This window comes from Euphorbia lathyris, chromosome 5 (assembly GCF_963576675.1).
Source record: "Euphorbia lathyris chromosome 5, ddEupLath1.1, whole genome shotgun sequence".
Taxonomy (NCBI): domain Eukaryota; kingdom Viridiplantae; phylum Streptophyta; class Magnoliopsida; order Malpighiales; family Euphorbiaceae; genus Euphorbia; species Euphorbia lathyris.
The window spans coordinates 7,694,401-7,766,489 of NC_088914.1; the positions used below are offsets into that span (position 1 = coordinate 7,694,401).

The window sequence follows — 72,089 nt, forward strand, 5'->3', positions numbered from 1 at the left end:
ATGTCAACATGTCATTGTACTAGGGTAACCCGCACATCCTTGGTCTTCTTGAGACACCCCGTCGCATCTTCAAAATAGCCAAATCGATATGAGACGTATCAGGTGTGTCACCGTATATCGTAACACGTCAGTATTCCAAACATATGACCCTAGTGCTTCGAACACGTATCAGCTTTCGGTGCATATCCCGTATGTCACCGCTTGCGCTTTAGTCATACGTTGGGCCTTGTCAAAACGTGCCCCACATGTCGCCTTGTCATCGGCAATATTTGTAGTCCACGAATATGTCATCAGGCTATCCGATTCTGGATCGACCTTTGACGCACGTTCCGTGTGTCATCCCTAGCACCTTACTCGCATATCAAAGACTGAGTCGCTTATACCATCCAGTCGAGGTTAAGCTTGTGGCACACACCCCCATATGTGGTTTGGTACGCCCTGTTCGCAGGTCAAATGTCGAGTCATTCATGTCATTGAGTTCAAGTCGAATCTGGGGCAAGTTCATATATGTCATCACGTGCATCTCGCTTACATCTCCAATGTCGAGTCATTTGTATCGTCAAGTTCGAGTTGAACTTTTGGCACGTACCTGTCATATGGAGTGATTCATGTCATCGCATCCAAGTCATACCATTAGGCACGCCCCCTATGGCCCGTCTCGAGCGTCCCGCTTACACCTTGACACACTGAGTCGTTCATGTCCTGAGGCTCCTGTCAAACTTTCGACGTATGCCCCGTAAGTCGTCACTCATGTCTTGAGTACGCCTCAAATAACGGTTTGTTTATATTGTCGAATCCTCGACACGCTCCCCCTACATCGTTGCTACCATTATCCATGCGCCCCAAACTCCGAATTGCCTTATTTACGAGTTTGAGACATATGCCCTATGTGTCGCTATTTGGGTCTCGCTCGTATCGGTAGTATCGAATTGTTCGTACCGCGTCTAAGTCCAACATTTGGCACTTGCCTCGAAAGTCTTGGTTTGCGCCTTCGTTGCCCCTCAAATTGTTCATAGTGATAGGTTCCAGTCTACCATGTGTGTCGTTGCTGGTATCTCAAATATCGATGATGGACCAAATACGTCATACATATCCACGTAAGATCTTTAGGGATTCTCATAAAACATATCGTCGTCGGGTTTGCGCTATGAAACAAATTGACCATTGACGCATACCAAGGAAGTCGTCGTTTCCGTCTCGTTGGTACCTCGATCGGATTAGGACACCTCTCATTCCACCAGACGCATCGATGTCCGCAAATTCATCGAGGTATTTATGTCTCTAGCTTGAGTTAATCCTTAGACTGCACCCTGCGTGTCGGTATCGTGTGTAGCTGACACCTCCAATGTTGTTAGGAGGTACCTCTTGAGTGATTTTTGTGCTTCATCTATGCCCAAAGTTGGTCGGATAATACGTGTGTCGTATGTGTACCCTATTCGTGTCTCATACCTAGCATGTTGGGTTTCCCCCGCGACGGTCGAAAGCCCAAAATTAGGCCATCATATCGCTCGTATAAGTCAATCGTGGGGGCACATCAAGTTGGGAATCCCATCATGCCTTTTGGCCACCTCTAAGGCATACCATGTACATCATCGTATTTCCTGAACGCACCACGTTTCGAACCACTATGTCAAGATACTAGTGAGCCAAGTAGGAGTTAATAATTGGCACATACCTCGTACGTTGATGTATGCATCCTATTCGTACCTCGAGTGTCGAGAATTCCGTGTTCGTTATCCCGTCAGGTAATACCCATCATTGTAATAGTTGCTTTCCGAGAGAAGCTGACAATTGGCGCACATCACGTATGTCACTCGCGTCTTCCTTATGCCTTAACCTGTTTGAGGCACACCCCGTGTGTTACCATTTTCTGCATAGCACGCCAAGGTTCCGTTGGTACGTCTACGTATTTGTATCTTGGGTTTAAACTAACCATTGACCCACGCCCCATATGTGGTGGTCTCGTCCCGCTTGCTTCTAGTTTAGGACACATCCTCTATGTCGGTTTGTTTCAGGAAACTTGTGTTTCCTAGAAAGGCGGTTCCCTGCTATCAGTATCGTTACCAGGTAAACTATGGACACATGCCCCACACGTCTCCATCATGGTCTGTTTAGGTCTCGGACATACCATGAGCGTCACATCAGCCCGTGTAACGCCCCGTATCTTCGAAGTACGTCATTACAACCGATGATGACAATCCCTAACATACACCTCATACATAGTCGCTTATGTTGTTTTTTTTAGATCGTGAGTCATGTCGATGTACCAAGTATATCATTCCCCTCACTCATGTCGCTACCCCTCGAATGTATCGGCACGTCATGGATATCATCGGGGTACACTCTCATCTACCTAGCGTCCTAGGGAATTTTTACTCATCAAGAGGGTCGTCTCAATCTCACAAGTCTCAGTCGTGTCGAGCGTCATTTAACATTATACAACTTGTGAAGCATTACGAGGTAAACTCGTAGGGTTCATACTAATGTGTGCATAACAGTTGAAATGGTTTCAGGCATTCGCACTTCCAAACAGGTAAGTTAGCACAGACGACCGAAGTGCTACCGATGACTCTGGTAAAAAAGAAAAAGAAAAAAGAAGGGGTTTAGCCCCAGTCAAATCGTGTTTATGTTGTAAGAAATAAATCGCAGACCACGAATCATGCATAAATCATACATCCATCCATAGGAGGCACAAGTAGATAGCTTTAGCATTCGCATCGCACGTGCATTGCATCATCAAAATTCATAATGCCTAAAAAACTCCACTCACTGATCCTTTCTCTTTCCTTGTTAGAAACCCAACCCATGGCCCAGTCCATCAATTCAAACCACAATCTTGAGAGCCGTGTGCAAGGGGCTTTAGCCAAATACATCTTTTCTGATGAGTTCAAACGTGCTCTTAATGATCCGGAGAATACTAAGCATGAGGGGGTTGAAAATTCCCAAGAGATGATAGGAGATTTCAATCTCAGAGCAGAAATCGAGCGAGTTCTTCCCGATATCCTGGCTTCAGATGAATTCAAGATAGAGCTGAAAAGGTTGGTCATGGAGGTCCTGAGCGAGTCACTGGTTGCGGAGATCCCGAAAGCTGCTGTGGAGAAACCTATGTTCCAGCTCGCGTCACAAGTTAATCCACAAACATTCACTCCACCAAGGGTAGTCTCACACCATATTTCACGAACACAACAAGATCCACACCATCGGGGACATGAGATTACCAGGGTTGTTCGCCCTCCATCGCCCACTCAGTATGGAAGGGAGGGAAGGGAATTCTCCACTTTCACTCAACCCTTGTTTGAAGTGTTGGAGAGTCTACGAATGCATGACATACTTCACCCTTTACCAGCCACGGGAGGTCAAACCACTGAATTAGTCAAACTCAAGGGCTACTGCCACTTCCACCAGAAATATGGTCACGAAACAAGCACTTGCATGAGGTTGAAGCATGAAATCCAAGATCTCATCGAAGCTGGAAAGATAAGTGATCCAGATCCTTCTCAACAGATGAAGCCTCGACTTGTTCCTTGAATGGCGAAGTCTACAACGGATCAGGATAATCTAAAGAAGAAGTTCCCGAGATTGAGGACACTTATGAAGTGGGAGAATCTGAAGCTTCTTGAAGTAGCATGAGAGAGAGGAGTGCACTTGTAGTCTTTATCCTTGTCTTTTATTTTATCTTCTATTCCACAAGATGTTATTAACCTCCTTTTGAATTCAATGAAATTTCATTTCCGCAAATTTATCCTAAACATACGTACTTACATTTGATATCTACTCAATTGAGATATTCCCGCTTCTATCATGGCACGGACGTAAGCTATAGAATATACTTATTGCTCAGTACTTAACCACTGAAGAGAGAAAATTAAGAGAGTAAAAAAAAAAGCAAAATAAATCATGAGAAGCGATTCCCTGACTCTACGATGATAAGTCGGGCGTAGACCCATCAAACGAAGGGTTCTCACCGGCTTTTGCCAGAAACAAGATTGAGCGACAATCAACAAAGTCCAAAAGAGAGAAAAAGAAAAGAAAATATGGAGCAAGCAACAAGCCCTCAGAGCCATACTTACACTGAGGCACCAACAACGATTTCTCCCCCCCAAAGGGGGACACAAGTACAGGAGTGCGCCATTCAGAACGAGGCAGGGACAACTAACCTATCAGCGATAAAGTATTTTGTTCCAGGATCAACGAAAGGGTTTAGACCTATGATGACTCAAAGTTAAACAAGGGAAGAAGAAAAAAAAAAGAAAAAATGATGCTAAAAAGGCCCAGGGGCAAAGTCAATTCAATCGGAAGTAAAAGAAAATAAATCAAAAGCTGATGTGATCAGCCAAGAGGAGTCAAGGTGGCAAGAGCGGTTGACATTGTCCAACGAATGTGTAATCAAATGTACGAGAGAAGCTCACTGTAACGAAGAAAGATCAAATGCGTAGTCAAGTGAAGCCGAAGGCGGCGACAAAGTTCAGAACTTTAATCAATCTCGAGGGAACTGAGGAATCCTTCTCATGAAAATTTAAAAAAAAAAAAAGAAAGAAAGAAAATCCCGATAGGTTCAAAATCCGCAAAGGGCGGCCTATGCAACAATAAGGGACACCCCAATAAGTGAAAACCCCACGGGGTGCTTATTTGAAAATTCCGGGGTAAAAGGAGAGAGTTAAAATAACTGAAGTATGAAAACCCGAAAGGGCATGCTTTGGTGACAGTGGTTAATAAACTGAGCAGTAAACAATTCAATGTATCTTTGCCAGGTGCTTTATTTAAGCTAGACAGTTGCATTTGTAATGAAAACACCCGCATCAATAGACACCCCATCTCAACTGAAATCACCCCAACACCCATAAACCGATCCAAAATCTATAAAAAAAGAAAAACTAAAAAAAAAAGGACTATTCCTCTCTCTCATGCTCCATGAAGTCTGGTTCCTCTGCTCCTATGTTGTCCTCTCAAGGGTCAAATTTCGACCAAAGCGTCTCTCTTCCATAGCTACTCCCAACGGCAGTATCCCTAGTTTGGCGCACATGAAATCTCACCTCGAGTTGGCAGGGGCATATGCCCGCATCAACTTCTAACCTACACCAAGACGGTAACTTTAATCGGGGGCACAACCCTACAATCAGATCAACGTCCATCTCACTCCGGAAGCTTCTCCATTAACGAAGGCATCGGGCATGAACTCCTCGTCAAATGATTAGCATAGAAATGGCCCGTGGATATAAACCCCCTGTGCTATCCGGTATCATTCACAATCAAGAAAGAAAGAAAAAAGAGAAGAAAAATTGAACAAAAAGGTTGGATTGAAAACCTCAAAAGAGGCGATCCAAGCAAAAGGAGAGATAGAGAAAATCAGTGAGATATAGAAAAGATGAATTAAAAACCCCTAGGGGCAGTTCATGCAAAAGGAGAGATAGAGAATATCGGAGAGATCCCGTTGAGTTGAAAACCCGAAAAGGGCAGCTCAGGCAAAAATTAGGGAAAAAATGAATACGTCAAACTCTGGTTAAAAGCGAGAGCCCCTTTGATATGAGCTCATCAAGACCAAATCCTCATCCTTACAACCCTTGGTTTCAAACTTAACCTCGCCCTCATCCTCGCACTCCTTGTGGATGGCCCGAAACATCATTTCTCGATCTGAAGCTACGAAAATCCTCCAAGCCTATGAAAAGGGAATCCATCCGAGCATCTCATCCACATGTACATAGTTTGCATTCCCACATGTCCATACATCCATATAAAGCAAAACACATAGGCCACACGTATGCACATTCAAACACACGCACGGTCACCTGCATACGCACATATAAGTGTTTACATGCATCCATAGATTAGGCTACATCCGCCCATCTATATGCATCACTACATACCTCCCCTTGACACAAGATCATCAAAACCAAATCCTTATCCTTACAACCCTTGGTTTCAAACTTATCCTCACCCTCATCCTTGCACACTTTGGGGATGGCCTGAAGCATCATTTCCCGATCTAAAGCTACCGAAATCCTTCAGCCTATGAAAAGGGAATCCATTCGACCATCTCATCCACACATACATAGTTTGCATACACACATGTCCATACATCCGCATAAAGCGAAACGCACAAGCCTCACTTATGCACATTCAAACGCACGCACGGTCACCTGCACACACACACATAGGTGGTTACACGCATCCATAAACTAGGCTACATTCACCCATCCATATGCATCACTACACACCTGCGGTCGATTTAGAGGCCAGGGTTGCTATTGAGCCTTTTTACCCACGGTCGATTTAGAGACCAGGGTTGCTTTTGAGCCATTTTACCCGCGGTCGTGGACCAGGGTTGCTATTGAGCCATTTTACCTGCGGTCGATTTAGAGACCAGGGTTGCTTTTGAGCCATTTTACCCGCGGTCGTGGACCAGGGTTGCTATTGAGCCATTTTGCCTGCGGTCGATTTAGAAACCAGGGTTGCTTTTGAGCCATTTTGCCTGCGGTCGATTTAGAGACCAGGGTTGCTTTTGAGCCATTTTACCCGCGGTCGTGGACCAGGGTTGCTATCGAGCCATTTTGCCTGCGGTCGATTTAGAGACCAGGGTTGCTTTTGAGCCATTTTGCCTGCGGTCGATTTAGAGACCAGGGTTGCTTTTGAGCCATTTTACCCACGGTCGTGGACCAGGGTTGCTATTGAGCCATTTTACGTGCAGCCGATTTAGAGACTAGGGTCCCTAGAAGGAGCGTCCGTCGATAGCTGATTCAAAGGCAATGACAGGACAACCAAGGTAAAGATCGAAGACGAAGAGGGAACTTGCGACATGGAGATCAGGTACTTCTCCTCCCACTTTTTACGTGTCTTTTACTTTAATATATTTACATTGCATGTGTTGCGTTAGCAAAAACGTTTTCCAAAACACACACATCAATGTCAAAATAGAAAAGTAGGGGCAACTGTAGACACCGAGTCGGAGGACCTGTGACGAAAACCTTTAACAAAACGGTTGAAATGGTTGATTCCGGAAGTTTTAAAAACAAAAAAATATATAATATATAATAAGGAAGGAGAAGTTGCAATGGGTCGCGGTCGTCGATTGGACGGCTCACGAGTGCTCAGCGGCGCGGTGCGAGCGTCTAGCGGCAGCCGACGCGCGTCCAACGATGGTCGGACGCCCGCCCGGCAGTACGGGGCGCGCGCTCGACGTCCGCTGGACGTACACGTCCGACTGCGAGTGGCGCGTGATCGACGTCCGTTGGACGCACGAGCCCGGCGGCGCGGAGCGCGCGCTCGACAGCCGAGGGGCGTGTGCGCCCGACGGCACGAGACGCGCTCCGGCAGGCGTCGGGCGAGCGCGCCCGGCAGACGTTGGGCGAGCGCCCAACGTCGGTTGGGCGCTCGCCCAACAATTGTTGGGCGATAGCCCAACAGAGGTTGGGCGGTCGCCCAACATGGCTTGGGCGGCCGCCCAACCCTTTTGGGCGACGCCCGATCTTGCTCGGGCGTCGCCCATTCCTTCCGAGGATCCAATGCCTATAAAAGGCACGGATCCCCATGCATTTGGGGGAGGATTTTTAGGAGAGGAATTTCTCACTCTAACATTTTAGAGAGAGAAGTGACTTTTTTTTTGGGAAAAAACATTTTTTTTCCTAAAAATTCCGAATTTCCTAAAAGTTAAGATTTTACTAAAAACACGAAAAAATACCGGGAAAGCACGATTCGTGGAATCAACCGACTTCAATCGTCAATACCGAACTTAAGGTATTATCCGAGGACTAGACTCGTTTTATTTTATTTAATTTATTTCTTTTCCTTTATTTATTTTTATGTTATAATTTTATTTATTTAAGCTATTTATTTATTTACCACGTTTTATTTAATTTTGTGTATTTATTTAATTTTCGTCTCGTGTTGAATAAAATTTGGTTTTGTTTTAAAATAAAAACCTCGTTTCGATATCGCAATACGAACCGTGATCCGATAAAAAGGTAGTTCGGGTATTAAAAGACGTTGTAATTATAAGTTTCTTAAAAAAGAAATTTCCAAATAACGTTTTAAAATAAAAACGTCGTTTTAGGAACTTCCGTTATTGACTATGATCCATTTTAGGTAGTTCGGAAATCCAAAACGATTGAATTAGACTTAATTTAAAGCTTTTGAATAAATCTGGAAATAATTGGAGTGCTACTGTAATTTGCGTTTTCTGTCACTAATTGCTGATTACCGAAGGATTTTCCGTCGGTAAATCTGCCAGAATGTAAAAAATGCTGTTTTGGTCCCTCTTTCTCAACTTTTGAGCTTTTAATCCTTTGTACATATATGTATATTTATGTAATAAATATTTTCAAACTATTTTTGGATAGTTGGTACATATAGTTATTTAGGATATTTATATATCATTTTTTTTTTATTTAATCTAATATAAGTATATGTATATATATATTCTCCTTTTCCTTCCTTCAAATGATAATGGATTTTATTTTAGAATGTTATTTACTTGGGTGTTTTGGAAGTAATTAATTAGTAGATGTTTTGTGGATAAATGTGTATTATTTTGATATTTAAACTACATTATGAATATATATATATAGTTTTTGGGCTATGTGGGTTATGTTAGCTATTATTAGGTGAAACTATCTTGGGGATAAATGTTATTTTCTTATTTAGAAATTTTCATCTATTATTTTCATATGTTCAAAATCAAAAGGTATTATATTTTCATTATCATTTCTCATATATGTATTATATAGTATCTTTTCACTTATCCTTATTTCATGTTTCTTTTTTTTGGCTAAAATGTATATATATACCTATATTATTTCCTTTATTCTTTGGACATTTATGGGTCCATGTTTCAAATGGGCTTTATTTGAGAGTGAATTTTGATTTAATATGTTCATTGTTGTAATTATGACAAGTAAATAGTCCATTGAGTCAAAAGGGGAAAATAAATCACAAAAAGAGTTTTCAAATTAATTATTTAAACTAAAGGCTTTTCTAGAGGTTCTAAAAGTGTAAATAACGTTTTCTTGACATCTTTAACTTGTTTCCCAAAACATCACGTTTTAAAACCTTAGTCCGTTCCAACGACGGATTAAGCGAACCTTGTAATTAAAATCGTTTTCATTATAAATAATAGAGTTTTTTGAATCGTTTTCTTAAATGATTTATACTAAATAAATTGACTTGTATGCTTAACCACGTTTTCTTATTAAAGGTTTTTACCTTAATGTTTTCAAACACTTGAGTCGTTCCAACGGCGATTCAGGCGGACTTCATCAAACGAGGTTTTGAAACGTACCTAAATCGTTCCGACGGCGATTAAGGTGCGAACCATGTAAATAAATTCGTTTTTGGGGAAATGAGTTAGTATGGAATTAACATGCAACACGAAATATAAATCACGTTGTAAATAAATCAATTCTTCCTTCTTCCCCTCTCTTTTATATGTATATTGAACTGATGTAAATGAGTGATTCTTTATTAAAGTGGCTTTTCAATAATATATGCTCAAAACGGTTTCCAAAATGAGAAAGAAAAGGTTTCAAATGAATTTTAAACTTAAAGAAGTATACGATTAGTCCGTTATCGCCTAACATGCTGAGTAGGAGGCCGGTGGTTCATAACCGGGCGATGTCGGGGTGCCTAGTAGCCTTTCTCCGGAAAGGAGCTAGCCTTCTCGGCTCGTACCTAAGTTTCCCGAACCCACACCGGTCTCCCGCAAGGGATCGGTGTTCATTTTCCCATTCGTGGATGGCGACTCTTCCATATCTCCGAGCTCCGATCCTGCCGAGCAGCTTGATTCCACGATTGGTTACTTTCGGCGCCAATCACCGCTTACGTCGCCATGAGGTGTCCACCCCCCGGTCCGTCCGGGAGATTAGGCCGCGGCACCTTGTCTAACACTTACGTTTCTAGTTCTTAAGCACGACTTCTTTTCGGATACTTTAGTTAAATAGACTTCTAACCTTGACTCAAAACATTAGCAAGATTCCCCTCATCCCTAGTTGGGAAGAATTAGTGCTTGGTCATTGAGGAAGTAATACTTGAAATGAATTGAAACAAAATGAAACAAGGTGAAACTTAGTGAAAATAAAAGATGGAACAAAAAAGGATGAAGAAATTCTTACTAAAAGCTTAAAATCAACTTACAAACTTGGATGGAAATGAAATAGAAACAAAGTTTGAACTTAGAAACTATTGAAAAACAAACTAAAACAAAGGAAAAACAATTGCCCAAAGCTTGGCTACAATGTATATCAAAAGTGTGTCTTTCCTCATACATCTCATGTCTATTTATAGGCTAATCTTTGCTCAATTCAAGATGATAATTTGAATTTGATGATTGGTAGCCTCCAAAGTACTGATTTGGAGCATTAAATGTCATTGAGAAGTCAAATTGAGGAAAAGTATGGGCTTGCATAGAGAGGAGGAGCCGCCAATTACAACTTGTTGAATTTCTCAGGTCTCGCCGAGACCTAAGGAGGTCTCGCCGAGACCTGTGTCTGATGGCTGCGGAGTTGTATGATTTTGCTAGGTCTCGCTGAGACCTCTCTCTGATCCAATTAGGTCTCACCGAGACCTACGTAAAAATGCTCAAAACCATTTTGCTCGTCATTTCTTCGTTCTTTCTCAGAATGCGTCCCCGTTTTGTCCTGTAGCTCACAATTGTAAATCTTGTGGGGTGTTTGAGTCATATTTTCGTTCATTTTGCATGCAATTATATATATATATATATATATATATATATATATATATATAAAGGAAATTGATTGAGTATTATTGAATAAAGCTGTGGCTTTCATAAAGCCTTACAAACTGATAAGAGAGAAAAATAAGAAAAACAAATCTAAGTAATTTTTAAATAAAACAACTCCTACAAACTAGCTTATTCAAGTAGTTGGCATAACCACTACTACCTATTTTCTAGCTAAACAGTTGCCGTAAATCCAACAAAGCCCTCCCTTAAACTGAAATATGCTGAAGCAGTATCAGTTTATTCTTCAAGACAACGAACACCAAGCAAACTTCTGATCTTCACAAACTGATCCAGCTTAATAGGCTTAGTCATTATATTTGCTACTTGATCATTAGTTCCACAAAAGACTAACTTCACAGCCCCATCGATTGATAGATTTTGCAAATAATGAAATCTAACATCAATGTGTTTTGTCCTTCGATGCATAACCAGATTCTTGGATAATTTAATTATTGAACTGCTATCGCACATTATATCAATGCACTCACAGTTCTTTATGCCTAGTTCCTTCAAAACTCCTTTCAGCCAGACTCCATGACATGCACACGCAGTGGCAACCACATATTCAGATTCTGTAGATGATATAGTAACAATCCCTTGCTTTCTTGAACTCCAACATATTGCTGCTCCACTCAGTAGAAAAATGTAACATGAAGTGCTTTTTCTTTCATCCATATCTCGTGCGTAATCACTATCTGTATAACCTAGCAAATTAACATTTGTGCTCCTTTTGTAATGAACTCCGAATTCCAGCGTTCCTTTCAAATATCTCAGCACCCGCTTAGCAATCATCATGTGTTCTTCTTTAGGATCAGCTATATAACGCGAAATCAAGTATACTACAAACATTAAATCGGGACGAGTTACCATTAGGTACATTAAGCATCCAACCAGTAGTTTGTACAGAGTTGCATCAACATCATTGCTACCTATTTTTGACAGAACAGCACCAGGGACGATTGGATTCTTCACAACATTGCAATTCCCCATATTGAATCTTTCTAATACTTCCTTAGCGTACTTCTTTTGACTGAGATGAATTCCATATTGTTTCTGATAGACTTCAACTCCAAGGAAGAAATTCATTTTCCCTAAATCTGTCATCTCAAACTCCTTATGCATTGACAACTTAAAAGTTGCGCACATATATTCATCATCTCCTGTATATATCAAGTCATCAACATAAAGACTCACCAACAATAACTTATCTCCATTTTTTTTGGAACAAGGTGCAATCATAATTACTTTTCTGAAATCCTTCCTTCTTAAAATAACTCTCAATTCTACTAAACCAGGCCCTTGGAGCATGTTTCAAGCCGTAAAGAGCTTTCTTTAGTCGATATACACTTTGTTTTCTTCCCCCTTTTTGACAAACCCTTCTGGTTGATCAACATAAACCTCCTCCTTCAATTCACCGTACAGAAAAGCACTCTTAACGTCGACTTGGTAGATGCACCATCCACACTGAGCTACCAGTGCTAATAAAATTTTGATGGTGTCCTAATGAGCCACTGGTGCATACACTTCGTTGTAATCAATCCCTGCTTTTTTAGAATACCCTTTTGCGACGAGTCTAGTTTTACATTTGTCCACCTTGCCTTCTTCATTTAATTTTGTTTTGAAGACCCATTTGACACCAATTTTCTTCGCTTGATATGGCAAAGACACCAGCTCCCAAGTTCGATTTCTCTCAATAGCTTCAATTTCTAGTTTCATAGCTTTCACCCGCTTCTCCTCCTTCACGGCTTCCTCAAAATGAATTGGATCATCGTGAGAGATGTAAAAAGCTAAGTTTTCATTTGGTTCTTCTTCAGATATCCCTTCACCAGTTTCATAATCGCGAATCCAGCTAGGCTCTATTCTATTTCTAGTTTGTTGCACATGTTCAGGTGAGAACTCTTAAATTTCTAGAGTTGCCTCTAGGTTTTCGCCCTCAACTGCTTCTGGGTTGTCGCTCTCAACTTATTCATCAGTCTCTTCTCCTTCATATTCTTCTGCATTAGTCTCATCATCATTTCCCCTAGCCAACATGTTCTGCTCTACTCCTGCTGTGCTCAAATGCCAGTCCCATTTTTCACCTTCTTCAAATATGACATCTCTGCTTATGATTATTTTCTTTGTTGCCAGATCAAATAGTCGATAAGCTTTAGATTCATCACTCACTCCAAGTAGGATGCATTTGTGACTTTGATCATCAAGTTTAATTCTCTTATGTTCAGGAATGTGCACATGTGCAATTGAGCTAAAAACTCTAAAGTAGTCTACTTTTGGTTTTAATCTTGTCCACCTCTCTTCAGGCACCATGTCTTTAATTACTTTTGTATAGCTTCGATTCAATACATGAGCCGTCCATCTAGCTGCCTCTGGCCATAATGACTTTGGCATCTCATTCTCAGACAATAAGCATCACACCATGTCTATGATTGTCCGGTTCCTTCTTTCTGCGACTCCGTTTTATTGTGGAGTGTAAGCTACTGTCAATTGTCTTCATATGCCATTATCTTTGCAGAATTTGTTAAATTCATTTGACGTAAATTCTCCTCCCCTGTTAATTCTTAGTCCACATATGACTGCCTTTGCTTTTCAACAAAACCTTTAAATTTTTTGAATGTTTCAAAGGTTTCTGATTTATCTGCAAGAAAATAAATCCATGTTTTTCGAGAGAAATCGTCTATAAATACCAACAAGTACCTTTTGCCACTGTGGGAGATTGGAGTAATTGGTCCACAAAGGTCTCCATGAATTAATTCCAATTTTTTTTGATGCTCTCCACTTGCTTTTCTTCGGAAATTGTCTCTGTTGTTGTTTTCCCACGTTGCATACTTTGCACACTTTGTCTATTTTTTTCAATTTTAGCAGCCCTTTCACCATTTGTATCTGCTGCATGATTTGGATAAATTTGTTATTCAAATGTCCATATCTCTTGTGCCAGAGATTCTCCAAATTTTCTTCCTCCATCTTCAAGCATTTACCGGGCAATGGTTTCAACTTTGCATAGATAAAAAAACATGCGATTTACGGTCATTGGTGTGTCTACTATCAAGCCTCTTTGTTGATGATAAATTCTGCAGGTGCCTTCAATAAACCAAGTTTTGTCTCCTGTCATATGATTTGAGCACCCGGAGTCAAGGAACCAAATGCTCTTTCCTTCAGCTTTACTGACTTTTGTATGTGCCATCAAAAGTAGTTCTTCTTCCTCATTAAATTCAACATAGTTCACGACTCCCTTTTCTGGATTTGAGACCTCAAATTGGTAATGCCCTTGTTGTCCACATCGATAACAGTTAATGGCTGATCTATTGACAAAAGGCCTGGATCTTCCTCGTCCTCTAACATGGCCTCTTCCTCTCTGGAATGTACCTCTGCTCTGGAATGTGCCTCTGCCTCTTCCTTGTGTATTTTTTGGCTCATTCTCCACCTGTAACACTTGCTCATCGTTCCTCTTCTCAATCACCTTTTGTTCATGTACAAGCAGTGATGCTTGTAACTCATCTACTGTGAGTTCGTCAATGTCCTTGGACTCTTCAATGGAGCATACCACGAAGTTGAAATTGTCTGTGAGACTTCGAAGTATTTTCTCAACAATTTTGACATCACTCGTGTCTTCTCCGCAATTCCTCATGTCATTAGCAGTAGACATGACCCTCGAAAAATAATCAGACACACCTTTTCATGATTTCATCTCTAAAATTTCAAATGTTCTACGAAGTCGTTGCAGCTGAGCCCGCTTTACTCTAGCACTTCCCTGATACTTTATTTTTATTGAATCCCATAGTTGCTTGGTAGTCTCATTCCGAGTAATGGTTTTCAAGATACTCTTGTCTATGGATTGAAAAAGATAGTTCTTTGCTTTGAGATCCTTGAGCCTTTATTCGTCGATTGCCTTCCGTTGTGCTGCGTTTATATCGTTCTCCTTTGGTTCTTCAAAACCATCTTGAATGACACTCCAATACTCCTTGGAACACAGGAGATTCTCCATAATCAAGCTCCAGTGATCATAGTCCCCCATCGAATTTCGGAACACATGGTGTTGTGAAGCTCCCTAAGTCTGTTGTCATTTTTTCTTTTAGTGTTTTTCCTCTCAAACACTCTTGTGAAACTTTTCGTATTTTCTCTCTGTGTTTTTCCTCTTAAACACTCAATTTCATGTTAATGTTATCAGGTCCTTTTACGCTCTGATACCAAATAAAGGGAGTTGATTGAGTATTATTGAATAAAGCTGTGGCTTTTATAAAGCCTTACAAACTGATAAGAGAGAAAAATAAGGAAAACAAATCTAAGTAATCTCTGAATAAAACAACTCCTACAAACTAGCTTATTCAAGTAGTTGGCATAACCACTACTACCTATTGTCTAGCTAAACAATTGCCGTAAATCCAACAATATATATATATATATATATAATTTTGATCTTGGAATAAATATGAAATGCAAAAAGAATCAGCCAAAATTATTCTATTTCTCCGACATAAATTGCATATGTATTAGTTTTTTATTCGTCGGTATTCAGTTGCTTTCTCAAAAATTATCGGCGGAAAATTCGTCAGTACCGGTTCTCTTTCGTCGTTGAAGAAGGTCAGTTAATTGTCTTGGGATGATGGTTAATGACTACACAATCAGTCATAAAGATTAGTCATTAAGTTAGCTACGCGAATTTATGACTGAAAATATTGGTCGTAAGTTTATGACCAAATTTGGAAATGGGTCATTAAACACGGTTAGGGACAGATTTTGTGACCGGTTTTTCAGTCATTAATTACTGATTTTCTTGTACTGATTAGAGATGACAACGGGTACGCTACCCGTGGGTACCTGTCACTATTCTACCCTAATGTGATTATCCATACTATGTATAAAAGAGTATGAGACAAGTATGAGCTTAAACCCGTAACGAGTATAATACATGTATGAGAATATCCCATATGGTACCTGTTACACAGTTTATCACTAAACAAATTTATTTTTACTTTAGAATTTTAGAATTTGTAATATTTGTTAAATTTGTAAATGAATTATTTATGAATAGTTTATTAAATTTATTTGTTTTGTTAAAATTTGTAATATTTTTGTTTATATATTGATCCTTAATAATCACAATTTAAATGAGATAGGTATAAAATTCATGAAGTATACCCGTTAGGGTAATGAGATGGATACGTAATGAAAAAATAAACGGATACGTGTTGCCATCCTAGGCCTAATCTATGAATAATCCTAGTTAAGAGTAGCATCCAATGAACTAGCGCCATGTCATTGACTCGTTGTACTTTACTCTTTAAGCGGGAAAGCATCTAAGTGTGGCGCTTTTCTTTTATAATACCCCTCTCAATGCATCAAAATTACGCCGAATGAGGTAGAAAGCAAATATTTCCGCAAGGGTATTAACTGTCCATATATATTCCAGAAAATTCCCAACGCCCCAATTTCCCGCCAATCTGAACCCCTAAAATATCAAATCTCCTACCTCGCGTTTCCACCTACAACTGATCAGAAGTCCGATCAAATCATCAATGGCCGGTGAAGAAAACACGGAAGAGATAATCCGGCCCCAATTTCCAGTAGGCCGGGTCAAGAGAATCGTTAAGCTGGACAAAGACATCAATAAAGTCACCTCGGAAGCTCTATTCCTCATTTCCAGCTCTACGGAGCTATTTCTCCGATTTATCGCCGAGAAATCGGCAGAAGTTGCTATCGAGAAGAAGCGAAAGGTCGTGAAGCTGGATCACATACGAGTCGCGGTTAAGCGACACCAACCGACTAGTGATTTCCTCCTCGATTCACTACCTGTGTCTACTCAATCCTCCGATAAGCTGGCGGCTGAGAAGCTTCGCCATCGTTCTGTGGCTACTAAGCCTGTTGCGCCTGGTACTCGCCGGATAGATGATTTCTTCGCTAAGTCAACGCATGAAGCTCCGGTTCAGATAAATGATTCGTAAATGTCTTTTATTTTTCATTCGAATTGATTGAATCAGTTGTATAAGATATTTTAACTATATAATATAATCGATATTTTTGGAGTTTATTTTGTGATTATATATGTAGATTGCTGTCTAATAAAGTGCAATTATTAGATTTGTGTTTTACAGTCCTTGAGCTGCTGGTTCCTCCCACTGAGAAGATAAGATGTGGATAAATGTTTTATGATTCGAATTTTACAGTCAGTAATCTATTTCGTGTGTGGATCATTAAATATGTTGAAGTGCATAGGAACTATAAGTGATAGCTGATATGAGGACACGCTTGTTTATAGTGTGTTAGGCTGTTAGCTTTCATTTGTTATTAATTATAAGAAAAAGCTAATGATTCTTTAAATCAGTTACGCATTTGGTAACTACCTTTATTTTGCTGAGCTTTGTTTTTGAATATGTTTCTTGACTAATTTTTTTTATTGTTCATAAAGTTGAGAGGACTTGCAATGCTTCTTTAATGATTGACAGGAATGCTATTTATCTCACATTATAAGCAAGGGGCTTTCAGTATTACACAGCATCATCATATTCAAGCAATAATTTTATTCATCATTTAGTAAAAACAGCGCTATTTGATTAGAACATGCTTAAATACACCTGTAACATAAATTTATTTCTATTTCCACTTAATACTTTCAACAGGAAGAGAACAACAATCCTGGAAATTCTGTTATTTTTCGCTTGTTGATAATGATCTTGGGTTCTGTACTTCTAGACGAATCTATTGGCGAGGAAGAGGGAAGGTATATATAAGTATTAGTATTTCTCAGATGGGTAATAGGTTGAATCATTCTTATGCAGATATATCACACTGTTTCAGTTTACACTTTCTATTCTAACATGATGTGGAGATTAACTGTCTAACTTGACTTTTAGGGAGATAAAGGTCCAGAAAATGTTGACACTACTGAAGCTGTTTCATCTCCTAGATGAGAAGCAAGGCTAGGTATATTGCTCTTTTTTAGTCCCTGAAATTTTCTTCCTTCTTTTACGAAGGATGTGCCTTGATTTGCAGAACCAATGCTGTTTGTTCCTAACTGTTGGATGCTCAGAGAAAGTCTTCTGTTTAAAGGTGCATTACTGAAGCCTCCATTCAAGCTCCTGTCTGAAAGACGGCGAGTACTGGTACCGGGCCTTGATCCGAATGCATTATCTTGCTCAACTACTACTGGGACTTGCACCTTCTTCTTTTCCTGTGAGGCAAAAACCACACTGTTAGAGAGGGGGAAGTTCATTTTTACTATTTGTTTTATTTATTTTTGCTAACATGATAGTTATCAAAGATATTGTGATTGTTGTATATTTGTATGCTCATATTAATTGCAACATGGTTTTTCAGAAAACACAAACCCTTTGTCGTTGCTTCTCATCTTCTCTCTCCTGCCTTAACATGTTATATTCTTCCAGCATTGCCAATAGAGGTACCTAGATAATTCATGTAATTGTTTTTTCAGCCACAATGAATCAATAATATTTAAAGAAAATGATAACCTTTCTGCAGTTTGCCTATGTAGTCAATACAGTTCCTATATTATTTTTTACTGATATAGCATAACCAACTTACATCATCGAACAAGAAGACTTTCTTCCTTTCTTCTTCCCAACTGATGGTCTTTGCTATAAGCGAAGCTACTAGAGCTGCACCATCAGTAGTTAAAATATGCATCTGTGTGCTAGTCTTTATATGTAGATAATATGGCATGTACTGATGCAACAGGGTTAAAACTTGGAAGAGTTACATATCAACAAGTTATAATATCAAAGGCCCTCTACTTGATTATATCTCTACCATAATTCATTTCAGCCATCCATCTGCCTGATTTTGGTAATTTTCTTATTTATCCAGCTAACAATCCACTTGATTATTGTTGTATGCTGCTGAGTTAGTTTCTGGAAATTGGCAAATGTCCTAAACCTTGTAAAATATCTCAAGTTTAACCCGCTTCCCCTTGGGAAATCGATGGCATTTAATCGTTGTTAGTGTTCTACATTATCATGTAAATGAAATTTGTTTTATTAGGGAGTCTGCAAGATGCTAACCATTAACATCTTACCTGGGATCTTGTTGACTATTATTCGGGCACGTTCTGCACGTCTCAGGTTCTTGTGAGCACCTCTGCTAACAGAATATCGATTTTCATCCTGAAAATGTTTATGCATTATATGACATGATGGGCATAAAGGATAGAGGCTAACAAATATTGTAGATCAATGTGTAAGAAAATTAACCATGTTATATTCTTCTAACCAGAGCTCCTCATCTCGTGCTAAAATCCACCTTTCTACTTTTTCCATAATTTCCTTCCTGCTAGAGGCTTCTTCTTTTGCTTTTGATATCTGTTCATCCATGCTCATGAGGAGATCGGCGTGATCAATCTCACCTTTCGTATCAGAATGAAGACACTTATTGTTCTGAATAAAATGAGTAAATAGTTATAAAATAATTCACTCTATTTTACCTGAATTTATGAGGTTTATTATATTATCCATTTCTGCTTGTGAAGGGATCTCCATGTGCGTTTTACTGCATATACTCTCCAGTTCATTCTGCTTCTTGAAGAAAAGCTCTTTCATCTTGTATGCCTTTAACTGATCCAGTCTCTTAACTTCTGCTTCGGCCTTGATACATTACAAGTAGCCATTACATCTTTGTGTTTTCTGATAATTTCTTGTCATAACTATAGGAGAGGAACTAACCTGCTGGATTATATTCAGGGTGAGGCTTCCAGGATTTGATACTTCTGCTGATGAGAGGGATAACAAGCTAGTAACATGGGAACACAGTCGGCGATCTCCATATGGTGTGTCCATAAGGTTCCATAAATTTGTTAATTGTTTTCCTAAATGGTGAAGCTGCAATATTCACAACAATTAGGTTGTGGGAATTCATTTATCATATAGGTAATATGTTTTTTAAACTAAAAATAAATAGAATGACTTTAGCATGAAGAACTAATTAGCATTCGGACCATGACTTATATGTGTTTAGCGTCCTGATTTCAATTAATTCTGAGCATTCACATCAATAATTAGATGCCATTATTGCAACTTAAATTGAATTCTTGCCAGAGACGGTAATCATATATTCGTTGCTAATTGCAGGTGATACATCGAGACCAGCTCAGCCACACCAGTAATTTTCACCTTTTCAAGTCTCTTATGTTTTTCTTCTTTGAGTGATTCCACAGTGCTGTTAAGCTTGGCCAAAATACTGTCACTTATATTTTTGGATATTCCGCACAACTCATTCAAACTTGGATGAACTTTTGTTATGATCATGGAGGATTCCATCCCCAATGTTGCAGAAAATTTGTGAATTGTGTCCGTATATGTTTCCACTTGCTGAAGCCTGTCATTCTTTTAAGTCATAAAAAAAGGAAAATTAACTTAAGACCAAACATAAGATAAGTTAGCATGAGAAATAAAGTATTTAAAAGTGACCACATTTTCAGCCACTGCCCTCTACCTTCTCATTATGGAGTCTTTGTAACTCAATCTGATATTCATCTAGTTTCTTCAATGAAAGATCATTCTCATTTACTATGACATTTGTTATTGAGTCATCATATACCGATTGACCTGCAATTTCTGCAGAAATTTTTTGAATTTCCCCTTGCACTGATCGAAATTGGTTTACTCTTTCTTCTTTTCTCATCCGCATCTCTCGCAATGCTGGGGTGATTGCATCTAGCTGCTCCCTTAGTGTTCCTGAAATTTTTTCTGGCTGCCGATCAATGATGACCATTTTTGTATTAGATGAGCATTGTCAATGTCCAAGTCTCAGCAATAGAAAGAGTTGCAGTTATTGATCAAGAAGTAATAACAAGAAGTAAAAATGTCTATAATTATCCCTCCGGATTTTGTGTTTGTAGTTGCTCTTTAGTCTTTAAACTTTGTATGGTTGAGGGATTTCTGACTATATATGGTTGACTAGTGTCCAATACTATATTTCAACTTTCATAATTTCTAAATTCAAATTACTAACTGGACACATATGGTAGGATAAGGTACCCGTCCAGGAAGAGATCGTTCACCAAGTGACAGAAGGAGATGAGTGAATTCAGCTTCAGATTCTGCTAGCTCTTGATGCAGGCGAGCTCTTGATATATTTGCACTGTCAACTTTTCTTCTATAAACTTCTAAACACTCCTGTTCTAAAGCCAGGAGCACTTTTTCTCTTTCAAATTGGTCCTGACCAACTTCATCCCATATAATCTGTTACAAATTGGAATGAAAAATTAAGAAGGTTGAGAACAAAGAAATGTCATTAATCATGCACAAAGTATTCAGTATTTCCTCTTGCCTGCAATTCCTGAAGTAGATAACCACATGATGTTTCTAGTAGTGCAGAACTTCGCATTCCAATAGGGGTTTGTGCAGAACCCATTTGATGGCCCTCTTCAGTGGCTGAATCTTGTGAAGGTACTTGAAGTGCTAGAATGTGTGAATTTTGTTTGTGATATTTTCGCTTCTGTCTGCTGACTGTCCAGTTTTAGTTCTTTGCCAAGCTACTATTGAGAAAGAGAGAGGAAGTGATGGGCAGGAACTTTGGTATGAGTATTTGCTTAAAAGAAAAGGTTGCAGAGTTTGGTAATGCTGAAGCTTTGGGTTCAAGATTCAGGCATTGCTATAGAGTATTGTTCCCCAGGTTCCATCTTTCACTCTCATATAGCTTAAATTTCAGACGTTATTTGTTTTTTCTCTATTTATGCATAAAGTTAAAGTATCTTACTCAGAGATGTATAGCTTAGTTGGCAGCATACCTTAGTGGGTTCTTTTAGCATTTGAGTGAACTTCATTCCTAAGCAACCTATAAACATTTAGGCTATAGCTTTCATCTGCTCTGAAAACGAAAATTCCATTCACCTTTTTCTTTAACATGATTTAAAAAAAATATATTTCTTAAGGAATTAATATTCTCCATAGATACATTATTTTACTAAAATTTATATTTGAGTAAAAATTACTTATACTTTTACATGTAATTTTAAAATTCCTGTTTGTTCTTTGAAAAGTAAAAAAGAATCAGGTTTCCAGACGACAAGAAGTCTTTTTTGATCTTTTAAAGTTTGTCTTGGCTTGTAAATTTGCTTAATTGAGTAGCCTGTGAATGATATCTCTATCATTTATCAACTCTTAGATGATTTAATACTCACATAATTTTCAAGCCTCCCTTTCTGTTGCATCATCATTAAGCATTATTATAAAGAGACATCAGTTCCTCACCTCATGGGGAAAAAATGATATCTATACACAAGTTTTTTTTGTTAATTAGGTCCGGCTAATCTATTTGAGGTTGTTTGCATCCTTTAATTGACTCCTCATCTAATTAAATTCTATCCTATACATTAGGATTCAAACCGGAAATCTCTAATTTAATAGACTTGGTACCCTTACCACTCAAGCCAACTTTCACTAATATTGGTTCAAAATTTTTGTTATTAAATATAATAAAATGGTTATTATTAGAAATTTTTCTTTCAAAATAGTAAAAGAAGAATAAATTAAATTTGAGGAAGCAAAAGAAAATTGGGTCTTATGTCTTATTCTTTTGTACCATAATCTTGAATCAAACACTAGAACAGTGACTTACAAATTATAATAGGTACTAAATCATTATCGACAGAACTATCCGCCTTGTCTGCACCATTTAGGGCTTCTTCTGAAAAAGAAACCTAAGGATAAAAGGTAAGCAGTCTTTTTCTAGTCACATGCCCAATTACACAAAGAGACCGAATATAGTTGGGAAGAGATAGAAAAGAATAGAAGATAAGGTACCTAGAGTGTAACAGGGACCAAATCATGGTATAGCCCATCAAAGAAGGAACCCAAACTCATTATGGTTAGAGGTTAGAGGTAGGGGGTGAGAATTCGTGTAAGTGGATAGTGTCGACTCAGGTTAATGTTTAATGAGTAAACTCTAGCCTAACTCAAATTCTTTTATATCACAATCGAGCCAACTCAATGGTATTCATGTTTAACGTGTCATATGTAATTTTATTACTTTTATTAAGGTTGACCTAGAAAATATAATAATAATTTTAAATGTTTATATAATTTTAGAATAACATGTTAATACCGAAAACTTATTTAATAAACCTCTAATTTCACCATCTTTATTAATAATAGCTGGTAAAAGTATAGAAAGTCGTGCTCATGGATTGTATCCTATTATATGATAAGTAATAGTTTCGAATATTTATGTTGATTTTGATCCGATAAAATATCGGGTCAAGAATTCTTTTCAGCATGGTTGAGAACATGCGAGCATAAAAAAAATTTAAAACTAGAAAGTGAAAAGGATCTAAAATCACTTTAAATGCTGTACTATATATATAAAAAAATTCTATATTTTATACTACCGCACCTCAACCATCAATTTTTACTCAAAATTAGGACATTTAATTGTATGTTTTTTACTAAGTTAATTTTTCCTTTGTTTAATGTCCAAGTTCCCATCCACATTCTGAGGTCCATATTCCATGAAAACCTCAATTTAATCGACCAAAATCATTTATCTATCATCAGTTTTGTGGTGGGTTGGCTGAATAATTTAGTCCAAACAAACAACAGCAGACTCCTTTATATTGCAACTTTCTGTTGTTGGAGAATCTTGTAAATATGGAGTCGTGAAACAATGCCACGAACAGTTTTCCAAATGCAAGTAAAAAACTAAACAAATATGTTGGACCTTAAGATATGAAAGAGATAGGCTTTTTCCTATGGGTTCGAAGTAGAAAACACATTTTGTGCCCATAGTTTAAAGATGAAATTACATTAAAAAAAAAAAAAAAATAAATTACACAATGATCATAATTAACAAATTATTTATAACTGTGTCAGACCCTTAAACAAATTTATTTACATGTCAAACAAATTTATTTAAATGTCATATTTGGTGGTTTTTTTAAAACTGTTTTTATTTCCTGCAACTGAATAACTGAAAATTTGACAAAAACAAAAATAAAATTATGATATTCTGATATTTTAAGATTTAAAATCATATAATGATAAAATACATAAAAACGATTTTCATAATTGTAAATAAAAATTAGAATCTGATTTTTAGTGTAATTTCCTCAAAAAAAAAAAAAAAAAAAAACAGTTGACTAACTCCTATATATATTTCATCATCTCGTATACCAAAATCTCATACTTTATTTATTTTGTCTCAGTTACTGATTAAAAAAATATATTATTTCCTACAGTTTTTAAATTGTAAAAATTTGACATAATTATTATTATTTTTTTATAATATTAGACACTTGTAAATATTTAAAAGCATTAGATTATGGACCTTCAGGGGACTCCATCTTTTGAGGCCACATTGACACGACTTTTAGCAATACACCCGGCACCGCACAGATCAATAATTTGATACCACCCGGCATGGCACATCACGTTATTCGTATGTGGATCAAGATACCACTTATTATTTTAAGGTTTAAAATTTATATTTTAGGATTTGAACTTTTATTTAATGATTAATTAATTACATTTCCTTAAAAAAAATTAATTAATTACATAATATTAATATTTTACTAATTAAAATGTGATGTCACGTCAAATTATTATTCAGTGCATGGATTACAAAATTTCTCAATCCCACTCTTGGACCTTGAGATATTGCCTTTGGGCCGTAAAGAAACTCCATTTTGTAGCAGTAATTAGCAGTAGATAGGCTTTAGCCTTGGGCCTTAAAAAAGCTCTATGGGAATTAGAAGTAACCAGATCCCACATTGGTTGCATATGCCTTCCTTTAACTCTTTATCTAGCAGTAGCCAACACATAGACATTGTCCCTTCGGGGACATCCGATAAAATTGGAACGATACAGAGAAGATTAGCATGGCCCCTGCGCAAGGATGACACGCATAAATCGAGAAATGGTCCAAATTTTTTTCACATCCAAAACCTCGTTGCCCTGCTGCAATGGCTAGTTTCTTCTCTTATTTGTTTGCTCTTGTCTTCCCAATATGAACCATGTTGGAAAGTTTAGGTCTGGGTCAAAGGTGCTGATAAATTTTTTGATGAAAAAGGAAGTAAGCAATATACTTTATCCATAAACAATTTTCTTAATTCCTTTTATCTTTTCATTATTTTTAATTTTAGTAGCTTCTCTTATACAAATATGAATCATTCTCATGCTAATTGGTGGATTGAAATAGTGATGAGCCTCCCTATTTGATCGTTGAGTCAGTAATCCAATTGAGCCAAACCAATCTTCGTGGACGAGCAATTAGCTTAAATTCAGTGTACAGTAGTAGTTTCCTTCTAAAGTGAAGGTTCTTTTTTTCTTTTTCTGGTTTCAGGTGGTTCAGGATGCTGTACATATTGAAGGATTTCCAGGCCAAAGGTAATTTGTTACCCCATTAGAATGGGGTTAAATTACTTTCTTTCAGAAAATAGCCTATTTTGTAAATGTGATTGGTTGTGATTTTTCTCTTTGAAGTTTCATGAGATTCTTAGTTGTCCTTCTTTCGTGAGGTGTAGGCTGTAGCTGTTATGAAATATCAATTCATGGTTTAGATTGTGACCCCTAATCATTGTTAGTAGTATGTATCTCTTCCGGATGTCTTTATGCATAAAATTAGGAAGCTGTGGTTCCTAGAATAGATTGTTGGAGGCAGACCTGTTATCATATTTGAAGAACATAATGAAAAAATTCTCTATAAAATCTGAATTCTGCTTGCCCTTAAATAGGGCCTTATTCATTTGATTTGAAGTTCCTAGATCAGGTTTCTTATCAGTTACTTAAAAGTTAGAAATTTTCAATTGAAATGTTAGTTTTATAGTTATTGTAGATAGTTAGCTCTTAACATGTCAATTGTTGGGATATGGTTGCTCTTGTTGTCAAGAAATCATTTGGTCAAAAAATTTAAGTTAATAGCTAAAGCTTAAAAATATCTTTTATTATTAACTTTGGAATGTTCCCACACACCAATGTCCTTTGAATTTGAAATATGTACAATACATGTAAAATTAATAAATTTGAAATGTATTTGAATTTGAAATGTGTACAATACATGTAAAATTCCATTAATAAATAGAGTTACTAAGATTTAAATCTCCACTATATAAAATTTGAATACTTTCAGTGGTCTTTATTCTTTATTTAATCCAATTATTTGGTTGTATAGAGAAGCTTGCCCAACAATTAGCTATTGTAGTGTAGTATATATTTCCCTTCTTCTAAAGTCTTAAGGTTTTATTTTTTGGAGGTTGTTCATGATGTTATATATATAGAGAAGGATTTCCAAACCAAAGGTAGTTTAATCTGCTGTTGCAATGCGGCAGAAAAGATGGTATATTATGATGTGAATTTTCTTTCTTTCAAGTTTTATAAGATTCTTAGATGCAGCGGCTTTGCAATGTCGATTCATGATTTAGATTATATTGAGTTCTATGCACGTGTCGCATTCATCATTTTCAGTATTAATGTTGGCGAGGCTTTATGTTTTCATATTTCTTTTGGTAGTAAATTGTACCGACGCTGTTTTCATATTTCTTTTGGTAGTAAATTATATCGACGCTCACTAAACAATACACCCGCAGTGTATGTGGACTAATAATTTGATACTACTTCATATATTTTAGAGTCTAGACTTTGTAATTTAAGATTTAGGATTTATAGTATAAAGTTTAGCGTTTACATTTTAGGATTTAAATTTTTATACAATAAGAGGGCGAGCCTTGGCGCAACGGTAAACGTTGTTGTCGTGTGACTAAGAGGTCACGGGTTCGAGTCTTAGTAGCGGTCTCTTGCCAAATAAATTGGCAGGGGAAGGCTTACCCCCAGTACACCCTTGTGGTGGGACCTCTCCCCGGACCCTCGCTCAGCGGGGACGCGTAGTGCGACCGGGCCGCCCTTTTAATGAATTAAAAACATTTATTAAAATGTTATTCAGTGCATAGATTATAAAATTCTCAATCCCATTCATCTCTAATTTGGACCTTGAAATATAATAGATAGGCTCCTTTGGGCCGTAAAGAAACTCCATTTTGTAGCAGTAGATATAGGCTTTTAGCCTTGGGCCTTAAATAAACTCCATGGAATTCGAAGTAACCAGATCCCACATTGGTTGCTTATGCCTTCCTTTAACTCTTTATCTAGCAGTAGCCAACACATAGACATTGTCCCTTCGGGGACATCCGATAAAATTGGAACGATACAGAGAAGATTAGCATGGCCCCTGCGCAAGGATGACACGCATAAATCGAGAAATGGTCCAAATTTTTTTTCCTCCCAAAATCACGATGCTTTCTGCAGTGGATACTTTCTTCCCTCATTTGCCTGCTCTTGTCTTTCCAGTACGAACCATGCTGGAAAATTTAGCTCTGCATCAAAGGTTCTGATGAAATCATATGGATAGATAGGTCTTTTGGTACTTCATTTTCATAAAATTTTGTGCTGTTGTGAATCCCTTTTTTATTATTCCTTTTATCTTCTCATTACTTTTTCATTTTTAATAGCTCATGTTCTACAAATATGAATCATTATCATGCTAATCGCTGTAATTGAAATGGTGGCGAGCTTCCCTATTTGATGGGTGAGACAGTAATCCAGTTGAGGCAACCTTCATTCGTTGTGGAAGAGCAATTAGCTAAAATTCGGTGTACAATATTTCCATCTAAAGCTAAGGTTGTTTTTTTTGTTTTTGTTTTTCTGGTTTTAGGTGGTTCAAGGTGCTATATGTATTGAAGGATTTCCAGGCCAAAGGTAATTTAGTCTGCTATAAGAATGCGGTTAATACATTCTTTCAGAAAATAGGTTATATTATAAAAATGATTGTTTGTGATTTTTCTTTCTTTGAAGTTTCATGAGATGCTTAGTTGCCCTTCTTTCATGAGGTGTAGTTGCTTGAAATATCAATTCATGGTTTAGATTATGTTGAATTCTGAGCATGTATCAGTCATCATTCCCAATTGTTAGTTGTTAGCTATGTTGCACAGAACCTCTTTATGTTCGTTTCGGTTTCCGTTTCCATTACGGGGTGTCAGTTTCAGTTTTTCTGTGCAACATAGATTGTTAATAATATCTCTTAGCTAATTGCCCAGATGCATTCATGTTGAATCAGAATCCATGGACTTTGATAGGTTTTGTAATTTTTTTTTTTTTGAAAAGTATGTTTTGTAAATTATGAGCTATGCTATTGAAGTCCAATTAAATGATCTTAATTTAAGTTATGAACGTAAGGCATATTGATAGGTGTGGGTTTAATTATGGGTAGATAGTTGCAATTTTATAATTCTATAGTGGGCAAATTGGTAATTGCAATTACTGCTATACAGGTCAGATGCATCTTCTGTAGAGCTTCCCCATCAATTGTAGACGATTTGAGTTGCATCTTGGTCTAGAAGGCCATTCAATCCAAACCACTATCGTTGATCCGTTCAATCTCTTCCACCATGGTTTAGGTACGTTCTCGCATCTCCAATCTCAATGAGTTTGGGTATTTGGCCTTGTGGTTATATTGTTTATGAAAATTAGGAAGCTGTGATTCTTAGAACTAGAATAGATAGTTGATTGCTTCAAAAAAAAAAAAGAATAGATAGTTGAAGGTAGACATGTACCCGTCCCATTTAAATTACAGATCTCCGCCGAGTACTCTTAACCCTTAAAAAACACATAAAATAAATTACAAATCTAACAAAACATAAATTTAATAAACCATCCACAAATTTAACAATGATTGTAAATTTGAACATTCTAAATCATTCAAATAATCAAGAAATTATAACACACTAAAAATAAAAATAAAAAATTCATTTTGGTACAATGATAATCTTTGTTTTTCCTCCGTTTGGTGTCCAAATTCATCGATTTTCAAGAGAATAAAATTTATGTATCCAGATACATGGCGGGTACTAGGTACCATGGAGGTAACCAATACCCTTCCCGTACCCATCACGGGTAATTTTTTGGATCCCATACTCGTCTCATGCTATTTTACATAAGGTTCGGGTAATCCATTACGAGTATCCGCGAAATTTGTACCCAAGACATTGTCTCTTGGGGACATCCTATAAAATTGGAATGATACATAGAACATTAGCATAGCCTGGCACGTATAAATCGAGAAATGGTCCAAAAAAAGAGGATATATTATGATATGTTATTATTAGTGATTTTTTTTTCTTCTTTTAAGTTTCATGTAAGACTTTTAAAACGGGTTACTTTATCATAATTATTATGTTATGAATGACATAAATGTAACAAAAATAATAATCATGTCAAACGGGTGGTTTTACGTAAGTTGTCTATGTAAATTGTGTTGTCGTGTCAGAACTTGACAATCCTAGTTTCATGAGATTCTTAGGTGTAGCCACTTTGCAATGTCGATTCATGATTTAGATATATTGAATTCAGAATGTGTGTCCATTCTCGTTCTATGTTTTCTTATTCGTTTTGGTCACATTTTTGAAGTTTTTGTTTCAAGAGAATGAAGAAATTTAATAATACATTCGGTACATCACGTAATATTACTTCATACATTTTAGAGTCTAACATTTGTAATTTAAAATTTATGATTTATATTTTAGAATTTAGAGTTTATATTTTACGATCTAAATTTTTTTTAATAAATAATTATATATATTTAATTAATTAATTACATAATATTAATATTTTATTAGTTAAAATGTGATGTAAGATCAATTATTATTATTTAGAGCATGGATCATAAAATTTCTCAGTCCCACCCATATCTAGTTTGGACCTTGAGATATATTAGATATAGATAGGCTTTATCCTTGGGCCTTAAACGAAACTCCATTTTGCAGTGCCCATGGGAATTCGAAGTAACCAGATCCCACATTGGTTGCTTATGCCTTCCTTTAACTCTTTATCTAGCAGTAGCCAACACATAGACATTGTCCCTTCGGGGACATCCGATAAAATTGGAACGATACAGAGAAGATTAGCATGGCCCCTGCGCAAGGATGACACGCATAAATCGAGAAATGGTCCAAATTTTTTTTAAACCTAAAATCACGATGCTTTCTGCAGTGGCTACTTTCTTCCCTTAATTGTCTGCTTTTGTCTTCCCAGTATGAACCATGCTGGAAAATTTAGCTCTGCATCTATGGTTCTCATGAAATCATAATGATAGATAGGTCTTTTGGTACTTCATTTTCATCAAATTTTGTATGGTTGTGAATCCCTTTTCTATTATTCCTTTTATCTTCTCATTTTTTTCATTTTTAATAGCTCATGTTCTACAAATATGGATCATTATCATGCTAATCCCTGTAATTGAAATAGTGGCGAGCTTGCCTATTTGATGGGTTTGACAGTAATCTAGTTGAGCCAACCTTCAATCGTTTTGGAAGAGCAATTAGCTAAAATTCAGTGTACAATATTTCATTCTAAAGCAAAGTCTTTTTTTTATTTTTCTTTCTTTCTTTCTGGTTTCAGGTGGTTCGGGGTGCTATATGTATTGAAGGATTTCGAGGCCAAAGGTAATTTAATCACTTTCTTTCACAAAATAGGCTATATTATAAATATGATTGTTTGTGAGTTTTCTTTCTTTGAAGTTTGATGAGATTCTTAGTTGCCCTTCTTTCATGAGGTCTAGTTGCTTGAAATATCAATTCATGGTTTAGATTATGTTGAATTCTGAGTATCTCTTAGCTAATTGCTAATTGCCCTTCTTTTATGTTGAAAATAGGCTATATTATATATATGATTGTTTGTGAGTTTTCTTTCTTTGAAGTTCGATGAGATTCTTAGTTGCCCTTCTTTCATGAGGTGTAGTTGCTTGAAATATCAATTCATCATTTCCAATTGTTAGCTGTCAGTAGTATCTCTTAGCTAATTGCCCAGATGCATTCTTGTTGAATCAGAATCCATTATGTGTGTTTTGTAAATGATGAGCTATTCTATTGAAGTCCAATCATGAACTTAAAGGCATATTAATAGGTACGAACTTAATTATGTGTAGATAGTTGCAAGGTTATAATTCTATAGTAGGCGGAGTGGTAATTGCAATTACTGCTGTATGGGGTTATGGTCTCTAGGTCAGACGCCATCTTTTATGTTTAGCTTCCCCATCAATTGTAGACAATTTGAGTTGCATTGCATCTTAGTCTAAAAGGCCAATCAATTCAAACCACTATTGATCCCGTTCACTCACTTCCACCATGGATTTAGGTACGTTTTTGCATCTCCAATCTCAATGAGTTTGGGTATTTGGCATTGTGGTTATATTGTTTATGAAAATTAAGAAGCTGTGATTCCTAGAATAGATAGTTGAAGGTAGACATGTTATCATATTTGAAGAAGATAAGAGAAATTCTCAATGAAATCTAAATTCTGTTTGCCCTTAAACAGAGCTTTATTCATTTAGTTTCAAGTTCATGGATCATGTTTCATATCAGTTACTTAAAAATTAGAAGTTTTCAATCCAAGAGTTAGTTTTACCGTCATTATATATAGCTCTAACATGTCAATTTTTAGGAAATGGTGGTGGTTCTTGTTAAAAAAAAGTAATGATTTCGTGTATGTAGAATAGAGTAACCTGGTTGAAGAGTAAGGTCAATGTCGATGCTGCTAAGTTACTCAGTGCAAATGTGGTACCCCTTTCTCGCGTAAAAGCGATCAGAATTCGAACACGCCGCGTTTTACTGAGAAGGATCGAACAATGTGAATGAATCTACAGGGCTATGATTATACGTTTGTAATGTATATTCCATAATAGGTCTCATTTAATCATTCCTCTACCTTTTACCGATAGTAGTCGGCTATTCATAGTTAGTACCTTGACACCAAAGAAGAGTTTGTGTTACACCACACAATCTGGAAACTTTACCAAATGACGAACACAAAGATAAAAAGCACAAGTATTCTGCCACATTATTGATCCAAGCCAAAACTGTAGTGCTGGGTTTTCTATTGCAGGCAGAAAGTAAGGGCTGCTTGGTGAGGTGGGAATTGGTTGAGCCATTGCAAGTTTAGATTCACTAGAAAGAAGGCAGAACTAAGGTTGGTAGTGCGGAAAAGGTAGATGCTCTAATACCATCATAAACTTGATGATGAATTCAAATATTTCATTACTTCATCATGCAGAAACTGTACAGTTGCATATATAAACACTATAAATGATCTAGCTAACCGTTTTCTACAGCTATACAAAAAGACAAAAGGATTTGCTATACACGGGGCAAAGTTAGGAGTGACTACGGGGCGGGGTGGGGACGAGGTTGAATTCCCCATTCCGTCTCCGACACTTGCGGGAACAGATTCGGGGAATCCCTATTGAATATTTTGGGGATTTTTTCGCTCCCATCCCCGCACCGCTCGGATGCCCACGTATGACGGCTTGTTTTATATCAGTATACATATTTTCTTTTTTAACAGAGTAGTTAGACCAAGTTTCAAAATTATATTAAAATCTGTTAATTCAATGTTGGCCTGTATGTTATATGCAAATATCCATTCCTACAAAATTTATGTTTTGGATGTCTAACAAATACACTGAAATGGTTTGTTGGTCACAGATATGTTTTCTTCGAGTGTGCCTTATTTTATAAATTGATCTTGATGACAACTTCAAATGGTGAAAATGTGTTATTATTGGATATTCTCTTGTGCTTCTGGTAGTAAATTCCTCTAGAATTGATGAAGGCTATGCATACTCTTAATATTGCCTCTTTATGCATTAGAAAGAGAAATATGTTTAGATTCATGGTTAAAGATATTAGTAATTACATTTTTAACTAACACACTGTTAGTCATCGTATTTTTTTTAATTAACGATTGGGATGTAGCCGAAAACAGAAGCCGGACATCCCAACTAGGTTGGCACCCCCAACTCCTACATCGACTAACCTGATATATTAAAAAACAAAAGAAAATACAGAGGTAAGGATCAGGGAGTGCTTACAAGCGCAACATTATAAAGTTCATCAAAAATCAAAGTCGTATAAAAGGAAGGGGCTGATGACCACCAAATTAACTCCAGGGAGGTTGTCCTAAAACGAGCCAGGGAGTTTCTCTATAGATGTGTGTAATCATGATATCCATAGCCGAGCAATATTATAAGCACTAAGATTGTAAAAGACGTTAGACGCTAGTCGGGCGGATATGGTCCTTGGAGATTAATCGGGATGGTGTTCTAAAAATCCCCGCCTAGGCAGCTGCTTTGGCCGATTTTTAGAACACTGATAAGCACCTCAACCTTTCCTGACAGATCAACCACGGTACTTGAGTTGACCGCTTACGAAACAAAATCAACTATAAAAGATGAGTCCGATTCGATCCAGAGACGGTGCTAGCTCTTCTCCCATGTCATTTCAACCGCAAAAATAACTGCACGGAGTTTGGCAATATGAGCAAATGAGTGGGCAATAGGGAATGCAAATCAGCTTTGAGCAAGCCCCTGTCGTTTAGGAAAATCCCACCGGAGCCTGCAGCATCTGGAAAGCGGACGGTTTAGCCATTGTATTTTAATAATATATTGTTTAGATTTTAGTTTTTATTAGACTAAACTGTAATAATTAATAATTCAAATATTGGAGGTGCGAAATAGAATAAATTTATGAACTAAAGTAAAAAATTTAAAAATAACAATTATTTATCCAATTACTGGAAAGAATTGGTCACAGGAATCCGATATTAATAGGCGATAAATTGTTGGCTGAAACTGTATCCTAGATCATGATTATGGGTGGTGCATTTAGAACGCAGTTAATATTTGTATGTAGTAGTGCTTGAAAGGAAAAAAATATTAAACTATTTATTATTTACATGTAACAGTGTTAAAAGTCCTAGAAAGAAAAAAAAAAGCAAAAACTAAAAAAGTTGTGATTAGTTTCTTTTTAATTGTCTAATTAGTGATTCAATGATTCACCATAATTAATTAATTAATGTGAATAAAAAAGATAACTAAATGGAGTGATAATTTTATGAATATGAAAAGCATATATAGTTAGGAGGATATATTGGAAATAGATCAGAGGAAAGACAATTTCTTAAATCTTACAAGGGATCTTCGTAGGGAATTTTTTGGAGACGGTGGGGATTGGGGACAGTAACACCTATCCCATTTCGATTTTGACTTCAAGAACTAATGCTCTCCGGCTCCATCTCCATCTCCAATTCTCTATATCCATCGGTGCGGATCCCCATAGGTTTTGGATATAAAAATCACAAACATTATGTTACATCATCGATCCAAGTCAAAATAAAAAAGCAATCGATCTCATGGATTTATGAAGAAATAATCCATTGAAACGTACTCAAAAATATAATCTTCTGATGCTGCTTTGAATCATTCTCTGCAAGTTGATTTGGCATTGAAAAGATCGGTTAAAGATGTTGAAGCTACCTCGGAGAGAATGTCGGATAGTAAATGTGTTGGTAAGTTGGAATGCTTCTCTTTACTGTGTTTGTTTATAACTTTTTTGATTTCAGAATCACCATTGGTGATTGAATTGCAGAACAAAAATACAAATGATAAAAATGAAGAAAGAGATGTTTAAATATATGTTGATTAGGAATCTTTTTATTAATGAAAACCAGAACAGACACATTGTTTTTTTGAAAAAGAACCGACACATTGTTTTGATGATTATCCTGATTCATGTTGATGGAATCAGCAAAGTAGCAAACAAACAAATTTTGGATACTTTGAGATCTCGGGGAATTAATTATATCTATGAAATCAGCAAAGTAGCAAACAAACAAACTTTGGATACTTTGAGATCACGAGGAATTAATTATATCTATGGAATCAGCAAACAAACTTTATGATATTTTGGATTTTTTTTTTATGGAACTTTGTGATACATTTTAATAGACTTAATCCATCGTTCACACCTTAGTCCAAAATATTTGATTGATCCATGCACTTAATACATTTTAATAGGCTTAATATAATATTAGAGTGATTAAGCTTGAGTGATTTTTATATTGATAAAAATAGAGTAACTTTTACGTGAGGTGTTAAAGTTGACGGGCTATAATTTTAGAAGAATAAAATTGAGTGGAGGTGGATATAATTTATCCTTTAGATAATCTACTCCCGTACTTTACGGTTTTCAAGGCTTTTGTTTCGTATTAATAAAAAAATTTAGGATATTCAGGGAGTATATGTCAATTGAATCAATTAATGTCACATGTATATATTCTTTTTCTTACATCAATCATCTCTTCTGTAATGGTAGACAAAACGATTTTTATTTGTCGGATAAATTACTCTCGGACTACGCAAGCCCATAGAGATGAATTGAGAGGCGACCGTCCAGAGGCCCTTAATTAAGGGACCCAAATTCTTAAAAAAAAAAAAGGATAAAATCTAAATTTGCCTTTATAATTTTTTAGAACATGTAAATTCTTCCCTAACAACATGATTCAATTATTTATATATATATAAACTTATAAAATGTAAGAATAATTATTTTTACTTATTTGTAATTCTGAAAAATTGCAATTTTTTTTTATTATCATTGTTTTTGTACAGGGCTATAGAAATCTCAAAACCTATAATTTTCTATATGTAGTTTTGTTTTTATATAAAATCCCAAAACTGATAACATTATGTGTAGTTAGTTTTTCTAATTAGAATAATAAAAAATAATGTATTTCTTTTTAATATAGTTTTAGATGTGTCACGTAGCATACATATTTGTATCATTTTCAATCATAAAAGTGAAGCATATCCAATATGACTTTTGATCGGTACATAGTCAATTAATTTATGTTACACATCAAGCATTCTAGAGTTTTTGTACACAAATCATGGAAATGACAATTGAAGTCAATGGTAAAGTTAGTGATTTTATTGAAAAAAAAACAATTAATAACTTCTATTAAATATATCTCAAACTTGAATGAGCTTCAATGCATTTTACCCATGTTTCTAAGAGTATATTTAGATCTTCGATAAATTATACTCCTTGTCACGGAAAGTTGTTGTTATTAACATTATGCTCACACAACTTCAAAATCTAAATTGTTGTCAAAATCAGACCGGTCAAAGAACAAGAAATAAATAAAGTGAGGTTAGGGTTCAACCGTAGTCAATCGGAATTCCAAAAAATCATGTGAAACGTTATATTTCTATTCACAATTAAATTTATATTTAGTAAAATATTAATAATATTAGTAAAAATTATACTAATAACAATATTTTTTTAATACCAATTTATGATATTTTAAATTTAATATGATAAAATTAAAAATTTAATAAATTTAGTATATATAAAATTTAAATTAAATAGCTATTTTTTTTGGTAATCGGATGAGGGGAAAACCCAAACAAAACAAAGAAAGGAAAACTAATTAACGATTTATCCTATGTGAGTGCCGATCAAGCCGATCCTCACAAAGAATAGCCTAGAAGCCTACAGGAGGCACATCTATTATTATTATTATTATTATTATTATTATTATTATTATTATTATTATTATTATTAACATGTAAATATAATAAAATTATATGATATATATTTTATAATTGAATTTAAATTATAAAGTTTATTAGATTTTTAAATTTTATTTATGTACCTCAAGTAGGGATGTAATCGAGCCGAGCCGAGCTTTGGTCTGCTCAAACTTGGCTCGCTATAAAATTAACAAGCTCGAGCCCGAGCCCGAGCCGAGCTTCGAGCTTGGTTCATTATCTAACCATGAATTGTTTGTGAGTAAATCGTTAACTGTATTTATGAAGTTTGCTCGCAAATAGCTATTTAATTGTGTACATAAATAGCTCACAAGCAAAGTTCGTGAATAAATAAACAAGATACTTATAAATAGTTCATCTATTACTCATTTATTATGTTTGTGAACGAACCCATCTAATAGCAAATAAAATAATATTAAGTTTGGATATTTGGAACTAACACGAAACTATATAGTTTTCTACAAAACTAAAATTTGTTCATAAATGTTCTAATCGAGTCTGCTCGCGAATTTTCGAACCGAGCTTTAGCCTGCTCAAACTCGGCTCGTTTACGAACCAAACCATTAAATCGTGCTCACTAACATCTCGTTTACAAATCGAGCCAAGTCGAGCTGAGCTTTTATCGAGCCGACCACCGAGCCACTCAGAAGCGGCTTGGCTCATTTACAGCCCTAACCTCAGGACAAATTTTGGCCGATTCTCTAAAAAAAGTATCAGTTTTGAAATTTTTTTTATGAAAAGGACAAAATTATCCAAATATGGACAGTGATAAATAATTTAAGAGCGGTAAATACCAATACTCATACTTTATAATAGCAGGATGTCTGATATTAAGACAAAAATATTAATGAACAGAGTCAACTTCTTTGGCCTTCATTCAGTTGAGGCTAACAGAACTGGTGAGATTTAAATTTGACTCTACCATAAGATTCATAGATTAGTTATAGTTGAAATAATCCATGATAGCAATGCATGTATGATCAAAAGAACAAGATTCAAATTCATCTTTACATGTTAGATTTAACATTGTTACCGAATCTGCGCAAATTAATTTAAAATGCTAAGCAGAATAAATTACAAAATTGCCCTTCAGCATTGAATTCTTTTTCACTGGAGTCCCCGCCCCAACACGGTGTCGTGTGGTAGGTAGGAAAGTGTCAAATTAAAGAAACCCATGTACTGTAAGTTGGTTAGAGATAAGAGAAACGAGCTAGTTTATGATCCAGCCCGAAACTTGTAGGCCTGTTTGGTTAGCATGCGGAATTTCTCTTTTCACCGAAACAAAATAGGAAAAAAGGTTTATTCTAGCAAACTAACCAAACAAAGCCTTAGTTGGTTGGTTGACCAGTTATTTCTAAAAGAGAAGGCTATATGAAGGCATGTCTTCAATTCGAAGGACATCATCCATCAGAAGTTCTCTTTCTACCTGAGCACGAGTAGATTTCAAAACCTCCTGCAAAGAATCAAATCTATTTATTAAAAATTACGAGGTTATTTTTATTATGTCACAAGTCTAAGGAAAAGTTTATTTGAATACATAAAATGACAACAAAATAAAAGAAAATAATAAAATAAATGATATGAAAATTTGTGTGGTTCAACAGTATGACTAGTGGTACAAAAAGAATAATAAAAAAAAACACTCAAATACACTGAATCTTAATACACTCACCAGGAATATCTTTCAATTAGCAATTGAATTGTTAATTGCTTGGATGATTAAAATCTAAGCTAATGCATGCTATTTATAGGTAAAAATTCCATGTGAATGAAAGGAAATGAAATATTAGGCGTGAATTCTCGAAAATACTCCTTACCAATCAATTCATGCCATATATATATATTTTTTCCATTATACCAATCATTTTTCATGTAGTGGTAGACAACACGATTTTCATTGGTCGGATGCATATTCCCAAAGTACTGTAAAATTTCTCCTTAGTTGGTGCTCAAATTCACAACACAACTGTTTTGGGAAGATGGTTCAGGAGGATTAATAAAGTTTAGTTTAATTAGTTTAGTTTAATGATAAACTCATGTTGGAATGTTAAGAGGGCTAATTTTGTTCTAAATCTAACACTTCAAATTGGAATGCTAAGAAGGGCTAAACACTCACCAGACTTTATTTTTCCTAATCTCTCTTTAATAATCCTCCATTGCACTCATCCAAACAAAAGTGTAAAAATTAAGATAGAATTTCTACCGTGGAGTAAAATTGAGCCGTTTTATACCATGAGTTCCTTGCTAATTTTAGGAGCAAAATTGCAAAAACTAAGATAATGTTTTTTTCCTTGTTCCTAATAATTCCAAGACTCTAACTTGCAGGATCAAACGCAGAATCAATAAAGACAGAGATCAGGCTTACGTTAAACTCCATGTATGTTGCATTCCTCGCCAGCCATTGCTTGTCCATAACCATAAAAGCCACACAATAGAGCAAATCAAAAGCCCATTCATTCTCTGAAAACAAGAACATTAGGCAGCCATGACCAATTAATTCAACTCAGTAACTCGGTGATTCGGAAATAAATAAATAAAGAAGAAGACAAAGTTTAAAACCATATACTCTAGCTAAACTTTGCTAGATTGAATTGCTATTTCTTAATTACCTGATAACATCTGTAAGAAAACTGATCTGACGAATGTCCTAGGTTTTGCTGCAAACACATACAATTGGGCTGGATTAATTAAGCAAGTTGTACATCATAAAAGCTGATTGCTTCTAAAATTTAAAAACGATGAATTAATTTTGGCTTAACACCTTCCCAGTCCCTGAACTTATCCTTCTCAGCCTGTATTTAGTGGCCAGCCTTTCACTTCCCTAAACTCAAACAATTGTAATATATTTAGTCCCTTTTTACCTACAAGGGAGTGACATGACACATACGCATCCTAATGTTGGTACACCAACATGTGCCATCCTAGTGACATGTAGGTAAAAAGGGGTTAAATGTATTATAATTGTTGACTTTTATGGGTTGAAAGGTTGACCACTAAATATAGAGGCTCAGTGAAAAAAAAGACAAGTTGAAGGGACTGAGAATGTATTAAACCATTAATTTTTGTAAATTTAGTTAAAGTGGTATATTGTTCTCCTAAATTCTTTTTTTTAAGTGATTTGTATGGGGTAAAAAGCATTCATGATCACTAAAATTTTGCTACAATAAAGTTACATTGGTCAGTTTAATGTTTAAGTGGCGCTGAAATAATGATATATATAGACGATTTACAAGGGAGTTCTATATCACGTCTCAACCACGTAATAAAAATTAACTAAAGTTATAAACTTAGATAAAATAAAATTAACTCATTTCACTCACCTAATTCCACGGATTGTAAAAACCTCACTACATATCATAAAATTGATTTTGCGAATCCTCAAGTCATTATTTAGGTGTTACTTAGGACACAAAACTAATCATTGTATTGTATTGTAACTTTATCGTGGCTGGAGAAAAACTTTAGTGACCATGATGTCACAATGGTCAAAGTGATATTTTCTTCGATTGGTCCAAATCTTACCCTTCCTCTGCCATGTTGAGCTTAGAAGTTTAATCATATCATTTTACTCACTTGAAGTGCTAATTTGTCATTTTCAAAGTTGAAGGGTTATCACTTTTCTAGACACGTTTACGTTTAGACCAGTTTAGAGGTTTGGCACTTACAAGCATCAAGGTCAAGCATTTGCATGATCATGAAGGTGACATTTATGCCGGCAACAGCAAATGGATACTCCCACGCAGATCTTTTTCCTCCCTGCTTTTTTAATAAACACTGAAAGGATGTCTGCAACCGCACATGAAGAGGGAAAAAATTTAGCCAAAGCAATTAAGAATACATTAATCGACTGTCTCTTTAACTATATGCAATTTGAATCTCACCGAAAATGTTTTAGCAAAGAATAAAAGATTCTCCAGAGAAATGAATCCAGCCCCTCTGTTTATCAGGAAAGAAAAACATTTCTTAACCATCGAATGGTCATAATTTATTTACTAAATATGGTAAAGGAGAAGAATGTAAAAGCAAAGCAAAGAACCTGAAATCAGTTGATGGATCTCTTCCTTGCCATCCCATTTCTTTCCATTGATCAGATATCAAGCCATGAAGCTCTTGATCAGGATACGTGGCATACCATAATGCTCTTAAAGCTTCCTGTTTGTAAATGGAGTTTTCAAATATATGTTACTCAAAATAGATGCATGTTTTCCTAAATTTATAATAACCATTGAATATTATTGAATCCATGAGGCAGAAGAGACGTGATTCAATATGAAAATCGAGTTAATTATATATATATTCCTTCAACTATAACAAATGTAACATAAATAATAAATACTGTAAATTTTAAATTCTTAAACAAGAAAACTATAACAAATGTCATCCGCATAGCATTTACTGAAAAATGTGTTTAATTGATTCCGCTCAAAAGCACCATGGGGGAAATCAAAATTAAACGACTATAACTTTCTCCTTAAAAATTTAAGATTTATAATTTTTTATTCTATTTTTAATAATTAGAGGACAATGATGAGTGTAGTTAACGTGAGAACAACACTATAGATATTGCAATAGTTTAATACAAGTTAAATCAGACACACATTAGAACAAGAAGTAATTCAAAACCACACCTGATGATCTGCTCTGGAAGCATCAAAATAAACCTTCATTCGATGCTTCAACCTTTTCAATCTTTCTTCCTGAAATTTTGAACCATTATGTTAATGGAAATTACTAAGATGAAAATACAGTTACCAACATACTAATAGAATATGACAGCTTATCAATGGGAACAGAGACTTGGGTACTATTCTAAATACCCAACATATCTACAAACTTTTTTTTTTATATATATAGTATATCTACAAAGTTATAATTTAATAAATTTCAACGACTAAAACAATTTATTTGGGATCTGTGTTTGACAGCAACTTTAAAGGAGGTACATAATAACAAGTAATGAGGGACAAAATATTACTCCATCTATTTATGAAATGATGCGGTTTAAGGTTTTGATATATGGATTAAGAAAGTAATTACTAAAATCTCTTAATTATAGTGTTATTTTACTAAAATATTTCTATAAATACTTGAATAATACCAATCATTTTGTTTATTACATTATAATTAAAGTTAAATTAAATGGAAGGATATACTTATAAATAATTACTATATGTTCTCTTGATTTTATAAAATGAAACAAAAGCATTTTCTTAAAATGACATTCTTTTAAATGCAGAGGGAGAGAGTAATAGAGTAGGAAAAGATGAAATAAAGAGAGGAAAAAACTGAGTTACTGTTTGAGCATAAGCACAAGCACAAGCAACCATGAATAGAGTTAAGGTTTCTGACAGAGAGAGCCAATCAAAGCTCTCCAGAATGTAGCTCAGTGGTGAATTAAATTAATGCACCAATGTACAATACTTGCCTGATGGGGTGTCAAGTTGATGCATATTCTTTCGTAAGCTCCTTTTCGTTTGAAGCAAACACAAGTAAGACCCTTACCAATCCAAGTAGGCGTACCACAAGTTACATCCTCTGCATATACAGAAAACCGTTAATAATATATTCTTCTCACTTTCATAGTTTGTGTCTACTTACTGCTTCAACAAAATGAGAATTGTCAACGTAAAAGTACTCTCAAACAATCAAAAGGGAGACATTTTCACTTAAGTCACCTGGTTTAATGAAAATGCCAAAGAATTTCATATCAGCAGCAAAAAATAAATTGACAAAACTCAAAAAATCTGAGCAACCTAACACAAGTTGAAGAAGTTCAACTGGTTCTGCTCGCTTGCTTTTGATTAGCCCCGATTGTTGACCGGAAGCATAAAAAGAGAGATTCTTTTATTACACATGAAAATCAGTAGAAATAAAAAAAAAAAATTAACATACGACATATGTTGTTGGTGGTGGTTCTCTCAGCTTTAAACCACTCTAGGCCACCAAAAAAGTAGTGGGTTTCGGCGGGCCACCTGACTAGGAGGCTGGTGAGTGTGCTTACTTCCTATTCACGCGACTTGAATACATTAACATCATTTATACGTACAAGGAGAGGAGAACATATATATATATAGAGTAGTTGAACCTAGACAAAATTCTGTGTTAAGTATTTCGGCGTGTAGTGTACAAATTCCTTTTGAACCCAGTCGATGATGTGGTGTCCAGGTTTACCCGACAAAGCATAAAAGTAAGGAGAGTTGAGTGAAGACACGCGCTGAGCTGGAAATTGGGGGACCACAATCCGACCACATGGTAACATATGGCATCCATGTGATTGATTGATCAATGTGGTCGGAATCAAAACGCACGCGCTTTTAGGGGAGAGGTACATATTTCCTTCTTAGCTCTAATCAACATCGACAAGAAAATAATATGTGCAAATTGCCTAACATTAAAATTTTGGATTTTTATTGCTAAACTTTCCTTATCATTCTAGAATGATTAGTACAAAAACATAATGATTACTGTAGCACTAATTAAAGATAAAATTTGAGATAAGTATATATATGAATAAAAATAAATTATGTAGTTTGATTAATTTGTAAATAGTTTCATAGTTTGAAAGTTTACAAACGAAAACATGTGAGTTGTATAATTTGTAAATTAAGGTAGTCTGTTAAAAATTATTGTCGTGATTATTTATTTTAAAATAGAGACTGATTTTATAAATTAACTAAATCATAACTATTAATTTTATGAAAAATTGATTAATAAACTATACAAATCTCAAATATTTATTTGTAAGTTTTTAAACGACAAAAAAATGTATTTACAAGATATTATTTTTTAACTTTAACTAAAAATTAAGACCTCTCCTGAGCTACTCTTTGGCCTTAAGATTTTACATGATCCTGAACACCTTCCTGTCCAAAACTTTTTGCAACAAAAAACACTAGGGCAGATTCAGTTATATTCTTTAACGTTTTTGAAAGTGTAATCTTCTAGCTCAAATTTACTATTTTTCAAATAATTTTGTTGAAAATTACCGGCGGAATGAAAATTCATTGGTATTCACTTGTTCACTAAGACTGAAATATAACAAAACACTTGGCAATAAAATTGAATTATCCAAAACGTGGATGTAATTGAGCCTGACCTAAAGTAGCATCAATTTTATATATTTTATGATGACGTAGTTGTTTCTTAAAAACATAAATGTATGACTAAGTTTAGGTAAAGGTATTTCCTCGTTGTTTAGATAAGATTAGAAAATATCCTATCATTGCTAAAAGGAAAAGGGCTTGCAAAAAGCCAAATATCTTTTGGTAGATGAAGACTTTGTAGATTTTTATTTAGCCTAACTCGCTATCGAGCTTTGCACTTGGACCACTGCTCCATTCAAGCCCTAAATGAACTAGTCTATTAGGATGTGAGACCTACCAAACGACGTTGACAGAAAATGAAGGGATTGATTGAACCTTCTACTCCACTTTAGTTCCCATTATTATTAGCTACCATTTGCGCCAATGTATAAAGGGCAATTTTAAAATGTCCTATGGAGTATTACCTACATTTTTTTAAGAAAATATAAATAATTTAATTTTTAAGAATACTTTACATCTCCAATAATATTTCTTATTTATTTATTTATTACTAAAATTAAAATCTATTGCTATATCAATCAAATATTAAATTTGAAATAATATTTTATGAAACTAAATTAGTATATTACTATAAATTATTGTAAATGAATATAAATTAAATTTTTTTATTACAATAGAAATTATTGTAAATGAATATAAATTAAATTTAATATTTTAATAATAAAATTTAAATGATTATTAACAAAATGGAAAGAGTAAAAGGAAAATGAGAGAAGAGAGAACGGAACAGAAAAGAAAAAGAGAGTAGCGAAGTGAAGATAAGAGAGGAAAAGGAATAAATTATTAATAAAAAAAATGAAATAAGGAGAGAATAGAAACTTATAGAAAAAAAAAATTAGGGATTTGAGGATGGAATTAGAGGCTATAGCAATTTTGACACAAAATTCTAACAATTTAACTTAAAAACCCAATAAATAAGCCTATTGAAGATGTTCCTACAAATATGTATATTCGTTCAAAATAAAGATAAATAAATTTATGTTAGAAATTTTAGAATATAATAAAAAAGATATAATATAGTCTGGGACCAATATATAAGGACGGATTTAGAAAGATAAGGAGGAATTTGAGCATCTATTAGTCACTAAAAATTTCACTGAATGATATGTATGTAGAGTTTTAAAAATAAAAATCCAAACAACCTCTAAGCTGAAATTATAACCGGTTCAAACCGGCTTGAAACAAGAGGTCAATTCGGTGTTTACAACTATGTATAAGCAGCCGGTCCAGCTCGGTTCTTACAATCATGCATAATACTATTGGATTTTTTAAAATAATAGGAAAAAAATATAACTTCTTGTTTTGTGGTAATTTATTATTCGGTTTGAACATTGTCGGATGCTGTTGATGCACACAAGTTAAAAGCAATTTCAATCAAATCTGCCACTATATTTTTAAAAGAAAAGTGCAATTATATAATAAAATATGCGTCCAAAATTGTAGTTTACAGCAATAATATTAATAAATAAATCTACAAAAACGATAACTTCCTTGCATCATTTTTAAAATATAAATTAGAAAATTTGTAATGGATTATTTTGTATTCATAAGCATGATAAAGTATAAATATTTTATTATTCGAACATTTGTCTTTTACTTTCTCTGCAAAATTTAGCATGATGATATAGCCTCTACCATAAATATTATATTACTCAAGCTTCTGTTTTTTTACCAAAAAATTTCCTACTCTGTCTCTCCATCTATGTTTTTAAATAAATAGTTTTATTAAGAAAAGGGTGGAAAAATACAAGATCTCCAATCGTACGAATTTGGTGCAGCTGTGATCACACCAGGAAGGACTCGAAGTATTGGAAATACACTAATCTAGTTATAGAACTATATACCATCCATAAACACACTAATAATTAAAGCTTATGTGCTATCTTTTAATCAATTAATCATGTGAGTTCTCATCAATATCTGATAGAAAATTAATTTTTCTAATTTCAGAATAAACAAAATGCAAAAACAAGACGCGTGAATCCAGAAATTAAAAGCACACGCAATGATTCAAACTCGATGAACGGAAAATAGCAACGGAAAATCGTCTTCGGTAAACGTCGGCACATAGCACAGTATAATCGAAATTAATTTCTGATTCTCTATGGATCAAAACAAATCACATTAACAAAGACAAGAGAGCGAGCGAGAGAGAGAGAGAGAACCTGCAGATGAAGCAGAACCGTGAGGACAACGAGCGATGGAAGATGAAGTAGAGAAAGTACGGATCGCAACGCAGTTCCCCTGAGCTCTGACCAGGCTCATCTCTGAAATATTCGAAATCTCAATTGAAGATGTAAATAGAGAGATCAGGAGGAAGAAGAAGGAGGGAGGGAGGGAAAAGAAGAAGTTCTGATTCCGACTTGGGAGGGAGTGGAGGGAAGGAAGTGATGAAGAGTAGTGAGTGCTGATTGACGAAAATGCCCTGCTTCATGACCACGTTTCGTTTGGGTTAAATTGTAAAATACTAATATATGGCAAATTTACGGATTAGTCATTCAATTTTTTCCCTGAAAAGGCGCTCCCTTTTAATAAATAATTGAATTTTAAATGACTTTTTTTTGTTGGTTGGAGAAAGTTTAACTAAGCCTTTGTTGAAGATTAATGAAGGTGAGAGTTGAAGGAGGTAATGGAAAAGGAAGGGAAGTGATGGAATGGAAAGTTAAAAATTAACCTTGTTTTGGAGTTTATAGGATGTAAATGAGGTTAAATGTTTAATTTTATTTGGGAATTTAAATATGGAGGGGAATGAAGCTTAAATTTACTCTGCAGAAACAAAAATTTTTAAAAAAGTTTACGTTACTCCCATTAACCCCCAATTTGGAGGTTAGAGTTTGGAGGTTAGAGGAAGTAAACATTTAACCCCATTAACCTCCATTTACTCTCAAAAAATAACTCCCAAACAAGATTAACTTAATACTTAACCTGACATTACTTCCATTTACTCTCATTAACCTCCTCCCAAACAAGGGCTAAGGGTAGGTTAAAAATGACTTTATATGGCTTTAATTTTTTTTTTGTTTGCCTAATACATTACCAGCTTCCTGAATTTGTTCAAAATACTAGATTGACTTTCTGAACTTTGCCAATGTCTCACCAGCTTCCTAAAATTGCTTATTTCATATCATCAGTTCCATAAAAGTAGATTAGTTCCATAAACTTTACAAGTGTCTTACCAACTCTCCAAACTTACTTATTCTGTAACAACTAAATACAAAAACCATAATACTAACTATCGATCTTCATCCAATCTTTCAAACCTGCAACACTAACTCTTATAATAAATTGAAAGGTATGAGAAGCGAAAAAATTACCTCTCGAATAGATGGAGACGTATTTTTAGAATTTAGGTTTAATAAGTTTTTGTATTTAGTTGTTACAGAATAAGCAAGTTTAGGAAGTTGGTGAGACATTTGTAAAGTTCAGGGAGCTAATCTACTTTTATGGACAAGTTTAGGGAGCTGATGATACGAATTAAGCAAGTTTTGAGAGCTGGTGAGACACTTGCAAAGTTCAGGGAGCCAATCTACTATTTTGGACAAGTTCAGGGAGCTGATAATGTATTAGATATTTTTTTAATAAGAAACTGGGACATGGATGGATGCTAGAGCCTGACATCCCGACTAGGTCGGCACCCCAGGCCCCAACAACTACCAACCCCTTATATTAAAGAAATAAAGAATTACAAAGAGTTTAGGAGAAACGAATATGACAAATGTTACAGAGGTCATCAAAAACAAAAGAGGAGCAGAAAGAAGGTACTGAAGACCACCAAGTAAAACCGTGAGAAGTGGAGCCAAAATGAGCCAAGGAGTCCGCCGTCTGATTCTCTTCCCTAAAAATGTGAGAACTCACAACATTCATGTTCTTCCATTGTGATAAGCACTTGAGCCAGTCTTGGCGAAGCGACCAAGGCACGGCAGACGAACGAAATCTCAGCAGATTAACCACAAACGTAGAATCAGACTCAATCTAGAGGTTCCACCATTCCTTTTCCCACGTCAAGTCAATCGCAAAGATGACCGCTCGTAGTTCAGCAATGTGGGTGAAGGAGTTCGTAATTGGGAATGAAAAACAACCCCTTGAGAAGCCCCTGCAATTCCTTAAAATGCCACCAGAACCTGCAGCACTGGTGAACCGTTAGCAGACCCGTCGGTATTCACTTTAATCCATCCTGTCGGCGAAGGAACCCATCGAACATAAATGTAATCAGGTATAGGATGCGGTCTGATTGTTGGTCGATTTGCATCGATGCCCGATTCCCTAATGAATTTGCAGAATATCAAATTGACCATTTGGATTGAAGGGAGTTCATTGTCGAAGATGACTTTATTCCTGATATACCAAATCAGCCAAGGTGAAGTAATAATAGTGATCTGTCATTCACGAATCAAGGAGCGCGACATGTATCTATGTTATCGAAACCAGACTGGATAGCAATTCTGATTTATAATTAATTATGGTCATTCAGTTTAACTAAATGATTCGGGTTGATAAAATTGAATTTCTTACATACATACATTTATTTTATTGTTTAGATAGAAATGAAAAAATTAATGGATATTGAGATTTAAGATTAAAAAAATCAAAATTAAAACTTTTTATTTTTTATTTTACCTTTTTCTTTTTCTCACAATAATTTTTAAAAATATAAAAAATCAGGACCAATTCGAGTGCCAATTGAACTGTCGGGTCCCGAATTGACCTCGATTCTTGTGAATTATTGAAAACTAATAAACCTAATATGACTCAAACTCAAAACTTAGTTGGTTCTCAATCCGATTAAAGCCTTGTTTGATAAACCACTTAATCACTTAAATTAAAATGTTAAACACTTATTTAATTTAAGTGCGTTGAATAACGGTTATTTCTCCCATATTTAAATTAGTTAATTAAGTTAAAAATCACTTATTTTGATAAGTCAATATATTTAACTTAACATTTTTAAGTTAAATATTATCAACTAATATTTTTATAAAAGTTATAACATTCAATACATTCAACACTTAATTTTCAGTTTTATCAAACAACAACTAAATCTGACAAAATAACAATAACTTCTGCATATAGTTTTAATTATTTGTAACATTTTTTAAACATTTATTCTCCTAATTTATATTTTGAAAGTTAATTCAGTCGATTAATTTTCTAAAATTATTAATTAAACCCTCAAATTATATTTTGAAAGTTAATTACTATTTTAACCTTCTAATGTTGAAATAGGTCTCCAACATAGTCAACTAAGTTTCTCTCATAGTTAGAATAACATTTATTTTTCATATTTTTTAATTTTTATTTTAATTATACTTTATAATTTATCCATCTATCTATTTATTACTAATATAAAAACAGAAACCTAAGTGTCACGTGTAAAGCTAATAAAAGTTTGGCTTATGTCTCAATTTCTTAAAAGGGTTAGGCTATGCTTACTTTGTTTTTTACAATGTTTACTTTGTTTTTTCCACCATTGGATGGTGATGAACTTTGACAAAGTAAGCTCGTCCAATGATAGAAAAAACAAAGTAAAGCTTACTTTATCAAAAATAGAGTAAGCATAGAAGACACCAATTCTTAATTAAATTTTGTAGTTCTTACTCCTATCTTAATTTCTCAGTCTATTGGCGTTATACTCCATTACTTTGAACGGTTATCATCCCTAAAAACTCTCCCACTTCCTCAGTCTCTAGCCTCACTCAACTGCCTATCCTTAATCCATCTCTCTCCCCGTCTCCGTACCCATCTTCATCTTCACCATCCTCAACTTAGATTTTTCATGATAACTTTTCTCCATTTTCTGATTTGCATATGTTCTCCCTCGAATGAAGGTTTACCTCAATGTTGGCTGCTACAAGTTTGTAGATTCGTACTTCAGGTCTTCCTCCATTTTTTTCACCAGAAGCTCCACTCTATCGTGTATTTGCGGTATTAACCTTCTTTTTTACTTCCATTATTCTGTAAAATAACGTATTTGATTAAATTTATCTCTGATCTAACATTTGATTATATTTTTATTTTTAGATTTCAAGATAAAAATTCTGCGATTTTTTGAGGTCTCTGTTTTTTAAGGTCTTTCTATGGATTCGTAAGGCACTTTTCTAACCCCTTTCAGTAATGAAGTTTACAATTGAGGTAACTAAGACGTCTTTAGTTGTTGACCTGCAACTTTTATCCTCTCACCGTCATATAATTTTTTTTATCTTTCTATCCTTCATGGTTAATCGATGTTGTTGAAGTTATTGATTTTTATCTTTATTTTTTATTTGGTTTGTGCTGAAATTAGTTAGATAAAAAATGTTCTCTCTTATTGATTGATTAACAGATTACACATAATAGCTATTTATACAGGGAAAGCTTAACAGAATTGTCACATCAGCAAACAACCTAACTAATTGATCAACTACATAACAGTCCACTTTATTAATCTGATCTGCATCCTTTATTCCAACAGCCTCCCCTCAAAATGAAAGAGAGATATGTTTGTTGCAAAGATCAATCTTCATTTTGACTTACTAACATCGACTAACTTCATCTTAGCCAATGCATACTTCATTTGATTAGAAGTAAGTGGTTGGTAAGCAAATCTGCTACCTGATGTTGTGAATCAATGTAAGGGGACTTGAGAAATCCCATGTCTAGGTATTCTCTCACAATGTGGCAGTCAATATCCACATGTTTAGTCTTTTCATGAAAGACTGGATTTGCTGTTATATGTATCGCGGCTTTGTTATCAGAACACAAAGGTATTGGCATCAATGAACTTATCTGAAATTCACTCAGCACATATGTAAGCCACTTGAGCTCGCATGATGTAGTTGCCATGGCTCTATACTCAGCTTTGGCAGATGATTTGCTCACTGTCCCTTTTTTTAGCTTTCCAAGGCACAATTGAATCTCCCAAGAATATGCAATATCGTGTAACTAATTTTCGGGTGTCCCTACAAAGTGCCTAATCTGAATTACAGTAAGTTATAAAATTGAAATCACTAGCATAAGAGTAAAATAATCCCTTGTGAGATGTCCCTTTGAGGTATCTTAGCACGTGTAGAGCTGAATCCATGTGAAAAACAGTGGGCTTACTCATAAATTGACTGAGTTTTTGTGTGACATAAGAGATATCTGGACATGTGAATCCGAGATAAAGAAGTCTGCCAATGAGTCTTCTATATTGATCAAGTTTATCATAAGCTTCTCCCTCATCTGTAAACTGTGAATTTGCTGGAAACGGATTGGATGCCTCCTTTGCATTTTGTAAACTAGTGTCTTTAAGCAAATCAATGATATGCTTCTTTTGGCTCACCAAAATACCCATCTCTGGTCTTGCTAATTCAATACCTAGAAATAATTTGGCAATCCCCAAATCTTTAATTGTAAATGCTTTATCCATACCCTTCTTAACATCTGAAATCAATCCTTTGGATGTTCCAGTGAGTAATATATCATCAACATGTACAATTATAGTCACAAAATCATGGATAGTGCTTTTAGTAAATAGGCAATAATCATGAATGGACTTTTTGAACCCCAAACTCGGTAATAACTGTGAGAAAGCCTTGTTCCATTATCGTCCAGCCTGCTTAAGCCCATATAATGAGTTTGTAAGCTTGAAAACCATGCTATTGGGGACTTTATAATTAGTTGGAGCTTCCATGTAAAGTTCCTCACCAATGGTGGCATGGAGATAGGCATTGTTAATGTCAACTTGATAAATGGGCCACTGTTTGGCAACAACAATAGCCAAAAACAATCTGATTGTAACCACTTTGGTAACAGGAGAGAAGCTATCATTATAGTCAATGACAAACTGTTGATTATACCCTCGAGCTACGAGTCTAGCTTTGAAATGTTCCACAGTCCCATCTGCCTTATATTTGACTCGAAATATCCATCTGCAAGTAATTGCTTTCTTACCCTTCGATAAAAGGACCAACTCCTAAGTGTCATTGTTTTGTAAAGCTTTAATTTCCTTATCAATAGCTTGGAGCCATTTGGAATCCTGCTTAGCTTCTTCGTAAGTAACTGGTTCTCTGATTTTCTCCACACGAGTAAGAAAAGCTGTATGAGATGTGGTGAATTGAAAACACTAATCATTAGCAGCATGATTTATAACAAAATCTGATAGCCAGGTTGGCTTCTTGCTGGTTCTGCTCGACACTCTAGGAAGAATTGGAGGATTTGGAGTAATAGATGTAGAGTTTTGAAGATCTTGATCATTGGGAACTGAAGTTTCAGTATTATGTGAGGTTGAAACAGATGGAATTGCGGTTGAAGAATTGAATGAAGGTGAATTGACCATAATTTATAATGGATCAGAATTATCCGAGGTAGAATCATAAATATCCACATCATGAGGGTCAATATGCAGAGGTAAAGTAGGTTGAAGAGAAGTCTGTTGTGAGTTAGAGTTGAAGTGATCGTATGTGAAAGCATCTTCCTGAAAATAAACATCTCTAGAAACACATAGTTTATGTGTGCTAAGATTGTAGATTTTATGCCCCTTTTGACCATTAGCCATGCCTACATAGATTCCTTCAAAAGCCCTTATGGAAAACTTGTCCTTCTGTGGAGTGGTACTTGTCAGAAAACAAGAATAGCCAAACATTTTGAGTTGAGAATAATCTGGTATTTTATGATAAAGCTTATAATAAGGACTATGTCAATTAAGCACTTCTGTAGGTAGAAGATTTAAAAGATATGTGGCATGAAGAAGTGCCTCTCCCCAAAAAGAAGAAGGAAGATGAGCCTGAAAAAGAAGTGCCCTAGCAATATTGGTTAAGGACTCATGCCTTCTTTCAACCAAGCCATTTTGCTGAGGTGTATATACACAAGATCTTTGATGAAGCACACCATGTTTGTGAAATATCTGTTGTGTAGAATGACCTACAAACTCACTCCCATTGTCAGTTCTCACTTGTTTCACTTTAACTGTAAACTGAGTGAATACCATGTTGAAAAACCCATCAAGAAGAGAGGGAACTTGATCTTTAGATTTGAATAAGACTGTCCAGGTCACCCTGGTGCAATCATCAACAATAGTCAACATGAAACGATCACCATTAATAGAATGCTTTTTGTAAGGTCCCCAACAGTCAATGTGCACTAAATCAAATGTATTTATTAAATGACTAGTGTTGTTATAGAAGGGTTTTCTAGTCTGTTTAGCTTGATGACAGATAACACAATCAGATGCACTAGAATTTACAGGAAAATAAAAAATGTGATGTAATTTCACCTCTGAAACATGCCCTAAGCGTTTATGCCACAGTGGTACATTATGAGTTGATGAACTAGAGGCAAGCCAAGTTGTATGTAAATCTTTATCTTTTTGAATTTTTTGTAATGTTGCAGCTTGAAAGGACTTAGGAGTAAGTCTGTAAATTCCTCCTTTCATCTTTGCTACTGCTATATTTTTCTTAGAAACCTGGTCCTGCAACACACAATATTCAGTAAAGAAGTTCGCATGTATTTGTGAACCTTATAAAATTTTACTAACTGATAGCAAGTTGTATTTGAAGTTAGGGGAAAATAAAACATTGTGTAATTTCAAACCAGATGGAAAAGGCACTTTTCCAATACATTCAACTTATTGCACTGAATCATCCGGCAGAAACACTTTTCTAGGCACTGTTATTGGTTGCAAATCACTCATGCAATCCATAGAGATGCACATATATGGTGTAGCACCAGAGTCAACAATCTAGAAATTATTTGAACTTGATGAATTTTTAGTTTTGATATCTGCACAAGCCCCAGCAAATGTTGTGAAGTTGGAGTTGTGTTGATTGTTGTCTGCTACTGGTTTGTTCTTCATGTATTTTTGGAGGAGATATTGCATTATACTCTCTTTCTCCTCATCTGATTCAGAATCAGAGTCCAGTGGTGTAGAACCTGGAATTTCATTCATCATAAAAGCATGATTAGTGTTAGAACTAGATGTTGATTTAACATATCGTTGTCCCTTATACCAAGGTGGATAGCTTTTCAAGTGAAATCAGTCTCCTTATCATGTCCATCTTTGTTAGAATGGTTGCAATGCTTGCCATTCTTGCTTTTGTTCTTAGTAAATTTTTTCTTCACATCTCTTTGAAACTTGTGATTAGCACTAGCACTATTAACAAAAGCTAGAGTGGAATCGACAACGATATCTCTTTGTTTCTCTATGCGTAGGAACATGGAATGAGCTTTTGAAACAAGAGGCAAAGGATCCATTATGAGAATTTGATCTCTAATGTGATCATATTCAGGATTTAATCCAGTTAGGAACTGCAGCAAGCGCTCCTCTTCATTTTGTTTCTGAAGCAGTTTTCTTGCTTCTCCACATTTGCAGGTTAGCACAGGCCTTAAAGCTGCTAATTCATCCCATATTCATTTAAGTCTACCATAAAACTCAATAATTGTCATATTACCTTGAGATATACTCCCATTTTCCTTCCTGAGGTGAAAAACAACAGATCCATTGTTCTCTCCATAACGAGATTCAATTTCTAACCATAGATCTCGATAATTAATTGCAAATACAAAAAGATCAGATAACTCCTTAGAGATAGCATTTAAAATCCATGAAAACACCAAACTATCATCTTTCTTCCATTTATCATACTCATCAGACTCAATATCTGTAAGTTTTGTATCTTCTAAGATGTATTTCGTCTTTCGTTTTGCATTTAGAGCTATGATTATTGATCTACACTAGGTTATGTAGTTTCTACCATTGAGAAGATTACTTACAAGATTGAGACCTGGATTGTCATTTTCCCTACGATTTTCTCCAGATCCTCATTCATTTCTCTGATATCTGCCTTCCTCACTTCGATTACGATTCTGATCTGTGTTCTGATCAGAATTCTAATCACTGTTATATTCTTCCCTGCCAGAAGGTACTCCATCAGTCACTTGTGCATATGATCTCATTGGTGTCATTGATGATTAACCGTTTGAATCGATTAAGAAAGGGTTAGAAAGAAATGAACAAAATCTGAAAGAAGAAATTTTTTTAGAATCGATCAGAGAGAAAATTTTGAGCCCTCGAAGCTCTGATACCATGCTGAAATTAGTTAGATGGAAAATGTTCACGGAATAGCTATTTATAAAGGGAAAGCTTAACAGAATTGCCACATTAGTTAACAACCTAACTAATTGATCAGCTACATAACAGTCCACTTTATTAATGTGATCTGCATCCTTTATTCCAACAGTTTGTAGATGTAATTGGCTTAATCTCTGATTTTTTTTCCTCTCTTAGATTCTTGCATTATGTGTTCAAAGATCATTTCTTAACATCAAGGACCCCTCGACATCTCACCATTTTCCCCAATGTTTAAAAAATAATTGGTAATTGCTTTTTGTATGGATTTGTTTTGAGCATCTCTTTCTCTATGTCATTTTTATCGTTTTGTAATATATTAAGTTTTTCGTTCCGATGGAATATAATCCGATTTTAATTATGGTTGCTTATGAAGTTCAAATATGAGCGTTAATTGGTTTCTCTTTTGTTTAGTTTATTTTCTTTCTTCAAATGGAACCACCAAATAGTGATGGTAAGTTTCATGTGTGTAAATTTTTCTAGCATTTGTATCATCACATTAGATCTTCATTTAAACTCTATATTTACATTGTTTTGCCGTGCCTTTAATACAGGATCTTGACTATATTATAGTTTCAGTTGTGCCTTAAATTACATTTCTTTTGGAGATCTTGCTCCAAATTTGCTTACATTGTTATGTTGTTCTTACTGTACTATTTTTTTCTCCTTAGGATGGCATTGGAGTTGGTGATGCTTACCATGTTTTGAAGTCAATTATTGAGTTTATGAACTTTAATTTCTCTATGTAGGTTGGTATGTTGCACTTTCTATGTTGTTTGTTAGTAGTTTATGCAAGTCAAGTTTTTTTTGTGAATCATGTATGTGTTGATGGGAGGATAATTCTTTATGTAGCAGTACCCTTATAATGTGGATTTGCATTTTATGGTGTTGTTTGTGACTTTATTTCTATGAGAAAAAATATTACAAGGATTTTGATCGAGATTTGCTTAATTACATTGTTTTGTTATGCCTTAGATGTAGGCTATGGACCATATTATAATTTCAGCTGTAATTATTGTGTGATATCTTTTGGCCAGTTATATGTGGACCTAATGAAGCTGATGCAGGAGTTGGAGCCCAATACTTCCAAGTATAGTCTTTTAACACTTTCTTTTCCCCTGCCATTTTATTATTCATTGTTTGTTTGTAACCGACTCATTTTCTTCTTAGTTTCAAGTGATGATTTTGCTCTAATATATACCCATTTTTCTTTCTATATATTCTATTGTGTTCTTGCTCCAAAGGTGCAGTTTGAACTTAATTTCTGGATGCTAATTACCAATAATATTTGGTGTCTATGTGGGAAGGAAAATGAAGGGTTATAGAAAAATATGATTGAATAACAGGAGACTCTTGCTAATCAAAATAGTTAAGAGCTTTATATGGTATCACATTATCACTTAGCAGATTTATGTTGGTCCTTTTCCTATATTAATGTTTGGACTACCTATATTTTAGTTGGTTTTTTTCCTATATTAATGTTTAGAACTACTAACTTTGAGTTGTGAACATGTTTGGCCAAGTCACTCAGCTACTACATTATCATGAGATAATGAAAAATCATGCACAGCTTACAGTATTCTCAAGGTTAACTCCCACTCTCTATTCATATTTCCTTTTTTTATCTATTGAGTTCTTCATAGTTAGAAACAAAAGTTATTGAGTTATGTGACTAAAGCTCATCAAATTTAGTTGAGGCAAAATAAGTTTCCATGTATGAGAACTTAATTTTTGGTACTATATATAATTGTTAATTATCCCATTTTGCGCTCAAATCTCAAGTTGGATTAGAATGGCCCAAATAACAATTTACCATTCGAAGTGTTGAAAATTAGATTGATCCCATTAATTATATTCTGATGTATAAGCTTATTCATTTGTTTTTTAATGGCCTTTCTTTTCATCTTTGTGATTTATATAATTCCAATTCGTGCATATAGAATTTTGTAAAATGAACCTGTTGAGTAGTGATACATTAACATCTTTTTTTCTACTATAAATTTCGATGGTTGGTTCTACAAATCCCAAGAGACACATAGCCAAAGCCACATCCTTATGAGCATTGAAGGGTTCATGTAAGAAAATGACATTAAATAGTTGTTGAAATAGTACCAAAAGAGATTAAACAAGGCCTTCCATAAGTGAACTGGACGCAAATACTTGCTATGCAATTGGGTGAAGATGAATTTAAGTGAATTGCACGCAAATACTTGCTATGCAAGTGGATGAAGATGAATTCCAACTATCAATCGTTTGACTTGACATTGTATATGATACGACATTCGACATTCGCACATTCAGAATCTTATGTTGATAAATGTTATTTTTGGGTAAATTAGCCAAATGATCAATAAAGTTTCGGGTTTGTTTCATACATATTACTAAATTTCATTTTCTTTCAATAAAATTATTCAACTTTCATTTTTATTTTAATAAAGTTGTTCCGGCCAATTCAGTCCGAAAAAAGTCACAAAAATAGCAATGTGACTACCATACTGAAATAATGTCTTGCTATGGTGATGTTGAGCCAATTTGATGGTTTGCTTTGCAATCGAAATTGCACATATAGGGTCCTTAACTATTTTAAAGATTGCAATGATGAGGTGATTTTTATTAAATAAACATAAATAACTTATTCATGCACCATCTATACTTATATATTTCTTTAATTCTATGTCATATGTGCAAGATGTATATTTAATATTCACTACAAAAAAAGGGTTTTACTGACGGTTTATTTTTACTTTAGCGACGGTTTTAACTGCCACTATATTTATTAACGATTTATATAACCGCCGCAAAAGTGTTGTATTTGCCACTGTTGCAACATTAGCGACGGTTTTTCTTAGGCATCGAGGTAAGGTTTTTTTCGTAGGGACGTCTTCTTAAATGCGGTTTAAACCGCCTCTAAAACTGATTTGCAAACGCTTCAAGATAAATTTACCGACAGAAATATTATCGGTAATCTATCGGTAATTCGCTTATAATTTCACAAACAAAAAATTTCTGTCACTAAATTTTTTTTCAGGTCTCTTCCCATAAATTTCTGACGAAACTAAATTCTAGGTCAATACTGATACAAAAATGATTTTTATGAAATTATAACGTGAATACATTGTCATTGGTAGCAAACAAATTACAACCATATATTGTCATTCAAAAACTATAAGTACAATCAACAATGTATTTAAAAAGTACAATCAACAACTATGCCCTCATCTTAACACTCTAATATTCTCAAAAATTGGAAATAAAATTAATACCATGTCCTCATCCTCTGCAACCTGATAGGGACATTTTGTCCATATCTTTTAGCGTGATTTACAGTTTAATTTTGAACTTAATAAGTGAGTTTAATTGCAAAAATAGTATGTTTTCAAATAAATAACAAAATAAAAATAAATTTTATGTTTTTAGTTAATTTCCTTTATTTTTTATTAATTTCATAAAAATAAACGTCAAGCCAATTCGGTTCTCGAGGATCGTATTTTGCAGGTGCAAGATAGAAAATAAACAAGTGACAATTCAACAGACACGCGGGGCGTAGGACAATGCCCCCTGAGTCACGACAGTCAACTATGCATTCCCACATGGTCAACACCTACCACGCGGGGCGTACAAGGTGTGAATCAAGGACTAAAGTTCCAAGAGCTCACTTACGCGGGGCGTCCCCATACACACGCGGAGCGTCCAAGGCATAATCCAGCAACAAAGTTCTAGGAGCTCAACCACGCGGGGCGTGGTTGAGTCAACAGGTCTGAAATTGGCCCACGCGGGAAGAAATTATCAACGGAATGGGCTAAAATGGCAGACACGTGGGGCGTACTACCTTCCACGTGGGGCGTTCCTTGTGAAACCTACAATTATAGTGTGAATTCTTACTTGTAACTTGTGTATTTACGATTTTAACCTCGAACATTGATGTGTATAAATAAGAGTGATTAGCACTCATTTCCTTATTCAGATTTTATGTAACCAAACTCTACCACTTTGAGAGCTTGTTCATTTATTCCGTCACTCCGTCGAAGTTCCGTTCCATCCTCTTCCACCAAGCTCGAGAAGTTCCACCTCCAAGACCTAAGAGATGGCCTTGAGTCTGGTTAGCTAGTTCCAAGGGCCGATTCTTCCATTTTTACTTGCTAATTAGCTTGCACTCTTCCTATGTACTAGGCTTGGTTGTATTCCACGTTTTTCATTCCATATTTATAATATATGATTTGCAATTTCCGTTTCTCTATACGTGTTGATGTTTACTACTTGTTTTGATATTTGTAATTGATTATTGTGTAGGGGAGCGCGATTACCGGCGCCCTTTTATGGGTCATCTTTAGGGAACCATATAGGTGTTGCCCTACCGGAAGTGACACACCGGAAACCGTTGGAATTGACAAGCCACGGAACTTACGGGCCCTAGTTTCTGATCCCTAGCATTAGACACGCCTTGACTAGGAACCACGTAGTCTAAGTACTTCACGGGTCGGTCGAACTACACGTAGTCGTCTTTGCAAGAGTAAATCATCAATCGTATATGTTCGGAGTCTTTGTTTATTATATTTATATCTTATCGCAACCCGTAGAGTTTCGGTTATATAAGTCTGTCTCACCATAGTTTAGGAGTAGTTTGTAGTTGTCACCCAAACCAACCTAAAGTATTCACCGCTTAGATAACAAATAGAACCGAGTAGTTTAATACTTGTGGTTATAAACCCCGTGGATTCGATACCCGGTCTTAACCAGATTATTACTTGATATGACGGGGTACACTTGCCCCTACGTAGTAGCGTCTAGTAGAGTTTAAGCGCACACACGTAACATCTTACTTATATATTCTCACCCATCATCCACACTCTATACACCTGCTAGGCGCAGCGCTCTCACAACCATTTCACCATCAAGCTCAAAAGTAATATCCTACATGAGTGGACGTCTTCAGTGAGCAGAAAAATAATCTAATAAATCATGCTGCTACAAAGCTCACAGATGCATCTTAAAAGATTCAAGACTTACATATCGAGCAACAATGTAGCAAAAATGCTTCTTTCGGAGCAAGTAATCACAAACTGTAAAAACTTGCCTCACATACTTACAAAAAAAATCAACAAAGATCATATCCAATAAATTAAGTCAAAATAACAGAAAAATCATTGTGATACAACAAATTAAGTCAAAATAATAGAATTCACCAACTGGAGTAATAAAAAATGAACACAGAAAGTCATTTTTCCAGATATAAATAGCCAACCTCTTGACCAATGACTCTCAAAATTGCAGCATAATCTGCATCATAAGAAAAGGCTTGAAGAAAAGCATAAAATCATTTCATTTGCCAAATAACATGGGAACTTACATGTTGAAATCCGGAACAGCAACAAATTAACATGAAGAACACTTAGTTGAGAGCAGACCTGGATAAGTTCCTATAGGGTATTATAGGCGATAGCAAAATAGTAGCCTTTCAAAACCCACTTAGAATTAGCATGAAGAACACAAATTAACATTTACATGTGTTACTTATCTTTCTGATTGCCATATTCAATGTGTCAGCAACATATATATTTGCTCTATCATCTACTGTGAACCACTTGGGATGGTTCAGCCTTGCCTCTCTGGGCTTCCCATCTATGTGTCCATAGTATCCTTAGGGCATCCGCCAACCGGCTTTGGTCTGCTATCTGTAGTGCAACATCATTTTATTAAAACAATCATCATGAAAAATACATAACACTTCATTCATCCATAAGATATATGAAAGAACATAAATTCATAAACAGAGCATCTTTAAACATCATTAAAAACTAGAATTTCAAGTGACTTTATCCATTCTAATGTACCCACATATGCAAAATCAACAACTATATGCAAGAGTTGTGTAGACACTTTGTATTTGCAACAAATGAATAAATTCCTTTTGATTTACAAAAGAATATTCATATTAGTGCATTTGACAACAAAAATCTCTATGTAATCATCTTAGTGCATCTGACAAAGCAGTTTAATGTGTAAACTCATCTTAATGGATGGATCATATATATTTCAACTTCCTCTTCTTTTGTAAACAATACATGCTAGGTTGTTAGTGCTTTACATTAATAAAATGTACTGCTATAATTTTACACACTGCTCTATTAAGGATTAATATAACCGGTTTTGTGCAAATTTGAATAGCCGGCTCTAGACACCGAGTCGGAGGACCTGTGACGAAAACCTGTAAACAAGACGGTCGAAGCGGTTGATTCCGGAAGTTTTAAAACAAAAATATATAATAAGAAAAGAAAAATTAATGTGAGTTGCGGTCGTCAAGTGGACGGCTCGCGAGTGCTTAGCGACGTGGTGCGAGCGCCTAGCGGCAGCCGACGCGTGTCCGACGACAGTTGGACGTACGTCCGGCAGCACGGGGCGCACGCTCGACGTCCGTTGGGCGCGCATGCCCGGCAGCGCGGAGCGCGCGCTCGACGACCGCGGGGCGCGCGCGCCCGACAGCGCGAGGCGCACGTCCGATGGCCGCTGGGCGAGCGCGCCCGGCAGCCGCTGGTTGGGCGCGCGCCCAACGATAGTTGGGCGTTCGCCCAACCATGTTGGGCGTTCGCCCAACCGGCTTTGGGCGACGCCCAATTTTATTTGGGCGTCGCCCAAAGCTTCCGGGATCCGTTGCCTATTTAAGGCACAGATCCCAATGCATTGAGGAGAGGATTTTGGAGAGCTTCTCACACTAGAACATTTTCTAGAGAGAGAAAGTTGATTTTTTTGAGAGAAAACATTTTTTTTCCTAAAAATTGAAAATCTCCAAAAAGTTAAATATTTTATCAAAAACATAAAAAACACCAGAAAATCACAACTCGTGGAATCGACCGACTTCGACTGTCAGATACCGAACTTGAGGTATTATCCGAGGACTAGACTCGTTTTATTTTATTTTATTTATTTCTTTTGTTTATTTATTTTTATGTTATAATTTTATTTATTTATTTATTTATTTATTTATCACGTTTTATTTAATTTTTCGTATTTATTTAATTTTCGTCTCGTATCAGATAAACGTTCGGTTTTGTTTTTTAAAAATAAAAACCTCGTTTTAATATCCCAATACGAACCGTGATCCGATTCAAAGGTAGTTCGGGTATTAAAAACGTTATAAGTTTTTCAAAATTTTTCTAAAATAATGTTTTAAATGAAAAACATCGTTTAGGAACCTCCGTTATAGACTATGATCCGTTCTCGGTAGTTCGGAGGTCCAAAACGATAGAATAGATCTAATTTAAAGCTTTTGAATAAATCTGGAAACAGTTGGAGCAGTTCTGTAACTTTCCGTTTTCTGTCACTAAAGGTGTTTACCGACGGATTTTCCGTCGGTAAAGCTGCTGAATTGTAAAAAATGCTGTTTTGGTCCCTCTTTCTCAACTTTTAGGCTTTTGGTCCTATATATATATGTATATTTATGTAATATATACTTTCAAGCTATTTTTAAATACTTTGTACATATAGTTATTTATAGGGGTGCACACAAAAATCCGAAAAACCGAAAAACTGGAAAACCAAATCGAAACCAAACCGAAAATAAGGTTAACCGAAACCGATGGACTAGTGTACGGTTTTTAATTTTTAAAATAATGGTTAATGGTTACGGTTACGGTTTCTTTATTCCAAAAACCGTGGTTAACCGAAACCGACCGAATCTCAATTAAATATTTAAAAAATATAAAATTAGATTTATTTATATGGATAAACAATTATTTAGTCCATATAGTTTTTTTATAACTCATTAATCAATCCACTATTTAATTATAAGGTCTTTAAATTTTTTCACTTTTAATGGTTTAGTCCTTCTATCAAATATTAACATCAAATGAGATGGAAATATATAAATAACTCTCAGTTAATTTGTTACTGTCTCTCTAATTTCAGTTTATGCGGATTTTTTTTCTTTTATATTTTTGGATGTAAAAACAATGATAAAATTTTATTACTTGTTTTCCAAAACTTTATTAGGAGCATTTTGCCTTTTTTCATCCGTTTAATTTTCTTTAGCACATTTTTAGATGGAGATTTGATATATGGACTAAACAATTTAACGAAATCAAAACTGAGGGATCATAATGCACGCACATCTCCCTCTCCGCAATTAATCTCTTCAACTCGCCATTGACCCGCCGTCTCCTTCAAAATAAAATTTGGAATTCTTTTATTATTTTTATTTTTATTTACTAATGGTTAGAAACCGAAATAAAAGGTTAACCGACCGAAATAATTGGTTATCCGATTAGTGGTTAACCGAATTTAATGGACTAGTGTATGGTTAGTATTTTTAAAAAACCGATTAAATGGTTAACCGACCGAATTAACCTTAATGGACTGGTTAACCGACCACGTGCACCCCTAGTTATTTAATGTGTTTATATATTATTAATTTGATTTAATAAAAGTATATGTATATTTATAGATTTTCCTTTTTATTCATTTAAACTAGACATATTTGGGCATTTTGGGGTCAAAAGCTAATTTCTCATTATTTGGGGATATTATTATCGTTTTTATCTATTAATCAAAGTCTTTATTGTTTATCTTTTAAATATATATGTGAAGAAGCAGTTAGAAGCAGGGTTCATCGAAGTAATCGACTATCCCCCTTGGGTCACAAATGTAGTGCCCATCGCAAAGAAGGACGGCAAAGTGAGAATGTGCGTCGATTATAGAGATCTTAACAAGGCATGCCCCAAAGATGAATTCGCGTTGCCTCATATTGACGTGTTGATCGACAGTGCAGCATCAAGCTTCTTACACACGAATGTGGACGGTTTCATAGGCTACATGCAAGTTCAGATGGCTGAGAAACACAAAGCGAAAACCTCGTTCACAACTGAGTGGGGAACATACTGCTATAGGGTGATGCCGTTTGGTTTGAAAAATGCCGGGGCAACTTACCAGCGAATGGCTACGACACTGTTCCATGATATGATACACAAAGAGGTAGAAGTTTATGTGGATGACATGATGGTCAAGTCGGAGACAATAGAGGGGCATTTCGCTGCACTCGAGAAGTTTTTGGCCCGAATTGCAGAATTCAAACTAAGGTTAAACCCGAAAAAGTGCTTCTTCGGCGTTTCATCGGGGAAAATCTTAGGCTATGTAATCGGAAATAAGGGAATTGAGGTAGATCCCGACAAAGTGAAGGCCATACGAGAAATGCCAGCGCCAAAGAATGAGAAAGAAGTGAGAGGGTTTCTGGGGCAGGTTCAGTATATCAGTCGGTTCATAGCAAGACTCACCGCAATCTGCGAGCCAATCTTTAAGTTGCTATGGAAAGATCAACCCACGATTTGGAATGATAAGTGTCAGCAAGCCTTGGAGAACGTCCGGAACTATTTGTCTAATCCACCTGTTCTGAGACCGCCTAAACTGGGAAAACCGCTTCTCCTCTATATAGCGATCGAGGAGCGATCTATAGGGGCAATGTTGGTCCAAGAAGGAGATACCGGTGTGGAGCACGCGGTGTATTATCTGAGTAAAAAGTTCCTGGAATACGAGCTTAAGTATAACATGATCGAAAAGACGTGCGTGGCAGTAGTATGGCTAACAAAGAAACTACGGCACTATTTTCAATCTTACAAAGTGATCATTATTTCCCGGATGGATCCTGTGAAGTATCTGTACCGAACTCCGTCTCTAACAGGGAAGCTAGCCCGATGGTTGTTGCTTTTGTCCGAATTTGATATCGAATATGTAACGAAGAAAGTTATCAAGGGGAGAGCCGTAGCAGAATTTCTGGCCAACCAACCTCTGAATGTAGCAGAGGAAGAGATAAATTATGATTTCCCCGATGAGTACTTGAACGCAATAGAAGTTATACCATGGAAAATGTTCTTCGATGGAGCAGTTAATTCGAATGGTGCCGGAGTAGGGGTGCTACTTATCTCACCAGAAGGAGAAAGGATCCCAATGGCAAAGAAGCTATCCTTCTCTCTCACCAACAATATGGCCGAATATGAAGCATGCATCTACGGGTTGGAGTCATTAACAGCACTGGGAGCATCATATGTGGAAATCTGGGGCGACTCAAAACTGATCATCGAACAGGCACAAGGAAACTGGGAAGTGAGGGAAGAAAGGTTGCGTCCATACCTAGACTAGCTAGAAGGGTTGGCGCAGAAATTCAGCAAATGTCGTTTTTATCACATTCCTCGAGCACAGAACCAGGCAGCGGATGCTTTGGCCACTTTGGTATCAGTATGGGATAATCCTCAGAACCTTGCCTCGAAGCCTTAGGTGTTGAGAAGGTCTTACAAACCATGCTACGAAGATGTAATGCTGTTGGGGGCAGATGAAAAACCTTGGTATTTCGATATCGTAAACTTCATGAAGAGTGGAACATACCCGGCAGAATCAGAACTTAGGGATCAGGCTGTGATTAGAAGGTTAGCACAACAGTTCGTCATCCACAACGACTTGCTTTACAAAAGGCACACCGATTGTTTACAACTGAGGTGCTTGGATGCGGGAGAAGCCCGTGAGGCAATGGAGTCAGTACACTCAGGAATTTGTGGAGCCCATATGGGAGGGGCGGTATTGGCAAAGAAAATCATAAGGCAAGGCTTCTATTGGCTCACCATGGAAAGAGATTGTAACGAATATGCGAAGAAATGCCATGATTGTCAAATCCACGGAGATTATAATCATTTACCAGCTATGGAACTGCACGTATTAGCGCCCATTTGGCCGTTTGCGGCTTGGGGCATTGATATTATCGGAGAGGTGAGGCCTAATGCTTCGAACGGGCACAAATTCATTGCAGTCGCCATTGATTACTTCACCAAGTGGGTGGAGGCAGAATCATTTAGCAAGTTAGGGTCTAAATAGATGAGGAAGTTCATTGAAAAGCACTTGATCACTAGGTTCGGAGTGCCTCATCATATGATCACGGATAATGGGGTCCAGTTTCAAGGAGAAGTGAAAAGTCTATTCCAAGAGTATGGTATTGAACATCATAGGTCTTCTCTGTATCATCCGCAAGCTAATGGCGCAGTAGAGGCAGCTAATAAGAACCTTAAAAGGATTCTCGTAAAGACAATAGAATCGCATCGGAACTGGCACGAACAGCTCCCGCTCGCTTTATGGGCTTATTGCACGACAGTTAGAACGTCAACTGGGGCAACGCCGTTCTCCTTGGTATATGGTGCAGAAGTCGTTCTCCCGATTGAGGTTGAAAAGCGATCGTTGAGAATCGCAGTAGAAGCAGAGATTCCCGAGACGGAATGGGTGAAGAAGCAGTATGAACAGTTAGCGTTGGTGGACGAGAAAAGGATGGAGGCCCTTTACCATGTGCAGTTATATCAGCGAAGGATGGCCCGAGCCTTCAACAAAAAGGTCAAGGCCAGCCCTATCAAAGAAGGGGATATGGTGCTAAAACAGATCCGTGTGACACACACCGACCCGAGGGGCAAGTTTAGGCCAAACTGGGAAGGGCCGTTCTTCGTAAAGAAGATACTAAGAAAAGGAGCGGTGAAGTTAACTACTATGGACGGCATGGAGTTCTCTGAACCTACCAATATGGATAGGCTTAAGAAATACTTTTCGTAAAAAAAAAAAAAGAAAGAAAAATTCCCGATAGGTTGAAAACCCGCAAAGGGCGACCTATGCAACAATCAGGGACATCCCAATGGGTGAAAACCCGAAAGGGCACTCATTTGAAAATTTTGGGATAGAAAAAGGAGAGATGAAAAATCGCTGGGATCTGAAAACCGAAAAAAGGCAGGTCCTGGTAACGGTAGTTATATCTTGAGCAATTATAAAAATAATGTATAAGAGACTAAGTATTTCTGTTGTTTGTAAATAAATAAAGGCATGAATATATTTGAAGAGAATGATTGGGATCGTTATAATTTACTGAATGCAAGATAATATGAATCACGAGTTATACATTTCTTACCTTTTCTTTCACAATAAAAAGCCTACGTACTATCTACCCCACTCCCTACACACAAGCTATACATTGGGGTAATTCTAATAAAAGCTATGAAGCTATACATGATAAGCCTAGTAAGGAGGGAAATCCCAGTGGGCCTCAAAGTCCCTCAGATGTGATGCCCGCTCCGCAGATAGGGTCTCCTCGGCGACTCGAAGTCTCTCCTTGGCAGCAAGGCGCCCCGCGGTCTCCTCCCGCACCCTCTCCTCAATAGCAAGGCGTCCCGTGGTCTCCGCCCGCATCACCCCGGACCAGTGGTCATTCCTCTCCTGATACACCTGGCCAACCCTGGCATCGGCCTCCCGCAGCGCTTCGCTCTGTCTCAGCTCATGTGCACGGAGATTGCTCTGTAAAAAAAAAAAAAAGAAGAAAAAAACAGATATAAAAAAGAAATACAGACTAGAATAGAAGTCATACATACACATGTGCATACATTCCACTACACTAAAATAAAATAAAGACACATACCAGGTGGCTGGCGCAATGCAAGCTGAGTCGATCTCTAAAGAAACCAGATAGCCCCACATAGTCGGTGCACGCCTCCCTCGAAGTCTAGAGAGCGTCTGAGGGATCAAATGGTATCCTCGACGTAAAGGCAGGAGGGGCCATCTCGACACCGGCATAAGCCACTCCGGACTGGTCATAGCAAACTATCGTGAAATCCCTCCCAAAGTCAGGGATGGGTACGCCCAAAGGGGACCTCTCCAGTCGGGCGGCGCCGGAGGACTCGCCGACATAATAGGGCGGCTCGCTCGCAGACGTCTGAGCTCGGGCACTATCAAAGAAGTCTGATGTGTGGGCACTCCTCCAGGAACCCTCCTGCAAGTAGAGACACAATAAACACCCCTGACCATCTCGTAAATAAAAATAAATAGGCCGAACCACTCACCGAAACCGCCTTCTGACCAAAGACTGCAGCGATAGCCTCCCCCGAAAACACGTCCACCATGGGGTCCACCTCCATCGCCACCGCTGGGGCATCCCTCGCGCTCAACACGGCCCCCGGCATGAACCCATACATCTCTACTAGCAAAGCGGTGAGTCAAATCCCGACGAATGACCGATAAGGGCATAGTCCGCACCGCAAACATGGAGACGGGGATCTCGCCTGGTGTCCAATGCGAGGCACTAACCCCGATGATGCCCCGATCGCCCAAGTACCATGCCCGCACGCAAGGGACGGTAAGCACGCTCTGCTGCTCCTGGATCAGGGTGACGTACGCGTAATCGGGACCGAAGTCAAGGTCGTCCCACCTGAATCTAATCTGAAAGCACAAAGAAAAAGTCAGGACTGATCGAACAAAAATCTAGCGCGATTAGAAGATATTTACCTGCCCCAAGGTCCGTGAATCAATCCAATCTAGGAGCTGCGCCACCGTCTGCCTCTCCCCGGTACCTAGACCGAACTCGCTCCACCGAGCCATAAGTGGGGGCTTCACTACCCGTGGCCTGCACCGACGCTCGCTGGGAAGAATCCGCCTCTCGTAGGCCCAAACCTGCTTGTAAAAACAAAGGTTATGAACAGAAGGCGCGAAGAAGATAAAAGGGGCGAGTTAAGGATGAACCACGTACCAGAACAGCAAAAGTGTAACCGCCGAAGTCCTTGCGCTTTCGGCAAGTCAGATCCAAAAACTTGTACAGGTAAGCTAGACCCGCTCCTGCCCAATCGTAAGACGCCACCACGTCCAAATCACTGAAGGCCTGAATGAGACCCGCATGTATCGTCCCGCTCTTGGTGCGGAAGATTGTCTCGCCTAAAGCATACACCAGGAAGCTGCGGACAGCCAGATAAGTGTCGTTTGTCCCACAAAAGTCCCTACGACTCAAAAGTCTCGAGGTAGTGATGAACTTCGCCGGGGTGGATTTGACACCCGTATAAACTCCCGGCCCGATCAAAGCAGCCAACCTAGCACGGTCAACCTAGGGACGCATCGTATCAAAGGAGAAGGGAACCAGAGTACCACTCCCCCGCAGCCCGGTCAGTAAAGAGAAGTCGCGGGGCGAGATCGTCATCTCCCCGAACGAGAGGTGGAAGGTGTGGGTCGATTCAACCCATCTCTCGTATAAGGCCCGTAGGCCGAAACGGTCGCACACCCCGTTGGCGCGGGGCAGCGCTAAAATAAAGGGCTCAAAGCCCAACTCTCGCACACGGGCTCTCGCCGCGGCGCCTAGCATGGAATACCACACATGAATATCTGCCGTAGTCCCGGAAATGTCGATGAACTGGAAAGAACGGAACAGGTAAGTTTAAATGTTGTTCCTAGGCTTGCATCTGATGAAAGCACGCTAATCTAGCTATTCTTTCGGTCAAATCTAACCTAGAGACATCTTGTCAATTTGGACCGTCATTTTGTGAAATCTCTCCCTTAGGGTTGTTTGCATAGGATTTGATTAATTCATTATTCTTTGATCTACTCTCGTCCGCATTGGCAAAGAGAATTATTCAAGTTTACTATTCACGTGCATTAGTCAAGTTTTCACTATTCACGTGCATTAGTCAAGTTTTCACTATTCACGTGCATTATTCGAGTTTTACTATTCACGTGCATTAGTCAAGTTTTCACTATTCATGTGCATTATTCGAGTTTTTACTATTCACGTGCATTATTTATGTTTTTACTATTCACGTGCACTATTCACGTTAGTCAAGTTTTTACTATTCACATGCATTATTCACGTTTTTACTATTCACATGCATTATTCACGTGCGTTAGTCAAGTTTTTACTATTCACGTGCATTATTCACGTTTTTACTATTCACGTTTTCACTATTCACGTGCACTATTCACGTTTTTGGTTTACTATTAGCAGGCATTGTTCGTAGTTTTACTATTCACATGCATATAATTCGCATTCTTCCAAAAAGACAAATAAAGTGTTACTTGCAAGCAAATGAATTCATGTTTTCTAACTAAGGTCTTCTAAGGCAACCTAGGGGTTAGCATGCAAATCATGTTCAAAGTAGGGATACTAAAGCCTAGAAATTTAGTCAAAAGACGAGGAAGTAAGAAAGTACTTACCTGGTTACAGCGGGTCCGGCTCAGATGAGATGTGGGGTCCTGAAAAGGGTCCACTGTAGTAAGATTCACGAAACCCTCCTCCATGCCCTTCGTGCCATCATGTTGATCCAAATCCATCCCGAGAATAATCCAAATCAGAAGTTAGAGAGAGAGAGAGGAGAGAGAAGGTGTGGGGTTGGAATGAAACCCCACCACCTTATATAAGGAAAGGGAATGACATTCCCGTAAATAGTGAAGAAGGTACGATGTGACATAAAGGTAAAAGGTAAATAATTATTTACCAGGTGCACAGACCTCCGATTTGCAGTCCGTTTCAGCCTGCGCTTCTGCCAGACAGTGGCCAATAATGTCGAGATAGAACTCTAGATGACAGCTAATTTTTACAGAACAGCGACACCAGTCAAAATAAAGACGACAGTCAACAGAAAAATAATTGTTAGTTTGAATCATTCCGGACTAAAAAAAACGTTCCTATCAAACCATTCAAACCTCCAAGGCACTAGCTCCAGTGAGAAAATACAGACAACGGTGTTTTAAAAGAATTCAGAATTGTTAGAAAGAACCTTTGCTTTTGAGCCGTTTTGCCCGCGATCGTGGACCAGGGCTGCTTTTGAGCCATTTTACCCACAGTCGTAGACTAGGGTCGCTTTTGAGCCATTTTACCACGGTCGTAGACCGGGGTCGCTTTTGAGCCATTTTACCCACGGTCGTGGACCATGGTTGCTTTTGAGCCATTTTACCCCGGTCGTGAACCGGGGTCGCTTTTGAGCCATTTTACCCGCGGTCGTGGACCAGGGTTGCTTTTGAGCCATTTTACCCACAGTCGTAGACTAGGGTCGCTTTTGAGCCATTTTACCCGCGGTCGTGGACCAGGGTTGCTTTTGAGCCATTTTATCCCGGTCGTGAACCGGGGTCGCTTTTGAGCCATTTTACCCACGGTCGTAGACCAGGGTTGCTTTTGAGTCATTTTCCCCCCGGTCGTAGGTCGGGGTCGTTTTTGAGCCATTTTACTCGCGGTCGTGCACCAAGGTTGCTTTTGAGCCATTTTTACCCGCAGTCAACTTAGGCTAGGGTCCGTAAGAAGAACATCCGCCGGCAGCCGATTCAAAGGCAAGGACGAAAAGAATCGAGAACGACGCCGGAACGCGCAGCGCAAAGGTCAGGTATTCTTCCTCCTACTCTTTACGTGTCTCTTACTTTTATATGTTTTACATTGCATGTGTTGCGTTAGCAAAAAACGTTTTCAAAACACACACATCACTATCAAAATAGGAAAGTAGGGGCAACTGTAGACACCGAGTCGGAGGACCTGTGACGAAAACCTGTAAACAAGACGGTCGAAGCGGTTGATTCCGGAAGTTTTAAAACAAAAATATATAATAAGAAAAGAAAAATTAATGTGAGTCGCGGTCGTCAAGTGGACGGCTCGCGAGTGCTTATCGACGTGGTGCGAGCGCCTAGCCGCAGCCGACGCGTGTCCGATGACAGTTGGACGCACGTCCGGCAGCGCGGGGCACACGCTCGACGTCCGTTGGGCGCGCATGCCCGGCAGCGCGCGCTCGATGACCGCGGGGCGCGCGCGCCCGACAGCGTGAGGCGCACGCCCAATGGCCGCTGGGCGAGCGCGCCCGGCAGCCGCTGGGCGAGCGCCCAGCGATGTTGGGCGGACGCCCAACGCTGGTTGGGCGCGCGCCCAACCATGTTGGGCGTTCGCCCAACCGGCTTTGGGCGACGCCCAATTTTATTTGGGCGTCGCCCAAAGCTTCCGGGATTCGTTGCCTATTTAAGGCACGGATCCCAATGCATTAAGGAGAGGATTTTGGAGAGCTTCTCACACTAGAACATTTTCTAGAGAGAGAAAGTTGATTTTTTTGGGAGAAAACATTTTTTTTCCTAAAAATTGAAAATCTCCAAAAAGTTAAATATTTTATCAAAAACATAAAAAACACCGGAAAATCACAACTCGTGGAATCGACCGACTTCGACTGTCAGATACCGAACTTGAGGTATTATCTAAGGACTAGACTCGTTTTATTTTATTTTATTTATTTATTTTTATGTTATAATTTTATTTATTTAGTTATTTATTTATTTATCACGTTTTATTTAATTTTTCGTATATATTTAATTTTCGTCTCGTATCAGATAAACGTTCGGTTTTGTTTTTTAAAAATAAAAACCTCGTTTTAATATCCCAATACGAACCGTGATCCGATTCAAAGGTAGTTCGGGTATTAAAAACGTTGTAATTATAAGTTTTTCAAAATTTTTCTAAAATAATGTTTTAAATGAAAAACATCGTTTAGGAACCTCCGTTATAGACTATGATCCGTTCTCGGTAGTTCGGAGGTCCAAAACGATAGAATAGATCTAATTTAAAGCTTTTGAATAAATCTGGAAACAGTTGGAGCAGTTCTGTAACTTTCCGTTTTCTGTCACTAAAGGCTGTTTACCGACGGATTTTCCGTCGGTAAAGCTGCTGAATTGTAAAAAATACTGTTTTGGTCCCTCTTTCTCAACTTTTAGGCTTTTGGTCCTTTATATATATGTGTATATTTATGTAATATATACTTTCAAGCTATTTTTAAATACTTTGTACATATAGTTATTTAATGTGTTTATATATTATTAATTTGATTTAATAAAAGTATATGTATATATATAGATTTTCCTTTTTATTCATTTAAACTAGACATATTTGGGCATTTTGGGGTCAAAAGCTAATTTCTCATTATTTGGGGATATTATTATCGTTTTTATCTATTAATCAAAGTCTTTATTGTTTATCTTTTAAATATATATGTATAGTATCATTTCTATCAAAAATATG

General features: G+C 36.5%; 2 protein-coding genes, 2 long non-coding RNA genes and 3 other non-coding genes across 8 annotated transcripts; 5 read left to right on the forward strand and 2 right to left on the reverse strand.

Moving 5' to 3' along the window:
- Positions 1-17,202: 17,202 nt before the first annotated feature.
- LOC136228783 (65-kDa microtubule-associated protein 8) lies at positions 17,203-21,331 on the reverse strand. Its single transcript, XM_066017260.1, has 11 exons — positions 21,002-21,331; positions 20,710-20,913; positions 20,165-20,422; positions 19,843-20,055; positions 19,396-19,551; positions 19,158-19,317; positions 18,928-19,079; positions 18,753-18,840; positions 18,263-18,336; positions 18,049-18,123; positions 17,203-17,891 (listed from the first exon to the last, which is right to left on the reverse strand). Exons 1-11 carry the CDS (start codon positions 21,083-21,085, stop codon positions 17,571-17,573), a joined length of 1,785 nt encoding a protein of 594 aa, XP_065873332.1. The 5' UTR covers positions 21,086-21,331; the 3' UTR covers positions 17,203-17,570.
- Positions 21,332-24,495: 3,164 nt separating this feature from the next.
- Positions 24,496-24,598, forward strand: LOC136231397 (U6 spliceosomal RNA). The gene has a single exon (XR_010689790.1). It is a non-coding gene; the product is annotated as a U6 spliceosomal RNA (small nuclear RNA).
- A 2,235-nt stretch (positions 24,599-26,833) lies between these two features.
- LOC136231398 (U6 spliceosomal RNA) lies at positions 26,834-26,936 on the forward strand. The gene has a single exon (XR_010689791.1). It is a non-coding gene; the product is annotated as a U6 spliceosomal RNA (small nuclear RNA).
- A 2,636-nt stretch (positions 26,937-29,572) lies between these two features.
- LOC136231400 (U6 spliceosomal RNA) lies at positions 29,573-29,675 on the forward strand. Its single transcript, XR_010689792.1, has one exon. It is a non-coding gene; the product is annotated as a U6 spliceosomal RNA (small nuclear RNA).
- Positions 29,673-32,252, forward strand: LOC136231105 (uncharacterized). Its single transcript, XR_010689677.1, has 3 exons — positions 29,673-30,158; positions 31,597-31,698; positions 31,823-32,252. It is a non-coding gene; the product is annotated as an uncharacterized lncRNA (long non-coding RNA).
- A 4,823-nt stretch (positions 32,253-37,075) lies between these two features.
- On the reverse strand, positions 37,076-45,580 carry LOC136228539 (uncharacterized). Of its 2 annotated transcripts, none has more exons than XM_066016960.1 (9): positions 45,369-45,580; positions 41,526-41,635; positions 40,729-40,797; positions 40,137-40,252; positions 39,982-40,036; positions 39,766-39,886; positions 38,710-38,757; positions 38,466-38,560; positions 37,076-37,553 (listed from the first exon to the last, which is right to left on the reverse strand). In XM_066016960.1, exons 1-9 carry the CDS (start codon positions 45,466-45,468, stop codon positions 37,455-37,457), a joined length of 813 nt encoding a protein of 270 aa, XP_065873032.1. In that variant the 5' UTR covers positions 45,469-45,580; the 3' UTR covers positions 37,076-37,454. The 2 variants fall into 2 exon arrangements, with proteins under 2 accessions (XP_065873032.1, XP_065873033.1); XM_066016961.1 differs by lacking the exon at positions 45,369-45,580 and adding an exon at positions 41,776-41,916.
- Positions 45,581-48,846: 3,266 nt separating this feature from the next.
- LOC136228867 (uncharacterized) lies at positions 48,847-55,299 on the forward strand. Its single transcript, XR_010688871.1, has 3 exons — positions 48,847-49,125; positions 49,222-49,332; positions 54,955-55,299. It is a non-coding gene; the product is annotated as an uncharacterized lncRNA (long non-coding RNA).
- The last annotated feature ends 16,790 nt before the right edge of the window (positions 55,300-72,089 follow it).

Bases quoted from the DNA above. Each gene is read 5' to 3' on its own strand.
- LOC136228783 (XM_066017260.1), bottom strand. From the start codon at position 21,085: ATGGGTTCTGCACAAACCCCTATTGGAATGCGAAGTTCTGCACTACTA. The intron at 20,423-20,709 runs GTACCTTATCCT...ATTGATCGGCAG, and splicing joins AACGATCTCTTCCTGGACGG to CCAGAAAAAATTTCAGGAAC. The intron at 18,841-18,927 runs GTTAATTTTCTT...AAACATTTTCAG, and splicing joins GGTTAGAAGAATATAACATG to GATGAAAATCGATATTCTGT.
- LOC136228539 (XM_066016960.1), bottom strand. From the start codon at position 45,468: ATGAGCCTGGTCAGAGCTCAGGGGAACTGCGTTGCGATCCGTACTTTC. The intron at 40,037-40,136 runs GTTCTTTGCTTT...CCTGATAAACAG, and splicing joins GATCCATCAACTGATTTCAG to AGGGGCTGGATTCATTTCTC. The intron at 37,554-38,465 runs GTAAGCCTGATC...GATTCTTTGCAG, and splicing joins CAACATACATGGAGTTTAAC to GAGGTTTTGAAATCTACTCG.